Here is a 72089-nt window from a genome sequence, read left to right as displayed (position 1 = left end):
ATACAGATGGCAGCGTAGATATTTCCATGGACATGCAGATGGCGGTGTAGATATTTCCATGTTTGTTCAGATAGCGGTGTAGATATTTCCATGTTTTCACAGATGGTGGTGTAGATATTTCCGTGTTTATACACATGGCGGAGTAGATACTTCCATCTTTATGGAGATGTCAGTGTAGATATTTTCATGTTTATAGAGATGGCGGTGTTGATATTTCCATATTTATAGAGATAGCGGTGTAGATATTTCCAACTTTCTACAGATGGCAGTGTAGATATTTCCATGTTTATACAGATGGCGGTGTAGATATTTCCATGTGTATACAGATGGCATTGTAGATATTTCCATGTTTATACAGATGACTGTAGAGTTATTTCCATGTTTTACAGATGGCTGTGCAGATGTTTCCATGTTTATAGAGATAGCGGTGTAGATATTTCCATGTTTGTACAGATGGCGTTGTTGATATTTCCATCTATACACAGATGGCCGTGTAGATATTTCCATGTTTATACAGATGGCAGCATAGATATTTCCATGGACATGAGGATGGCGGTGTAGATATTTCCATGTTTATACAGATAGCGGTGTAGTTATTTCCATGTTTTCACAGATGGTGGTGTAGATATTTCCGTGTTTATACACATGGCGGAGTAGATAATTCCATCATTATGGAGATGGCAGTGTAGATATTTTCATGTTTATAGAGATGGCGGTGTAGATATTTCCATATTTATAGAGATAGCGGTGTAGATATTTCCATCTTTCTACAGATGGCCGTGTAGATATTTCCATGTTTATACAGATGGTGTTGTAGATATTTCCATACTTATACAGATGTCTGTGTGGATATTTTCATGTGTATACAGATGGCATTGTAGGTATTTCCATGTTTATACAGATGGTGGTGTAGATATTTCCATGTATATTCAGATGACTGTGTAGATATTTCCATGTTTTTACAGATGGCATTGTAGATATTTCAATGTTTATAGAGATGGCGCTGTATATATTTCCATGTTTATACAGATCGCGGTGTAGATATTTCCATGTTTATACAGATAGCGGTGTAGATATTTCCATGATTTTACGGATATCGGTGTAGATATTTCCATGTTTACACAGATTGCGGTGTAGATATTTCCATCTTTCTACAGATGGCATTGTAGATATTTCCATGTTTATGCAGATGGCGGTGTAGATATTTCCATGTTTATATAGATGGTGGTGTTGATATTACCATGTTTATACAGATAGCGGTGTAGATATTTCCATGTTTATACAGATCGTGGTGAAGATATTTCCATGTTTATACAGATCGCGGTGTAGATATTTCCATGTTTATACAGATAGCGGTGTAGATATTTCCATGTTTATACAGATCGCGGTGTAGTTATTTCCATGTTTGTACAAATAGCGGTGTAGGTATTTCCATGTTTTTCAGATATCGGTGTAGATAATTCCATGTTTACACAGATTGTGGTGTAGATATTTCCATCTTTCTACAGATGGCATTGTAGATATTTCCATGTTTATGCAGATGGCGGTGTAGTTATTCCCATGTTTATATAGATGATGGTGTAGATATTACCATGTTTATACAGATAGCGGTAGAGATATTTCCATGTTTATACAGATCGTGGTGAAGGTATTTCCATGTTTATACAGATCGTGGTGTAGATATTTCCATGTTTATACAGATCGCTGTGTAGATATTTCCATGTTTATACAGATAGCGGTGTAGATATTTCCATGTTTATCCAGATAGCGGTGTAGATATTTCCATGTTTATAGAGATAGCGGTGTAGGTATTTCCATGTTTATAGACATAGCGGTGTAGTTATTTCCATGTTTATATAGATGGCGTTGTAGATATTTCCATGTTTATACCGATAGATGTGTTGGTATTTCCACGTTTATACAGATAGCGATGTAGATATTTCCATGTTTATACAGCTCGCGGTGCAGATATTTATATCTTTATACAGATGGCATTGCAGATATTTCCTTATTCACACAGATGGCGGAGTAGATGTTTCCATGTTTATACAGATTGCGGAGTAGTTAGTTCCATGTTTATGGAGATGGCAGTGTAGATATTTTCATGTTTATAGAGATGGCGGTGTAGATATTTCCATGTTTATAGAGATAGCAGTGTAGATATTTACATGTTTATACAGATAGCGGTGTAGGTATTTCCATGTTTATACAGATAGCGGTGTAGATATTTCCATGTTCATAGAGATAGCGGTGTAGATATTTACATGTTTATACAGATGGCTGTGTAGATATTTCCATGTGTATACAGATGGCATTGTAGATATTTCCATGTTTATACAGATGACTGTAGAGGTATTTCCATGTTTTACAGATGGCTGTGCAGATATTTCCATGTTTATAGAGATGGCGGTGTAGATATTTCCATACTTATACAGATGTCTTTGTAGATATTTCCATGTGTATACAGATGGTATTGTAGGTATTTCCATGTTTATACAGATGGTGGTGTAGATATTTCCATGTTTATTCAGATGACTGTGTAGATATTTCCATGTTTTTACAGATGGCAGTGTAGATATTTCAATGTTTATAGAGACGGCGCTGTAGATATTTCCATACTTATACAGATGTCTGTGTTGATATTTCCATGTGTATACAGATGGTATTGTAGGTATTTCCATGTTTATACAGACGGTGGTGTAGATATTTCCATGTTTATTCAGATGACTGTGTAGATATTTCCAAGTTTTTACAGATGGCAGTGTAGATATTTCAATGTTTATACAGATGGCGCTGTAGATATTTCCATGTTTATACAGATCGCGGTGTAGATATTTCCATGTTTATACAGATAGCGGTGTAGATATTTCCATGTTTACACAGATTGCAGTGTAGATATTTCCATCTTTCTACAGATGGCATTGTAGATATTTCCATGTTTATGCAGATGGCGGTGTAGATATTTCCATGTTTATATAGATGGTGGTGTAGATACTACCATGTTTATACAGATAGCGGTGTAGATATTTCCATGTTTATACAGATTGTGGTGAAAATATTTCCATATTTATACAGATCGCGGTGTAGGTATTTCCATGTTTATACAGATAGCGGTGTAGATATTTCCATGTTTATAGAGATAGCGGTGTAGGTATTTCCATGTTTATAGACATAGCGGTGTAGATATTTCCATGTTTATATAGATGGCGTTGTAGATATTTCCATGTTTATACAGCTCGCAGTGCAGATATTTATATCTTTATACAGATGGCATTGTAGATATTTCCTTATTCACACAGATGGCGGTGTAGATGTTTCCATGTTTATACAGATGGCGGAGTAGTTAGTTCCATGTTTATGGAGATGGCAGTGTAGATATTTTCATGTTTATAGAGATGGCGGTGTAGATATTTCCATGTTTGTAGAGATAGCAGTGTAGATATTTACATGTTTATACAGATGTCTGTGTAGATATTTCCATGTGTATACCGATGGCATTGTAGATATTTCCATGTTTATACAGATGACTGTAGAGGTATTTCCATGTTTTACAGATGGCTGTGCAGATATTTCCATGTTTATAGAGATAGCGGTGTAGATATTTCCATGTATGTACAGATGGCGTTGTTGATATTTCCATCTATACACAGATGGCAGCGTAGATATTTCCATGGACATGCAGATGGCGGTGTAGATATTTCCATGTTTATACAGATATCGGTGTAGATATTTCCATGTCTTCACAGATGGTGGTGTAGATGTTTCCGTGTTTTTACACATGGCGGAGTAGATACTTCCATCTTTATGGAGATGGCAGTGTAGATATTTTCATGTTTATAGAGATGGCGGTGTAGATATTTCCATATTTATAGAGATAGCGGTGTAGATATTTCCATCTTTCTACAGATGGCAGTGTAGATATTTCCATGTTTATACAGATGGCGGTGTAGATATTTCCATACTTATAGAGTTGTCTGTGTACATATTTCCATGTGTATACAGATGGTATTGTAGGTATTTCCATGTTTATTCAGATGGTGGTGTAGATATTTCCATGTTTATTCAGATGACTGTGTAGATATTTCCATGTTTTACAGATGGCAGTGTAGATATTTCAATGTTTATAGAGATGGCACTGTAGATATTTCCATGTTTTTACAGATTGCGGTGTAGATATTTCCATGTTTATACAGATAGCGGTGTATATATTTCCATGTTTTTACAGATATCGGTGCAGATATTTCCATGTTTACACAGATTGCGGTGTAGATATTTCGATCTTTCTACAGATGGCATTTTAGATATTTCCATGTTTATGCAGATGGCGGTGTAGATATTTCCATGTTTATATAGATGGTGGTGTAGATATTACCATGTTCATACAGATAGCGGTGTAGATATTTCCATGCTTATACAGATCGTGGTGAAGATATTTCCATGTTTATACAGATCGCGGTGTAGATATTTCCATGTTTACACAGATAGCGGTGTAGATATTTCCATGTTTATACAGATATCGGTGTAGATATTTCCATGTTTATTGAGATAGCGGTGTAGGTATTTCCATGTTTATAGACATAGCGGTGTAGATATTTCCATGTTTATATAGATGGCGTTGTAGATATTTCCATGTTTATACCAATAGATGTGTTGGTATTTCCACGTTTATACAGATAGCGATGTAGATATTTCCATGTTTATACAGCTCGCGGTGCAGATATTTATATCATTATACAGATGGCATTGCAGATATTTCCTTATTCACACAGATGGCGGAGTAGATGTTTCCATGTTTATACAGATTGCGGAGTAGTTAGTTCCATGTTTATGGAGATGGCAGTGTAGATATTTTCATGTTTATAGAGATGGCGGTGTAGATATTTCCATGTTTATAGAGATAGCAGTGTAGATATTTACATGTTTATACAGATGGCTGTGTAGATATTTCCATGTGTATACAGATGGCATTGAAGATATTTCCATGTTTATACAGATGACTGTAGAGGTATTTCCATGTTTTACCGATGGCTCTGCAGATATTTCCATGTTTATAGAGATAGCGGTGTAGATATTTCCATGTTTGTACAGATGGCGTTGTTGATATTTCCATCTATACACAGATGGCCATGTAGATATTTCCATGTTTATACAGATGGCAGCGTAGATATTTCCATGGACATGCAAATGGCGGTGTAGATATTTCCATGTTTATACAGAGAGCGGTGTAGATATTTCCATGTTTATACAGATAGCGGTGTAGATATTTCCATGTTTTCACAGAAGGTGGTGTAGATATTTCCGTGTTTATACACATGGAGGAGTAGATACTTCCATCTTTATGGAGATGGCAGAGTAGATATTTTCATGTTTATAGAGATGGCGGTGTAGATATTTCCATATTTATAGAGATAGCGGTGTAGATATTTCCATCTGTCTACAGATGGCAGTGTACATATTTCCATGTTTATACAGTTGGCGGTGTAGATATTTCCATACTTATACAGATGTCTGTGTAGATATATCCATGTGTATACAGATGGTATTGTAGGTATTTCCATGTTTATACAGATGGTGGTGTAGATATTTCCATGTTTATTCAGATGACTGTGTAGATATTTCCATGTTTTTCCAGATGGCAGTGTAGATATTTCAATGTTTATAGAGATGGCGCTGTAGATATTTCCATGTTTATACAGATCGCGGTGTAGATATTTCCATGTTTTTACAGATATCGCTGTGGATATTTCCATGTTTACACAGATTGCGGTGTAGATATTTCCATCTTTCTACAGATGGCATTGTAGATATTTCCATGTTTATGCAGATGGCGGTGTAGATATTTCCATGTTTATATAGATGGTGGTGTAGATATTACCATGTTTATACAGATAGCGGTGTAGATATTTCCATGTTTATACAGATCGTGGTGAAGATATTTCCATGTTTATACAGATTGCGGTGTAGATATTTCCAGGTTTATACAGATCGCGGTGTAGATATTTCCATGTTTATACAGATAGCGTTGTAGATATTTCCATGTTTATACAGATAGCGGTGTAGAGATTTCCATGTTTATAGAGATAGCGGTGTAGGTATTTCCATGTTTATAGACATAGCAGTGTAGATATTTCCATGTTTATATAGATGGCGTTGTAGATATTTCCATGTTTATACAGATAGATGTGTTGGTATTTCAACGTTTATACAGATAGCGATGTAGATATTTCCATGTTTATACAGCTCGCGGCGCAGATATATATATCTTTATACTGATGGCATTGTAGATATTTCCTTATTCACACAGATGGCGGTGTAGATGTTTCCATGTTTTTACAGGTGGCGGAGTAGTTGGTTCCATGTTTATGGAGATGGCAGTGTAGATATTTTCATGTTTATAGAGATGGCGGAGTAGATATTTCCATGTTTATAGAGATAGCATTGTAGATATTTACATGTTTATACAAATGGCTGTGTAGATATTTCCATCTTTCTACAGATGGCATTGTAGATATTTCCATGTTTATGCAGATGGCGGTGTAGATACTTCCATGTTTATATAGATGGTGGTGTAGATATTACCATGTTTATACAGATAGCGGTGTAGATATTTCCATGTTTATACAGATCGTGGTGAAGATATTTCCATGTTTATACAGATCGCGGTGTAGATATTTCCATGTTTATACAGATCGCGGGGTAGATATTTCCATGTTTATACAGATAGCGGTGTAGATATTTCCATGTTTATACAGATAGCGGTGTAGATATTTCCATGTTTATAGAGATAGCGGTGTAGGTATTTCCATGTTTATAGACATAGCGGTGTAGATATTTCCATGTTTATATAGATGGCATTGTAGATATTTCCATGTTTATACCGATAGATGTGTTGGTAGTTCCACGTTTATACAGATAGCGATGTAGATATTTCCATGTTTATACAGCTCGCGGTGCAGATATTTATATCTTTATACAGATGGCATTGTAGATATTTCCTTATTCACACAGATGGCGGTGTAGTTGTTTCCATGTTTATACAGATGGCGGAGTAGTTAGTTCCATGTTTATGGAGATGGCAGTGTAGATATTTTCATGTTTATAGAGATGGCGGAGTAGATATTTCCATGTTTATAGAGATAGCATTGTAGATATTTACATGTTTATACAGATGGCTGTGTAGATATTTCCATGTGTATACAGATGGCATTGTAGATATTTCCATGTTTATACAGATGACTGTACAGTTATTTCCATGTTTTACAGATGGCTGTGCAGATATTTCCATGTTTATAGGGATAGCGGTGTAGATATTTCCATGTTTGTAGAGATGGCGTTTTTGATATTTCCACCTATACACAGATGGCCATATAGATATTTCCATGTTTATACAGATGACAGCGTAGATATTTCCATGGACATGCAGATGGCGGTGTAGATATTTCCATGTTTATACAGATAGCGGTGTAGATATTTCCATACTTATACAGATGTCTGTGTAGATATTTCCATGTGTATACAGATGGTATTGTAGGTATTTCCATGTTTATACAGATGGTGGTGTAGATATTTCCATGTTTATTCAGATGACTGTGTAGATATATAAATGTTTTTACAGATGGCAGTGTAGATATTTCAATGTTTATAGAGATGGCGCTGTAGATATTTCCATGTTTATACAGATCGCGGTGTAGATATTTCCATGTTTACACAGATAGCGGTGTAGATATTTCCATGTTTTTACAGATAACGGTGTAGATATTTCCATGTTTACACAGACTGCGGTGTAGGTATTTCCATCTTTCTACAGATGGCATTGTAGATATTTCCATGTTTATGCAGATGGCGTTGTAGATATTTCCATGTTTATATAGATGGTGGTGTAGATATTACCATGTTTATACAGATAGCGGTGTAGATATTTCCATGTTTATACAGATCGTGGTGAAGATATTTCCATGTTTATACAGATGGCGGTGTAGATATTTCCATACTTATACAGATGTCTGTGTAGATATTTCCATGTGTATACAGATGGTATTGTAGGTATTTCCATGTTTATACAGATGACGGTGTAGATATTTCCATGTTTATTCAGATGACTGTGTAGATATTTCCATGTTTTTACAGATGGCAGTGTAGATATTTCAATGTTCATAGAGATGGCACTGTAGATATTTCCATGTTTATACAGATCGCAGTGTAGTTATTTCCATGCTTATACAGATAGCGATGTAGATATGTCCATGTTTTTACAGATAACGGTGTAGATATTTCCATGTTTACACAGATTGCGGTGTAGATATTTCCATCTTTCTACAGATGGCATTGTAGATATTTCCATGTTTATGCTGATGGCGGTGTAGTTACTTCCATGTTTATATAGATGGTGGTGTAGATATTACCATGTTTATACAGATAGCGGTGTAGATATTTCCATCTTTATACAGATCGTGGTGAAGATATTTCCATGTTTATACAGATCGCGGTGTAGATATTTCCATGTTTATACAGATAGCGTTGTAGATATTTCCATGTTTATACAGATAGCGATGTAGATATTTCCATGTTTATACAGCTCGTGGTGCAGATAATAATATCTTTATACAGATGGCATTGTAGATATTTCCATATTCACACAGATGGCGGTGTAGATGTTTCCATGTTTATACAGATGGCGGAGTAGTTAGTTCCATGTTTTTGGAGATGGCAGTGTAGATATTTTCATGTTTACAGAGATGGCGGTGTAGATATTTCCATGTTTGTAGAGATAGCAGTGTAGATATTTACATGTTTATACAGATGGCTGTGTAGATATTTCCATGTGTATACAGATGGCATTGTAGATATTTCCATGTTTATACAGATTACTGTAGAGTTATTTCCATGTTTTACACATGGCTGTGCAGATATTTCCATGTTTATAGGGATAGCGGTGTAGATATTTCCATGTTTATAGAGATGGCGCTGTAGATATTTCCATGTTTATACAGATTGCGGTGTATATATTTCCATGTTTATACAGATAGCGGTGTAGATATTTCCATGTTTTTACAGATATAGGTGTAGATATTTCCATGTTTACACAGATTGCGGTGTAGATATTTCCATCTTTCTACAGATGGCATTGTAGATATTTCCATATTTATGCACATGGCGGTGTAGATATTTCCATGTTTACATAGATGGTGGTGTAGATATTACCATGTTTATACAGATAGCGGTGTAGATATTTCCATGTTTATACAGATCGTGGTGAAGATATTTCCATGTTTATACAAATCGCGGTGTAGATATTTCCATGTTTATACAGATCGCAGTGTAGATATTTCCATGTTTATACAGATAGCGGTGTAGATATTTCCATGTTTTCACAGATAACGGTGTAGATATTTCCATGTTTACACAGATTGCGGTGTAGATATTTCCATCTTTCTACAGATGGCGTTGTAGATATTTCCATGTTTATGCAGATGGCGGTGTAGATACTTCCATGTTTATATAGATGGTGGTGTAGATATTACCATGTTTATACAGATAACGGTGTAGATACTTCCATGTTTATACAGACCGTGGTGAAGATATTTCCATGTTTATACAGATCGCGGTGTAGATATTTCCATTTTTATAGAGATAGCGGTGTGGGTATTTCCATGTTTATAGACATAGCGGTGTAGATATTTCCATGTTTATATAGATGGCGTTGTAGATATTGCCATGTTTATACCGATAGATGTGTTGGTATTTCAACGTTTATACAGATAGCGATGTAGATATTTCCATGTTTATACAGCTCGCGGTGTAGATATTTATATCTTTACACAGATGGCATTGTAGATATTTCCTTATTCACACAGATGGCGGTGTAGATGTTTCCATGTTTATACAGATGGCGTAGTAGTTAGTTCCATGTTTATGGAGATGGCATTGTAGATATTTTCATGTTTATAGAGATGGCGGTGTAGATATTTCCATGTTTATAGAGATAGCAGTGTAGATATTTACATGTTTATACAGATGGCTGTGTAGATATTTCCATGTGTATACAGATGGCATTGTAGATATTTCCATGTTTATACAGATGACTATAGAGTTATTTCCATGTTTTACAAATGTCTGTGCAGATATTTCCATGTTTATAGAGATAGCGGTGTAAATATTTCCATCTTTCTACAGATGGCAGTGTAGATATTTCCATGTTTATACAGATGGAGGTGTAGATATTTCCATACTTATACAGATGTCTGTGTATATATATCCATGTGTATACACATGGTATTGTAGGTATTTCCATGTTTATACAGATGGTGGTGTAGATATTTCCATGTTTATTCAGATGACTGTGTAGATATTTCCATGTTTTTACAGATGGCAGTGTAGATATTTCAATATTTATAGAGATGACGCTGTAGATATTTCCATGTGTATACAGATCGCGGTGTAGATATTTCCATGTATTTACAGATATCGGTGTACATATTTCCATGTTTACACAGATTGCGGTGTAGATATTTCCATCTTTCTACAGATGGCGTTGTAGATATTTCCATGTTTATGCAGATGGCGTTGTAGATATTTCCATGTTTATATAGATGGTGGTGTAGATATTACCATGTTTATACAGATAGCGGTGTAGATATTTCCATGTTTATGCAGATCGTGGTGAAGATATTTCCATGTTTATTCAGATGACTGTGTAGATATTTCCATGTTTTTACAGATGGCAGTGTAGATATTTCAATGTTCATAGAGATGGCGCTGTAGATATTTCCATGTTTATACAGATCGCGGTGTAGTTATTTCCATGCTTATACAGATAGCGATGTAGATATGTCCATGTTTTTACAGATAACGGTGTAGATATTTCCATGTTTACACAGACTGCGGTGTAGATAATTCCATCTTTCTACAGATGGCATTGTAGATATTTCCATGTTTATGCTGATGGCGGTGTAGATACTTCCATGTTTATATAGATGGTGGTGTAGATATTACCATGTTTATACAGATAGCGGTGTAGATATTTCCATCTTTATACAGATCGTGGTGAATATATTTCCATGTTTATACAGATCGCGGTGTAGATATTTCCATGTTTTTACAGATAGCGTTGTAGATATTTCCATGTTTATACAGATAGCGATGTAGATATTTCCATGTTTATACAGCTCGTGGTGCAGATAATAATATCTTTATACAGATGGCATTGTAGATATTTCCATATTCACACAGATGGCGGTGTAGATGTTTCCATGTTTATACAGATGGCGGAGTAGTTAGTTCCATGTTTTTGGAGATGGCAGTGTAGATATTTTCATGTTTACAGAGATGGCGGTGTAGAAATTTCCATGTTTATAGAGATAGCAGTGTAGATATTTACATGTTTATACAGATGGCTGTGTAGATATTTCCATGTGTATACAGATGGCATTGTAGATATTTCCATGTTTATACAGATGACTGTAGAGTTATTTCCATGTTTTACAGATGGCTGTGGAGATATTTCCATGTTTATAGGGATAGCGGTGTAGATATTTCCATGTTTATAGAGATGGCGCTGTAGATATTTCCATGTTTATACAGATTGCGGTGTAGATATTTCCATGTTTATACAGATAGCGGTGTAGATATTTCCATGTTTTTACAGATATAGGTGTAGATATTTCCATGTTTACACAGATTGCGGTGTAGATATTTCCATCTTTCTACAGATGGCATTGTAGATATTTCCATGTTTATGCACATGGCGGTGTAGATATTTCCATGTTTACATAGATGGTGGTGTAGATATTACCATGTTTATACAGATAGCGGTGTAGATATTTCCATGTTTATACAGATCGCGGTGTAGATATTTCCATGTTTATACAGATAGTGGTGTAGATATTTCCATGTTTATACAGATAGCGGTGTAGATATTTCCATGTTTATAGAGATAGCGGTGTAGGTATTTCCATGTTTATAGACATAGCGGTGTAGATATTTCCATGTTTATATAGATGGCGTTGTAGATATTTCCATGTTTATACCGATAGATGTGTTGGTATTTCCACGTTTATACAGATATCGATGTAGATATTTCCATGTTTATACAGCTCGCGGTGCAGATATTTATATCTTTATACAGATGGCATTGTGGATATTTCCATATTCACACAGATGGCTGTGTAGATGTTTCCATCTTTATACAGATGGCGGAGTAGTTAGTTCCATGTTTATGGAGATGGCAGTGTAGATATTTTCATGTTTATAGAGATGGCGGTGTAGATATTTCCATGTTTATAGAGATAGCAGTGTAGATATTTACATGTTTATACAGATGGCTGTGTAGATATTTCCATGTGTATACAGATGGCATTGTAGATATTTCCATGTTTATACAGTTGACTGTAGAGTTATTTCCATGTTTTACAGATGGCTGTGCAGATATTTCCGTGTTTATAGGGATAGCGGTGTAGATATTTCCATGTTTGTAGAGATGGCGTTATTGATATTTCCATCTATACACAGATGGCCATCTAGATATTTCCATGTTTATACAGATGGCAGCATAGATATTTCCATGGACATGCAGATGGCGGTGTAGATATTTCCATGTTTATACAGATAGCGGTGTAGATATTTCCATGTTTTCACAGATGGTGGTGTAGATATTTCCGTGTTTATACACATGGCGGAGTAGATACTTCCATCTTTATGGAGATGGCAGTGTAGATATTTTCATGTTTATAGAGATAGCGGTGTAGATAATTCCATCTTTCTACAGATGGCAGTGTAGATATTTCCATGTTTAAACAGATGGCGGTGTAGATATTTCCATACTTATACAGATGTCTGTGTAGATATTTCCATGTGTATACAGACGGTATTGTAGGTATTTCCATGTTTATACAGATGGTGGTGTAGATATTTCCATGTTTATTCAGATGACTGTGTAGATATTTCCATGTTTTTACAGATGGCAGTGTAGATATTTCAATGTTTATAGAGATGGCGCTGTATATATTTCCATGTTTATACAGATCGCAGTGTAGATATTTCCATGTTTATACAGATAGCGGTGTAGATATTTCCATGTTTTTACAGATAACGGTGTAGATATTTCCATGTTAACACAGATTGCGGTATAGATATTTCCATCTTTCTACAGATGGCATCGTAGATATTTCCATGTTTATGCAGATGGCGGTGTAGATACTTCCATGTTTATATAGATGGTGGTGTAGATATTACCATGTTTATACAGATAGCGGTGTAGATATGTCCATGTTTATACAGATCGTGGTGAATATATTTCCATGTTTATACAGATCGCGGTATAGATATTTCCATGTTCATACAGATCGCGGTGTAGATATTTCCATGTTTATACAGATAGCGTTGTAGATATTTCCATGTTTATACAGATAGCGGTGTAGATATTTCCATGTTTATAGAGATAGCGGTGTAGGTATTTCCAAGTTTATAGACATAGCAGTGTAGATATTTCCATGTTTATATAGATGGCGTTGTAGATATTTCCATGTTTATACCGATAGATGTGTTGGTATTTCCACGTTTATACAGATAGCAATGTAGATATTTCCATGTTTATACAGCTCGCGGTGCAGATATTTATATCTTTATACAGATGGCATTGTAGATATTTCCTTATTCACACAGATGGCGGTGTAGATGTTTCCATGTTTATACAGATGGCGGAGTAGTTAGTTCCATGTTTATGGAGATGGCATTGTAGATATTTTCATGTTTATAGAGAAGGCGGTGTAGATATTTCCATGTTTATAGAGATAGCAGTGTAGATATTTACATGTTTATACAGATGGCTGTGTAGTTATTTCCATGTGTATACAGATAGCATTGTAGATATTTCCATGTTTATACAGATGACTGTATAGGTATTTCCATGTTTTACAGATGGCTGTGCAGATATTTCCATGTTTATAGGGATAGCGGTGTAGATATTTCCATGTTTGTACAGATGGCGTTGTTGATATTTCCATCTATACACAGATGGCCGTGTAGATATTTCCATGTTTATACAGATGGCAGCATAGATATTTCCACGGACATGCAGATGGCGGTGTAGATATTTCCATGTTTTCACAGATGGTGGTGTAGATATTTCTGTGTTTATACACATGGCGGAGTAGATACTTCCATCTTTATGGAGATGGCAGTGTAGATATTTTCATGTTTATAGAGATGGCGGTGTAGATATTTCCATATTTATAGAGATAGCGGTGTAGATATTTCCATCTTTCTACAGATGGCAGTGTAGATATTTCCATGTTTATACAGACGGCTGTGTAGATATTTCCATACTTACACAGATGTCTGTGTATATATATCCATGTGTATACAGATGGTATTGTAGGTATTTCCATGTTTATACAGATGGTGGTGTAGATATTTCCATGTTTATTCAGATGACTGTGTAGATATTTACATGTTTTTACAGATGGCAGTGTAGATATTTCAATGTTTATAGAGATGGCGCTGTAGATATTTCCATGTTTATACAGATCGCGGTGTAGATATTTCCATGTTTTTACAGATATCGGTGTAGATATTTCCATGTTTACACAGATTGCGGTGTAGATATTTCCATTTTGTACAGATGGCATTGTAGATATTTCCATGTTTATGCAGATGGCGGTGTACATATTTCCATGTTTATATAGATGGTGGTGTAGATATTACGATGTTTATACAGATAGCGGTGTAGATATTTCCATGTTTATACAGATCGTGGTGAAGATATTTCCATGTTTATACAGATCGCGGTGTAGATATTTCCATGTTTATACAGATCGCGGGGTAGATATTTCCATGTTTATACAGATAGCGGTGTAGAGATTTCCATGTTTATACAGATAGCGGTGTAGATATTTCCATGTTTATAGAGATAGCGGTGTAGATATTTCCATCTTTCTACAGATGGCAGTGTAGATATTTCCATGTTTATACAGGTGGCGGGGTAGATATTTCCATGCTTATACAGATGTCTGTGTATATATATCAATGTGTATACAGATGGTATTGTAGGTATTTCCATGTTTATACAGATGGTGGTTTAGATGTCTCCATGTTTATTCAGATGACTGTGTAGATATTTCCATGTTTTTACAGATGGCAGGGTAGATATTTCAATGTTTATAGAGATGGCGCTGTAGATATTTCCATGTTAATACAGATTGCGGTGTAGATATTTCCATGTTTATACAGATAGCGGTGTAGATATTTCCATGTTTTTACAGATATTGGTGTAGATATTTCCACGTTTACACAGATTGCGGTGTAGATATTTCCATCTTTCTACAGATGGCATTGTAGATATTTCCATGTTTATTCAGATGGTGGTGTAGATATTTCCATGTTTATATAGATGGTGGTGTAGATATTACCATGTTTATACAGATAGCGGTGTAGATATTTCCATGTTTATACAAATCGTGGTGAAGGTATTTCCATGTTTACACAGATCGCGGTGTAGATATTTCCATGTTTATACAGACCGCGGTGTAGATATTTCCATGTTTATAGAGATAGCGGTGTAGATATTTCCATGTTTATACAGATAGCGGTGTAGATATTTCCATGTTTATAGAGATAGCGGTGTAGGTATTTCCATGTTTATAGACATAGCGGTGTAGATATTTCCATGTTTATATTGATGGCGTTGTAGATATTTCCATGTTTATACCGATAGATGTGTTGGTATTTCCACGTTTATACAGATAGTGATGTAGATATCTCCATGTTTATACAGCTCGCGGTGCAGATATTTATATCTTTATACAGATGGCATTGTAGATATTTCCTTATTCACACAGATGGCGGTGTAGATGTTTCCATGTTTATACAGATGGCGAAGTAGTTAGTTCCATGTTTATGGAGATGGCAGTGTAGATATTTTCATGTTTATAGAGATGGCGGTGTAGATATTTCCATGTTTATAGAGATAGCAGTGTAGATATTTACATGTTTATACAGATGACTGTGTAGATATTTCCATGTGTATACAGATGGCATTGTAGATATTTCCATGTTTATACAGATGACTATAGAGGTATTTCCATGTTTTACAGATGGCTGTGCAGATATTTCCATGTTTATAGAGATAGCGGTGTTGATATTTACATCTATACACAGATGGCCATGTAGATATTTCCATGTTTATACAAATGGCAGCGTAGATGTTTCCATGGACAAGCAGATGGCGGTGTAGATATTTCCATGTTTATACAGATAGCGGTGTAGATATTTCCATGTTTTCACAGATGGTGGTGTAGATATTTCCGTCTTTATACACATGGCGGAGTAGATACTTCCATCTTTATGGAGATCGCAGTGTAGATATTTTCATGTTTATAGAGATGGCGGTGTAGATATTTCCATATTTATAGAGATAGCGGTGTAGATATTTCCATCTTTCTACAGATGGCAGTGTAGATATTTCCATGTTTATACAGATGGCGGTGTAGATATTTCCATACTTATAGAGTTGTCTGTGTAGATATTTCCATGTTTTACAGATGGCAGTGTTGATATTTCAATGTTTATAGAGATGGTGCTGTAGATATTTCCATGTTTATACAGATTGCGATGTAGATATTTCCATGTTTATACATTTAGCGGTGTAGATATTTCCAGGTTTTTACAGATATCGCTGTAGATATTTCCATGTTTACACAGATTGCGGTGTAGATATTTCCACCTTTCTACAGATGGCATTGTAGATATTTCCATGTTTATGCAGATGGTGGTGTAGATATTTCCATGTTTATATAGATGGTGGTGTAGATATTACCATGTTTATACAGATAGCGGTGTAGATATTTCCATGTTTATACAGATCGTGATGAAGATATTTCCATGTTTATACAGATCGCGGTGTAGATATTTCCATGTTTATACAAATCGCTGTGTAGATATTGCCATGTTTATACAGACAGCGCTGTAGATATTTCCATGTTTATACAGATAGCGTTGTAGATATTTCCATGTTTATAGAGATAGCGGTGTAGGTTTTTCCATGTTTATAGACATTGCGGTGTAGATATTTCCATGTTTATATAGATGGCGTTGTAGATATTTCCATGTTTATACCGATAGATGTGTTGGTATTTCCACGTTTATACAGATAGCGATGTAGATATTTCCATGTTTATACAGCTCGCGGTGCAGATATTTATATCTTTATACAGATGGCAATGTAGATATTTCCTTATTCACACAGATGGCAGTGTAGATGTTTCCATGTTTATACAGATGGCAGAGTAGTTAGTTCCATGTTTATGGAGATGGCAGTGTAGATATTTTCATGTTTATAGAGATGGCGGTGTAGATATTTCCATGTTTATAGAGATAGCAGTGTAGATATTTACATGTTTATACAGATGGCTGTGTAGATATTTCCATGTGTATACAGATGGCATTGTAGATATTTCCATGTTTATACAGATGACTGTAGAGGTATTTCCATGTTTTACAGATGGCTGTGCCGATATTTCCATGTTTATAGAGATAGCGTTGTAGATAATTCCATGTTTGTACAGATGGCGATGTTGATATTTCCATCTATACACAGATGGCCGTGTAGATATTTCGATGTTTATACAGATGACTGTAGAGGTATTTCCATGTTTTACAGATGGCTGTGCAGATATTTCCATGTTTATAGAGATAGCGGTGTAGATATTTCCCTGTTTGTACAGATGGCGTTGTTGATATTTCCATATATACACAGATGGCCGTGTAGATATTTCCATGTTTATACAGATGGCAGCGTAGATATTTCCATGGACATGCAGATGGCGGTGTAGATATTTCCATGTTTATACAGATAGCGGTGTAGGTATTTCCATGTTTTCACAGATGGTCGTGTAGATATTTCCGTGTTTATACACATGGCGGAGTAGATACTTCCATCTTTATGGAGATATCAATGTAGATATTTTCACGTTTATAGAGATGGCGGTGTAGATATTTCCATATTTATAGAGATAGCGGTGTAGATATTTCCATTTTTTACAGATGGCAGTGTAGATATTTCCATGTTTATACAGATGGCGGTGTAGATATTTCCATACTTATACAGATGTCTGTGTATATATACCAATGTGTATACAGATGGTATTGTAGGTATTTCCATGTTTATACAGATGGTGGTGTAGATATTTCCATGTTTATTCAGATGACTGTGTAGATATTTCCATGTTTTTACAGATGGCAGTGTAGATATTTCAATGTTTATAGAGATGGCGCTGTAGATATTTCCATGTTTATACAGATCGCGGTGTAGATATTTCCATGTTTTTACAGATATCGGTGTAGATATTTCCATGTTTACACAGATTGCGGTGTAGATATTTCCATCTTTCTACTGATGGCATTGTAGATATTTCCATGTTTATGCTGATGGCGGTGTAGATATTTCCATGTTTATATAGATGGCGGTGTAGATATTACCATGTTTATACAGATAGCGGTGTAGATATTTCCATGTTTATACAGATCGTGTTGAAGATATTTCCATGTTTATACAGATCGCGGTGTAGATATTTCCATGTTTATACAGATAGCGGTGTAGATATTTCCATGTTTATACAGATAGCGGTGTAGATATTTCCATGTTTATAGAGATAGCGGTGTAGGTATTTCCGTGTTTATAGACATAGCGGTGTAGATATTTCCATGTTTATATAGATGGCGTTGTAGGTATTTCCATGTTTATACCGATAGATGTGTTGGTATTTCCACGTTTATACAGATAGCGATGTAGATATTTCCATGTTTATACAGCTCGCGGTGCAGATATTTATATCTTTATACCGATGGCATTGTAGATATTTCCTTATTCACACAGATGGCGGTGTAGATGCTTCCATGTTTATACAGATGGCGGAGTAGTTAGTTCCATGTTTATGGAGATGGCAGTGTAGATATTTTCATGTTTATAGAGATGGCGGTGTAGATATTTCCATGTTTATAGAGATAGCAGTGTGGATATTTACATGTTTATACAGATGGCTGTGTAGATATTTCCATGTGTATACAGATGGCATTGTAGATATTTCCATGTTTATACAGATGACTATAGAAGTATTTCCATGTTTTACAGATGGCTGTGCAGATATTTCCATGTTTATAGAGATAGCGGTGTAGATATTTCCATGTTTGTAGAGATGGCGTTGTTGATATTTCCATCTATACACAGATGGCCATGTAGATATTTCCATGTTTATACAAATGGCAGCGTAGATATTTCCGTGGACATGCAGATGGCGGTGTAGATATTTCCATGTTTATACAGGTAGCGGTGTAGATATTTCCATGTTTTCACAGATGGTGGTGTAGATATTTCCGTGTTTATACACATGGCGGAGTAGATACTTCCATCTTTATGGAGATGGCAGTGTAGATATTTTCATGTTTATAGAGATGGCGGTGTAGATATTTCCATATTTATAGAGATAGCGGTGTAGATATTTCCATCTTTCTACAGATGGCAGTGTAGATATTTCCATGTTTATACAGATGGCGGTGTAGATATTTACATACTTATAGAGGTGTCTGTGTAGATATTTCCATGTGTATACAGATGGTATTGAAGGTATTTCCATGTTTATACAGATGGTGGTGTAGATATTTCCATGTTTCTTCAGATGACTGTGCAGATATTTCCATGTTTTACAGATGGCAGTGTAGATATTTCAATGTTTATAGAGATTGCGCTGTAGATATTTCCATGTTTATACAGATTGCGGTGTAGATATTTCCATGTTTATACAGATAGCGGTGTAGATATTTCCATGTTTTTACAGATATTGGTGTAGAAATTTCCATGTTTACACAGATTGCGGTGTAGATATTTCCATCTTTCTACAGATGGCATTGTAGATATTTCCATGTTTATGCAGATGGCGGTGTAGATATTTCCATGTTTATATAGATGGTGGTGTAGATATTACCATGTTTGTACAGATAGCGGTGTAGATATTTCTATGTTGATACAGATCGTGGTGAAGATATTTCCATGTTTATACAGATCGCGGTGTAGATATTTCCATGTTTATACAGATCGCTGTGTAGATATTTCCATGTTTATACAGATAGCGTTGTAGATATTTCCATGTTTATACAGATAGCGGTGTAGATATTTCCATGTTTATAAAGATAGCGGTGTAGGTATTTCCATGTTTATAGACATAGCGGTGTTGATATTTCCTTGTTTATATAGATGGCGTTGTAGATATTTCCATGTTTATACCGATAGATGTGTTGGTATTTCCACGTTTATACAGATAGCGATGTAGATATTTAAATGTTTATACAGCTCGCGGTGCAGTTATTTATATCTTTATACAGATGGCAATGTAGATATTTCCTTATTCACACAGATGGCGGTGTAGATGTTTCCATGTTTATACAGATGGCGGAGTAGTTAGTTCCATGTTTATGGAGATGGCAGTGTAGATATTTTCATGTTTATAGAGATGGCGGTGTAGATATTTCCATGTTTATAGAGATAGCAGTGTAGATATTTACATGTTTATACAGATGGCTTTGTAGATATTTCCATGTGTATACAGATGGCATTGTAGATATTTCCATGTTTATACAGATGACTGTAGAGTCATTTCCATGTTTTAGAGATGGCTGTGCCGATATTTCCATGTTTATAGAGATAGCGGTGAAGATAATTCCATGTTTGTACAGATGGCGATGTTGATATTTCCATCTATACACAGATGGCCGTGTAGATATTTCGATGTTTATACAGATGACTGTAGAGGTATTTCCATGTTTTACAGATGGCTGTGCAGATATTTCCATGTTTATAGGGATAGCGGTGTAGATATTTCCCTGTTTGTACAGATGGCAGTGTTGATATTTCCATCTATACACAGATGGCCGTGTAGATATTTCCATGTTTATACAGATGGCAGCGTAGATATTTCCATGGACATGCAGATGGCGGTGTAGATATTTCCATGTTTATACAGATAGCGGTGTAGGTATTTCCATGTTTTCACAGATGGTGGTGTAGATAATTCCGTGTTTATACACATGGCGGAGTAGATACTTCCATCTTTATGGAGATGGCAGTGTAGATATTTTCATGTTTATAGAGATGGCAGTGTATATATTTCCATATTTATAGAAATAGCGGTGTAGATATTTCCATTTTCTACAGATGGCAGTGTAGATATTTCCATGTTTATACAGATGGCGGTGTAGATATTTCCATACTTATACAGATGTCTGTGTATATATATCAATGTGTATACAGATGGTATTGTAGGTATTTCCATGTTTATACAGATGGTGGTGTAGATATTTCCATGTTTATTCAGATGACTGTGTAGATATTTCCATGTTTTTACAGATGGCAGTGTAGATATTTCAATGTTTATAGAGATGGCGCTGTAGATATTTCCATGTTTATACAGATCGCGGTGTAGATATTTCCATGTTTTTACAGATATCGGGGTAGATATTTCCATCTTTACACAGATTGCGGTGTAGATATTTCCATCTTTCTACAGATGGCATTGAAGATATTTCCATGTTTATGCAGATGGCGGTGTAGATACTTCCATGTTTATATAGATGGTGGTGTAGATATTACCATGTTTATACAGATAGCGGTGTAGATATTTCCATGTTTATACAGATCGTGGTGAAGATATTTCCATGTTTATACAGATCGCGGTGTAGATATTTCCATGTTTATACAGATCGCGGTGTAGATATTTCCATGTTTATACAGATAGCGGTGTAGATATTTCCATGTTTATACAGATAGCGGTGTAGATATTTCCATGTTTATAGAGATAGCGGTGTAGGTATTTCCATGTTTATAGACATAGCGGTGTAGGTATTTCCATGTTTATATAGATGGCGTTGTAGATATTTCCATGTTTATACCGATAGATGTGTTGGTATTTCCACGTTTATACAGATAGCGATGTAGATATTTCCATGTTTATACAGCTCGCGGTGCAGATATTTATATCTTTATACAGATGGCATTGTAGATATTTCCTTATTCACACAGATGGCGGTGTAGATGTTTCCATGTTTATACAGATGGCGGAGTAGTTAGTTCAATGTTTATGGAGATGGCAGGGTAGATATTTTCATGTTTATAGCGATGGCGGTGTAGATATTTCCATGTTTATAGAGATAACAGTGTAGATATTTACATGGTAATACAGATGACTGTGTAGATATTTCCATGTGTATACAGATGGCATTGTAGATATTTCCATGTTTATACAGATGACTATAGAGGTATTTCCATGTTTTACAGATGGCTGTGCAGATATTTCCATGTTTATAGAGATAGCGGTGTAGATATTTCCATGTTTGTAGAGGTGGCGTTGTTGATATTTCCATCTATACACGGATGGCCATGTAGATATTTCCATGTTTACACAAATGGCAGCGTAGATATTTCCATGGACATGCAGATGGCGGTGTAGATATTTCCATGTTTATACAGATAGCGGTGTAGATATTTCCATGTTTTCACAGATGGTGGTGTAGATATTTCTGTGTTTATACACATGGCGGAGTAGATACTTCCATTTTTATGGATATGGCAGTGTAGATATTTTCATGTTTATAGAGATGGCGGTGTAGATATTTCCATATTTATAGAGATGGCGGTGTAGATATTTCCATTTTCTACAGATGGCAGTGTAGATATTTCCATGTTTATACAGATGGCGGTGTAGATATTTCCATACTTATACAGATGTCTCTGTATATATATCAAGGTCTATACAGATGGTATTGTAGGTATTTCCATGTTTATACAGATGGTGGTGTAGATATTTCCATGTTTTTACAGATGGCAGTGTAGATATTTCAATGTTTATAGAGATGGCGCTGTAGATATTTCCATGTTTGTACAGATCGCGGTGTAGATATTTCCATGTTTTTACAGATATCGGTGTAGATATTTCCATGTTTACACAGATTGCGTTGTAGTTATTTCCATCTTTCTACAGATGGCATTGTAGATATTTCCATGTTTATGCAGATGGCGGTGTAGATATTTCCATGTTTATATAGATGGTGGTGTATATATTACCATGTTTATACAGATAGCGGTGTAGATATTTCCATGTTTATACAGATCGCGGTGTAGATATTTCCATGTTTATGCAGATAGCGGTGTAGATATTTCCATGTTTATACAGATAGCGGTGTAGATATTTCCATGTTTATAGAGATAGCGGTGTAGGTATTTCCATGTTTATAGACATAGCGGTGTAGATATTTCCATGTTTATATAGATGGCGTTGTAGTTATTTCCATGTTTATACCGATAGATGTGTTGGTATTTCCACGTTTATACAGATAGCGATGTAGATATTTCCATGTTTATACAGCTCGCGGTGCAGAGATTTATATCTTTATACAGACGGCATTGTAGATATTTCCTTATTCCCACAGATGGCGGTGTAGATGTTTCCATGTTTATACAGATGGCGGAGAAGTTAGTTCCATGTTTATGGAGATGGCAGTGTAGATATTTTCATGTTTATAGAGATGGCGGTGTAGATATTTCCATGTTTATAGAGATAGCAGTGTAGATATTTACATGTTTATACAGATGGCTGTGTAGATATTTCCATGTGTATACAGATGGCATTGTAGATATTTCCATGTTTATACAGATGACTGTAGAGTTATTTCCATGTTTTACAGATGGCTGGGCAGATATTTCCATGTTTATAGAGATAGCGGTGTAGATATTTCCATGTTTGTAGGGATGGCGTTGTTGATATTTCCATCTATACACAGATGGCCATGTAGATATTTCCATGTTTATACAAATGGCAGCGTAGATATTTCCATGGACATGCAGATGGCGGTGTAGATATTTCCATGTTTATACAGATAGCGGTGTAGATATTTCCATGTTTTCACAGATGGTGGTGTAGATATTTCCGTGTTTATACACATGGCGGCGTATATACTTCCATCTTAATGGAGATGGCAGTGTAGATATTTTCATGTTTATAGAGATGGCGATGTAGATATTTCCATGTATATACAGATAGCGGTGTAGTTATTTCCATGTTTATATAGAGAGCGGTGTAGATATTTCCATGTATGTACACATGGCTGTTTAGATATTTCCAGGATAATACAGATGGCGGTGTAGATATTTCCATGTTAATACAGATAACTTTGTAAGTATTTCCATCTTTATACAGATGGCGGTGTAGGTATTTCAATGTTTATAGAGATAGCAGTGGAGAAATTTCCATGTTTATACAAATAGTGGTGTAGTTATTTCCATGTTTATATAGATAGCGGTGTAGATATTTCTATGTATATACACATGGCTGTGTAGATATTTCCATGTTTATACAGATGGCGGTGTAGATATTTCCATGTATATACAGATAACATTGTAAGTATTTCCATGTTTATACAGATGGCGGTGTAGATATTTCAATGTTTATAGAGATAGCATTGGAGATATTTCCATGTTTATACAGATAGCGGTGTAGATATTTCCATGTTTATAGAGATAGCGGTGTAGATATTTCCATGTTTATACAGATCGCGGTGTAGATATTTCCATGTTTATGCAGATAGCGGTGTAGATATTTCCATGTTTATACAGATAGCGGTGTAGATATTTCCATGTTTATAGAGATAGCGGTGTAGGTATTTCCATGTTTATAGACATAGCGGTGTAGATATTTCCATGTTTATATAGATGGCGTTGTAGTTATTTCCATGTTTATACCGATAGATGTGTTGGTATTTCCACGTTTATACAGATAGCGATGTAGATATTTCCATGTTTATACAGCTCGCGGTGCAGAGATTTATATCTTTATACAGACGGCATTGTAGATATTTCCTTATTCCCACAGATGGCGGTGTAGATGTTTCCATGTTTATACAGATGGCGGAGAAGATAGTTCCATGTTTATGGAGATGGCAGTGTAGATATTTTCATGTTTATAGAGATGGCGGTGTAGATATTTCCATGTTTATAGAGATAGCAGTGTAGATATTTACATGTTTATACAGATGGCTGTGTATATATTTCCATGTGTATACAGATGGCATTGTAGATATTTCCATGTTTATACAGATGACTGTAGAGGTATTTCCATGTTTTACAGATGGCTGTGCAGATATTTCCATGTTTATAGAGATAGCGGTGTAGATATTTCCATGTTTGTAGGGATGGCGTTGTTGATATTTCCATCTATACACAGATGGCCATGTAGATATTTCCATGTTTATACAAATGGCAGCGTAGATATTTCCATGGACATGCAGATGGCAGTGTAGATATTTCCATGTTTATACAGATAGCGGTGTAGGTATTTCCATGTTTTCACAGATGGTGGTGTAAATATTTCCGTGTTTATACACATGGCGGCGTATATACTTCCATCTTAATGGAGATGGCAGTGTAGATATTTTCATGTTTATAGAGATGGCGATGTAGATATTTCCATGTATATACAGATAGCGGTGTAGTTATTTCCATGTTTATATAGAGAGCGGTGTAGATATTTCCATGTATGTACACATGGCTGTGTAGGTATTTCCAGGATTATACAGATGGCGGTGTAGATATTTCCATGTTAATACAGATAACTTTGTAAGTATTTCCATGTTTATACAGATGGCGGTGTAGGTATTTCAATGTTTATAGAGATAGCAGTGGAGATATTTCCATGTTTATACAAATAGTGGTGTAGTTATTTCCATGTTTATATAGATAGCGGTGTAGATATTTCTATGTATATACACATGGCTGTGTAGATATTTCCATGTTTATACAGATGGCGGTGTAGATATTTCCATGTTTATACAGATAACATTGTAAGTATTTCCATGTTTATACAGATGGCGGTGTAGATATTTCAATGTTTATAGAGATAGCATTGGAGATATTTCCATGTTTATACAGATAGCGGTGTAGATATTTCCATGTTTATACTGATCACGGTGTAGATATTTCCATGTTTATAGAGATGGCGGTGTAGATATTTCCATGTTCATACAGATAGCGGTGTTGATTTTTCCATGTTTATAGAGATAGCTGTGAGAATATTTCCATTTTTATACATATAAGGGTGTAGATATTTCCATGTTTATAGAGATGGCGGTGCAGATATTTCCATGTTTATACAGATCACGGTGTAGATATTTCCATGTTTATACCGATCGCGGTGCAGGTATTTCCATGTTTATACAGATCATGGTGTAGGTATTTCCATGTTTATACAGATCGCGGTGTTGATATTACCACGTTTATAGGGATAGCGGTGCAAATATTTCCACATTTACACAGAGAGCGGTGTAGTTATTAGCATGTTTATACATATAGCGGTGTAGATATTTCCATGTATGAACAGATGACTGTTTATATATTTCCATGTTTAAAAAGATGGCGGTGTAGATATTTCCTTGTTTATACAAATAGCGGTGTAGTTATTTCCATGTTTATACAGATAGCGGTGTAGATATTTCCATGTATATACAGATAGCTTTGTAGATATTTCCATGCTTATACAGATGGCTGTGTAGATATTTCCATGTTTATACAGATGACTTTGTAGGTATTTCCATGTTTATACAGATGGCGGTGTAGGTATTTCCATGTTGATAGAGATAGCTGTGTAGATATTTCCATGTTTATACAGATAGCGGTGCAGATATTTCCATGTTTATACAGATCACGGTGTAGATACTTACATGTTTATACAGACAGCAGTGGAGATATTTCCAGGTTTATACACATAGCGGTGTACATATTTCCATGTTTATAGAGACAGCGGTGTAGGTATTTCCATGTTTATACAGATAGCGGTGCAGACATTTCCATGTTTATACAGATGCCTATGCAGATATTTCCATATTGATACAGAGGGCAGTGTAGATATTTCCATGTTTATGCACATGGCAGTGTAGATATTTCCATGTGTCTTACCCATGACTGTGTAGGTATTTCCATGTTCATACAGATGGCTTTGTAGATATTTCCATGTTTATAGAGATAGCGGTGCAGATATTTCCATGTTTATACAGATAGCGGTGTAAATATTTCCATGTTTATACAGATCGCGGTGTAGATATTTCCATGTTTCTACAGATACCGGTGTAGATATTTCCATGTTTATACAGACCGCAGTGTAGATATTTCCATGTTTATAGAGATAGGTTTGTAGATATTTCCGTGTTTATACAGATAGCAGTGTAGATATTTCTATGTTTATACAGATCGTGGTGTAGATATATCCATGTTTATACAAATCGCGGTGTAGATATTTCCATGTTCCTACACATGACTGTGTTGGTATTTCCATGTTTATACAGATGGATTTGTAGATATTTCCATGTTTATTGAGATAGCGGTGTACATATTCCATGTTTATACAGATAGCGGTGTAAATATTTCCATGTTTATACAGATCTTGTAGATATTTCCATGTTTATACAGATACCGGTGGAGAAATTTCCATGTTTATACAGACCGCAGTGTAGCTATTTCCATGTTTATACAGATAGCGGTGTAGATATTTCCATTTGTGTACAGATGGCGGTGTTGATGTTTCCATCTATACACAGATTGCCGTGTAGGTATTTCCATGTGTATACAGATGGCACTGTAGATATTTCCATGTTTATACAGATGGAGGTGTAGATATTTCCATGTTTATACAGATGACTGTATTGGTATTTCCATGTTTTTAAAGATGGCATTGTAGATATTTCCATGTTTATAGAGATAGAAGTGTAGATATTTCCATGTTGATACAGATGGCGATGTAGATATTTCCATGTTTATAGATGTAGCGGAGTAGATATTTCCATATTTATAAAGATAACGGTGTAGATATTTCCATGTTTATACAGATAGCAGTGTAAATATTTCCATGTTTATTCAGATCACGGTGTAGATATTTCCTTGTTTAAACAGATACCGGTGTAGTTATTTCCATGTTTATACAGACAGCAGTGTAGAGATTTCAATGTATATACAGATGGCTGTGTAGATATTTCCATGTTTATGCAGGTGGCTTTGTAGGTATTTCCATGTTAATACAGATGACTTTGTAGGTATTTCCATGTTTATACAGATGGCGGTGTAGATATTTCCATGTTTACACAGATTGTGGTGTAGATATTTCCATCTTTCTACAGATGGCAATGTAGATATTTCCATGTTTATATAGATGGCGGTGTAGATCTTTCCATGTTTATATAGATGGTGGTGTAGTTGTTACCATGTTTATACAGATAGCGGTGTAGATATTTCCATGTTTATACAGATCATGGTGAAGATATTTCCATGTTTATACAGATCGCGGTGTATAAATTTCCATGTTTATACAGATCACGGTGGAGATATTTCCATGTATAGACAGATGGCTGTGTAGATATTTCCATGTTTCTACAGATTGCTGTGTAGATATTTCCATGTTTATACAGATGACTTTGAAGGTATTTCCATGTTTATACAGATGGCGGTGTAGGTATTTCCATGTTTATACAGACCGCGGTGTAGATATTTCCATGTTTATACAGATAGCGGTGTAGATATTTCCATGTTTTTACAGATATTGGTGTAGTTATTTCCATGTTTACACAGATTGCGGTGTAGATATTTCCATCTTTCTACTGATGGCATTGTAGATATTTCCATGTTTATACAGATGGCGGTGTAGATACATCCATGTTTATACAGATAACTTTGTAAGTATTTCCATGTTTATACAGATGGCCTTGTAGATATTTCGATGTTTATAGTGATTGCAGTGGAGATATTTCCATGTTTATACAGATCGCGGTGTTGATATTACCATGTTTATAGGGATAGCGGTGCAAATATTTCCAAATTTATACAGATAGCGGTGTAGTTATTAGCATGTTTATACAGATAGCGGTGTAGATATTTCCATGTATAAACAGATGTCTGTGTATATATTTCCATGTTTAAACAGATGGCGGTGTAGATATTTCCTTGTTTATACAAATAGCGGTGTAGATATTTCCATGTTTATACAGATAGCGGTGTAGATATTTCCATGTATATACAGATGGCTGTGTAGATATTTCCATGATTATACAGAAGGCTGTGTAGATATTTCCATGTTTATACAAATGACTTTGTAGGTATTTCCATGTTTATACAGATGGCGGTGTAGATATTTCAATGTTTATACAGATAGCTGTATAGATATTTCCATGTTTATACAGATAGCGGTCTAGATATTTCCATGTTTATACGGATCACGGTGTAGATATTTCCATGTTTATACAGATAGCGGTGTAGATATTTCCATGTTTATACAGATGGCGGTGTAGATATTTCCATGTTTATAGGTATAGCGGTGTAGTTATATCCATGTTCATAGAGATAGCAGTGAGGATATTTCCATGTTTTTACAGATAGCAGTGTAGATATTTGCATTTTTATAGAGATAGCTGTTTAGATATTTCATATTTATAACGATAGCGGTGTAGATATTTCCATGTTTTACAGATTGCGGTGTAGATATTTCCATGTTTATACAGATGGCGGTGTAGATATTTCCATCTTTCTACAAATGGCAGTGTAGATATTTCCATGTTTATAGAGATGGCGGTGTAGATATTTCCAAGTTTATATAGATGGCAGTGTAGATATTTTCTTGTTTATGTAGATGGCGTTGTAGATACCTCCATGTTTAAAGAGATGGCGGTGTGTATATTTTCATGTTGATGGAGATAGCGGTGTAGATACTTCCATGTTTATAGTGATAGCGGTGTAGATATTTCCATGTATCTACAGATGACTGTGTAGATATTTCCATGTTTATGCAGATAGCAGTGTAGATACTTCCATGTTCATAGAGATGGCGGTATAGTTATTTCTAAGTTTATAGAGATAGCGGTTTAAATATTTCCATGTTTATAGAGATGGTGGTGTAAGTATTTTCATGTTTATAGAGATAGTGGTGTAGATATTTCCATGTTTATACAGATAGCGGTGTTAGTATTTCCATGTTTATACAGATAGCGGTGTAGATATTTCCATGTTTATACAGCTCGCGGTGTAGATATTTCCATCTTTATACAGATGGCAGTGTAGATATTTCCATGTTTATACAGATAGCGGTGTAGATATTTCCATGTCTATAGAGATAGCGGTGTAGTTATTTCCGTATTTATACAGATTGCGGTGTAGATATTTCCATCTTTATACAGATGGCAGTGTAGATATTTCCATGTTTATACAGATGGCAGTGAAGATATTTCCATGTTTACACAGATAGCTGTGTAGATATTTCCATGTTTACACACATACCGTGGTAGATATTTTCATGTTTATACAGATAGCGGTGGAGATATTTCCATGTTTATAGAGACTGCGGTATAGATATTTCCATGTTTATATAGATAGCGGTGTAGATATTTCCATGTTTACAGAGATATCAGTGTAGATATTTCCATCTTTGCACAGATTGCTGTGCAGATATTTTCATTTTTACACAGATAGCTGTGTAGATATTTCCAAGTTTACACAGATAGCTGTGTAGATATTTCCATGTTTACACAGATAGCATTGTATATATTTCCATGTTTATACAGATAGCGGTGTAGATATTTCCATGTTTATACAGATAGCGGTGTAGATATTTCCATGTTAATACAGATAGCGGTGTAGATATTTCCATGTTTACAGAGATAGCGGTGTAGATATTTCCATGTTTATGCAGATGGCGGTGTATATATTTCCATGTTTAGAGAGATAGCGGTATAGGTATTTCCATATTTATACAGATGGCCGTGTAGGTATTTCCATGTTTATACAGATAGCGGTATAGATATTTCCATATTTATACAGATGGCGGTGTAGGTATTTCCATGTTTATACAGATATCGGTGTAGATTTTTCCATGTTTATACAGATAGCATTGTAGATATTTCCATGCTTACACAGATAGCAGTGTAGATATTTCGATGTTTATAGAGATCGTGGTGTAGATATCTCCATGTTTATACAGATAGCGGTGTAGATATTTCCATGTTTCTAAAGATGGCGGTGTAGATATTTCCATGTTTATTCAGATTGCGGTGTTGGTAATTCCATGTTTATAAAGATAGCGGTGTTGGTATTTCCGTGTTTATACAGAGAGCGGTGTAGATATTTCCATGTTTATACAGATGGCAGTGTAGATATTCCCATGTTTTTACAGATGGCGTTGTAGGTATTTCCATGTTTATAGAGATAGTGGTGTAGACATTTCCATGTTTATAGAGTTAGCGATGTAGGTATTTCCATGTTTATAGAGGTAGCCGTGTAGATATTTCCATGTTTATACAGACGGCTGTTTAGGTATTTCCATGTGTATACAGATTGCAGTGTAGTTATTTCCATGTTTATGCACATGGCGGTGTAGATAGTTCCATGTTCATAGAGATGGCGATATAGATATTTCCATATTTATAGACATAGCGGTGTAGATATTTCCATGTTCATACAGATAGTGATGCAGATATGTCCATGTTTATTGAGGTAGCTGTGTAGATATTTTCCTATATATAGATAGCTGTATAGATATTTCCATGTTAATACAAATAGTGTTGTAGATATTTCCATATTTATACAGATAGCGGTGTAGATATTTCCATGTTTATACAGATGGCTGTGTAGATATTTCCATGTGTGTACAGATGGCAGTGTCCATATTTCCATGTTTATACAGATGGCACTGTAGATATTTCCATGTTTATACAGATGGCAGTGTAGATATTTCCATGTTAATACAGATAGCGCTGTAGATATTTCCAAGTTAATTCAGATTGCGGCATAAATATTTCCATCTTTCTACAGTTGGCATTGTAGATATTTCCTGTTTATACAGATGGCGGTGTAGATATTTCCATGTTTATACAGATGGCGGTGTAGATATTTCCATGTTTATAGAGATGGCGGTGTGGATATTTCCATGTTTATACAGATGGTGGCGTAGATATTTCCATGTTTGCACAGATAGCGTTGGAGGTATTTCCATGTTTGCACAGATAGTGCTGTAGATATTTCCATGTTTATATAGATAGCGGTGTATATATTTCCATGTTTACACAGATAGCGGTGTAGATATTTCCATCTTTACACTGATAGCGGTGTATATATTTCCATCTTTATAAGATAGCGGAGTAGATATTTCCATGATTAGATAGACAACGGTGTAGATATTTCCATGTTTACACAGATAGCGTTGTAGGTATTTTCATGTTAATACAGATAGCATTGTAGGCATTTCCATGTTTATAGAGATGGCTGTGTAGATATTTCCACGTGTATACAGATGGCAGTGCAGATATTTCCATGTTTATACAGATAGCGGTGTAGATATTTCCATGTTTATACAGCTCACAGTGTTGATATATCCATGTTTATACAGATGGCTGTGTAGATATTTCCATGTTAATAGAGATAGCGGTGTACATATTTCCATGTTTATACAAATAGCGTGGTAAATATTTCCATGTCTATAGAGACATCGGTGTAAATATTTCCATGTTTATACAGGTAGCGGTTTAAAAGTTTACACCTTTACAGGGATAGCAGTGTAGATATTTCCACGTTTCTACAGAAAGTGGTGTAGATATTTCCACGTTTACAAAGATAGCGGTGTAGATATTTCCACGTTTATAGAGATAGCGGTGTAGATATTTCCACGTTTATACACATAGCAGTGTAGATATTTCCACGTTTACAGAGATAGCGGTGAAGATATTTGCATGTTTATACAGATAGCGGTGTAGATATTTCCACGTTTATACTGATATCTGTGTAGATATTTCCACGTTTATAGAGATAGCGGTGTAGCTATTTCCACGTTTACAGAGATAGCGGTGTAGATATTTCCATGTTTACAGAGACACCGTTGTAGATATTTGCACGTTTACAGAGATAGCGTTGTAGATATTTCCATGTTTATAGAGACAGCGGTGTACATACTTCCACCTTTATAGAGATAGCCGTGTAGATATTTCCAAGTTTATGGGGAAAGCGGTGGAAATATTTACTTGTTCATAGAGACAGCGGTGTAGTTATTTCCATGTTTTTAGAGACAGCGTCATAGATATTTCCATATTTATAATGATAGCGGTGTAGATATCTCCATGTTTATAGAGACAGCAGTGTAGTTTTTTCAATGTTTATACAGATGGCTTTGTAGATATTTCCATGTTTATAGAGATAACCGTGCAGATATTTCCATGTTTATACAGATAGCGGTGTACATATTTCCATGTTTATACAGATCGTGGTGTAGATATTTCCATGTTTATGCAGATACCGGTGTAGATATTTCCATGTTTATACAGACCGCAGTGTAGATATTTCCATGTTTACAGAGATAGCGGTGTAGATATTTCCATGTTTGTACAGATGACAGTGTTGATGTTTCCATCTATACAGAGATTGCCGTGTAGGTATTTCCATGTGTATACAGATGGTATTGTAGATATGTCCATGTTTATACAGATGGTGGTGTAGATATATCCATGTTTATACAGATGACTGTATAGGTATTTCCATGTTTTTACAGATGGCATTGTAGATATTTCCATGTTTATAGAGAAAGCAGTGTAGATATTTCCATGTTTATACAGATGGCGGTATAGATATTTCCATATTTATAGAGATAGCGGTGTAGATATTTCCATATTTATACAGATAACGGTGTAGATATTTCCATGTTTATACAGATAGCAGTGTAAACATTTCCATGTTTATACAGATCACGGTGTAGATATTTCCATGTTTATAGAGATAGCGGTGTAGATATTTCCATGTTTATACAGATAGTTGTTTAGAGATTTGCATGTTTATACAGACCGCGGTGTAGATATTTCCATGTTTATACAGATGGCGGTGTTCATATTTCCATTTATACACAGATGACCGTGTAGATATTTCCATGTTTATACAGATGGCGGCGCAGATATTTCCATGGATATGCAGATGGCAGTGTAGATATTTCCATGTTTATACAGATAGCGTTGTAGTTATTTCCATGTTTATATAGATAGCGGTGAAGATATTGCCATGTATATACACATGGCGGTTTAGATATTTCCATGTTTATACAGATGGTGGTGTACATATTTCCGTGTTTATACCGATATCTTTGTAAGTATTTCCATGTTTATACAGATGGCGGTGTAGATATTTCGATGTTTATAGAGATAGCAGTGGAGATATTTCCATGATTATAGAGATAGCGGTGTAGATATTTCCACATTTATACTGATCGTGGTGTAGATATTTCCATGTTTATAGAGATGGCGGTGTAGATATTTCCATGTTCATAGTGATAGCGGTGTTGATTTTTCCATGTTTATAGAGATAGCGGTGTGGATATTTCCATGTTTATACAGATAGGGGTGTAGATATTTCCATGTTTATAGAGATGGCGGTGTAGATATTTCCATGTTTTACAGATCACGGTGTAGATATTTCCATGTTTATACAGATCATGGTGTAGATATTTCCATGTTTATACAGATCGCGGTGTTGATATTACCCTGTTTATAGGGATAGAGGTGAAAATATTTCCACATATATACAGATAGCGGTGTAGTTATTAGCATGTTATACAGATAGCGGTGTAGATATTTCCATATAAAAACAGATGTCTGTGTATATATTTCCATGTTTAAACAGATGGCGGAGTAGATATTTCCTTGTTTATAAAAATAGCGGTGTAGATATTTCCATGTTTATACAGCTCACGGTGTAGATATTTCCATCTTTATACAGATGGCAGTGTAGTTATTTCCATGTTTATACAGATAGCGGTGTAGATATTTCCATGTCTATAGAGAGAGCGGTGTAGTTATTTCCATATTTATACAGATTGCGGTGTAGATATTTCCATCTTTATACAGATGGCAGTGTAGATATTTCCATGTTTATACAGATGGCAGTGAAGTTATTTCCATATTTATACTGATAGTGGTGTAGACATTTCCATGTTTATACAGATGGCTGTGTAGATACAACCATGTTTCTGAAGATGGCGGTGTAGGTACTTTCATGTTCATAGAGATGGAGTTGAAGATATTTCCATGTATATAGAGATAGTAGTGTAGATATTTTCATGTTTGTAGAGAAAGTGGTGTAGTTATTTCCATGTTTATACAGATGGCAGTGTAGATATTTCCATGTTTATACAGATATCGGTGTACATATTTCCATGTTTACAGAGATAGCGGTGTAGGTATTTCTATCTTTGCACAGATTGCGGTGTAGGTATTGCCAAACTTAGAGTGATAGCGGTGTAGATATTTCCAAGTTTACGCAGATATCTGTGTAGATATTTCCATGTTTACAGAGATAGCATTGTAGATATTTCCATGTTTGTGAAGATTGCAGGGTAGTTATTTCCATGTTGATACAGATAGCGGTGTAGACATTTCCATGTTTATACATGTAGCGGTGTAGATATTTCCATGTTTTCACAGATGGCAGTGTAGATATTTCAATGTTTATAGAGATGGCGCTGTAGATATTTCCATGTTTATACAGATAATGGTGCAGATATTTCCATGTTCATAGAGACAGCAGTGGAGATATTTCCATGTTTATACACATAGCGGTGTACATATTTCCATGTTTATAGAGACAGCAGTGTAGGTATTTCCATGTTTATACAGATAGTGGTGCAGATATTTCCATGTTTATACAGATGCCTATGCAGATATATCCATATTTATTCAGAGGGCTGAGTAGATATTTCTATGATTATACAGATGGCAGTGAAGATATTTCCATGTTCCTACACATGACTGTGTAGGTATTTCCATGTTTATACAGATGGCTTTGTAGATATTTCCATGTCTATAGAGATAGCGGTGCAGATATTTCCATGTTTATACAGATAGCGGTGTATATATTTCCATGTTTATACAGATCGTGGTGTAGATATTTCCATGTTTATACAGATCACGGTGTAGATATTTCCATGTTTTTACAGACCGCAGTGTAGATCTTTCCATGTTTATTGAGATAGCAGTGTAGATATTTACAAGTTTGTACAGATGGCGGTGTTGATGTTTCCATCCATACACAGATTGCCGTGTAGGTATTTCCATGTGTATACAGATGTCATTGTAGATATTTCCATGTTTATACAGAGGATGGTGTAGATATTTCCATGTTTACACTGATGACTGTATAGGTATTTCCATGTTTATACAGATGGCGGTGTAGATATTTCCATGTTTATACAGATAGCGGTGTAGATATTTCCATATTTATACAGAAAACGGTGTAGAAATTTCCATGATTATACAGATAGCGGTGTAAATATTTCCATGTTTATACAGATCACGGTGTAGATATTTCCATGTTTATAGAGATAGCGGTGTAGATATTTCCATGTTTATACAGAGAGCGGTTTAGATATTTCCATGTTTATACAGACCGGGGTGTAGATATTTCCATGTTTGTACAGATGGCGTTGTTGATATTTCCATCTATACACAGATGACCGTGTAGATATTTCCATGTTTATACAGATGGCGGCGCAGATATTTCCATGGCTATGTAGATGGCGGAGTAGATATTTCCATGTTTACACAGATAGCGGTGTAGTTATTTTCATGTTTATATAGATAGCGGTGTAGATATTTCCATGTATATACACATGCCTGTGCAGATATTTCCATGTTTATACAAATGGCGGTGTAGATATTTCCAAGTTTATACCAATAACTTTGTAAGTATTTCCATGTTTATACAGATGCCGGTGTAGATATTTTGATGTTTATAGAGATAGCAGTGGAGATATTTCCATGTTTATACAGATAGCGGTGTAGATATTTCCACGTTTATACTGATCGCGGTGTAGATATTTCCATATTTATAGAGATGGCGGTGTAGATATTTCCAAGTTCATAGAGATAGCGGTGTTGATTTTTCCATGTTTATAGAGATAGCGGTGTGGATATTTCCATGTTTATACAGATAGGGGTGTAGATATTTCCATGTTTATACAGATAGCGGTGTAGATATTTCCATATTTATACAGATAACGGTGTAGAAATTTCCATGTTTATACAGATAGCTGTGTAATTATTTCCATGTTTATACAGATCACGGTGTATATATTTCCTTGTTTATACAAATAGCGGTGTAGTTATTTCCATGATTATACAGATAGCGGTGTAGAAATTTCCATGTATATATAGATGGCTGTGTAGATATTTCCATGTTTATACAGATGGCTTTGTAGATATTTCCATGTTCATACAGAATACTTTGTAGGTATTTCCACGTTTCTACTGATGGCTGTGTAGATATTTCCATGTTTATAGAGATAGCTGTGTAGATATTTCCATGTTTATACAGATAGCGGTGAAGATATTTCCATGTTTATACAGATCCCGCTGTAGATATTTCCATGTTTATACAGATCGCGGTGTAGATATTTCCATGTTCATACAGATAGTTGTGTAGATATTTCCATGTTTTTACAGATATCGGTGTAGATATTTCCATGTTTACACACATTGCGGTGTAGATATTTCCATCTTTCTACAGATGGCATTGTAGATATTTCCATGTTTATACAGATGGCGGTGAAGATATTTCCATGTTTATATAGATGGTGGTGTTGATATTACCATGTTTATACAGAGAGCGGTGTAGATATTTCCATGTTTATGCAGATCGTGGTGAAGATCTTTCCATGTTTATACAGATCGCGGTGTAGTTATTTCCATGTTTATTCAGATTGCGGTGTAGATATTTCCATGTTTATACAGATGGCTGTGTAGATATTTCCATGTTTATACAAATGACTTTGTAGGTATTTCCATGTTTATACAGATGGCGGTGTAGATATTTCTATGTTTATAGAGATAGCTGTATAGATATTTCCATGTTTATACAGATAGCGGTCTAGATATTTCCATGTTTATAGGGATCGCAGTGTAGATATTTCCATGTTTATACAGATAGCGGTGTAGATATTTCCATGTTTATACAGATGGCGGTGTAGATATTTCCATATTTATAGGTATAGCGGTGTAGTTATATCCATGTTCATAGAGATAGCAGTGAGGATATTTCCATGTTTTTACAGATAGCAGTGTAGATATTTGCATTTTTATAGAGATAGCTGTTTAGATATTTCATATTTATGACGATAGCGGTGTAGATATTTCCATGTTTTACAGATTGCGGTGTAGATATTTCCATGTTTATACAGATAGCGGTGTAGATATTTCTACGTTTATACAGATGGCGGTGTAGATATTTCCATCTTTCTACAAATGGCAGTGTAGATATTTCCATGTTTATAGAGATGGCGGTGTAGTTATTTCCAAGTTTATATAGATGGCAGTGTAGATATTTTCTTGTTTATGTAGATGGCGTTGTAGATACCTCCATGTTTAAAGAGATGGCGGTGTGTATATTTTCATGTTGATGGAGATAGCGGTGTAGATACTTCCATGTTTATAGTGATAGCGGTGTAGATATTTCCATGTATCTACAGATGACTGTGTAGTTATTTCCATGTTTATGCAGATAGCAGTGTAGATACTTCCATGTTCATAGAGATGGCGGTATAGTTATTTCTAAGTTTATAGAGATATCGGTTTAAATATTTCCATGTTTATAGAGATGGTGGTGTAAGTATTTTCATGTTTATAGAGATAGCGGTGTAGATATTTCCATGTTTATACAGATAGCGGTGATAGTATTTCCATGTTTATACAGATAGCGGTGTAGATATTTCCATGTTTATACAGCTCACGGTGTAGATATTTCCATCTTTATACAGATGGCAGTGTAGATATTTCCATGTTTATACAGATAGCGGTGTAGATATTTCCATGTCTATAGAGATAGCGGTGTAGTTATTTCCGTATTTATACAGATTGCGGTGTAGATATTTCCATCTTTATACAGATGGCAGTGTAGATATTTCCATGTTTACACAGATAGCTGTGTAGATATTTCCATGTTTACACACATACCGTGGTAGATATTTTCATGTTTATACAGATAGCGGTGGAGATATTTCCATGTTTATAGAGACTGCGGTATAGATATTTCCATGTTTATATAGATAGCGGTGTAGATATTTCCATGTTTACAGAGATATCAGTGTAGATATTTCCATCTTTGCACAGATTGCTGTGCAGATATTTTCATTTTTACACAGATAGCTGTGTAGATATTTCCAAGTTTACACAGATAGCTGTGTAGATATTTCCATGTTTACACAGATAGCATTGTATATATTTCCATGTTTATACAGATAGCGGTGTAGATATTTCCATGTTTATACAGATAGCGGTGTAGATATTTCCATGTTAATACAGATAGCGGTGTAGATATTTCCATGTTTACAGAGATTGCGGTGTAGATATTTCCATGTTTATGCAGATGGCGGTGTATATATTTCCATGTTTAGAGAGATAGCGGTATAGGTATTTCCATATTTATACAGATGGCCGTGTAGGTATTTCCATGTTTATACAGATAGCGGTATTGATATTTCCATATTTATACAGATGGCGGTGTAGGTATTTCCATGTTTATACAGATATCGGTGTAGATTTTTCCATGTTTATACAGATAGCGGTGTAGATATTTCCATGCTTACACAGATAGCAGTGTAGATATTTCGATGTTTATAGAGATCGTGGTGTAGATATCTCCATGTTTATACAGATAGCGGTGTAGATATTTCCATGTTTATAAAGATGGCGGTGTAGATATTTCCATGTTTATTCAGATTGCGGTGTTGGTAATTCCATGTTTATAAAGATAGCGGTGTTGGTATTTCCGTGTTTATACAGATAGCGGTGTAGATATTTCCATGTTTATACAGATGGCAGTGTAGATATTTCCATGTTTTTACAGATGGCGTTGTAGGTATTTCCATGTTTATAGAGATAGTGGTGTAGACATTTCCATGTTTATAGAGTTAGCGATGTAGGTATTTCCATGTTTATAGAGGTAGCCGTGTAGATATTTCCATGTTTATACAGACGGCTGTTTAGGTATTTCCATGTGTATACAGATTGCAGTGTAGTTATTTCCATGTTTATGCACATGGCGGTGTAGATAGTTCCATGTTCATAGAGATGGCGATATAGATATTTCCATATTTATAGACATAGCGGTGTAGATATTTCCATGTTTATACAGATAGTGATGTAGATATGTCCATGTTTATTGAGGTAGCTGTGTAGATATTTCCATATATATAGATAGCTGTATAGATATTTCCATGTTAATACAAATAGTGTTGTAGATATTTCCATATTTATACAGATAGCGGTGTAGATATTTCCATGTTTATACAGATGGCTGTGTAGATATTTCCATGTGTGTACAGATGGCAGTGTCCATATTTCCATGTTTATACAGATGGCACTGTAGATATTTCCATGTTTATACAGATGGCAGTGTAGATATTTCCATGTTAATACAGATAGCGCTGTAGATATTTCCAAGTTAATTCAGATTGCGGCATAAATATTTCCATCTTTCTACAGTTGGCATTGTAGATATTTCCTGTTTATACAGATGGCGGTGTAGATATTTCCATGTTTATACAGATGGCGGTGTAGATATTTCCATGTTTATAGAGATGGCGGTGTGGATATTTCCATGTTTATACAGATGGTGGCGTAGATATTTCCATGTTTGCACAGATAGCGTTGGAGGTATTTCCATGTTTGCACAGATAGTGCTGTAGATATTTCCATGTTTATATAGATAGCGGTGTATATATTTCCATGTTTACACAGATAGCGGTGTAGATATTTCCATCTTTACACTGATAGCGGTGTATATATTTCCATCTTTATAAGATAGCGGAGTAGATATTTCCATAATTAGATAGACAACGGTGTAGATATTTCCATGTTTACACAGATAGCGTTGTAGATATTTTCATGTTAATACAGATAGCATTGTAGGTATTTCCATGTTTATAGAGATGGCTGTGTAGATATTTCCATGTGTATACAGATGGCAGTGCAGATATTTCCATGTTTATACAGATAGCGGTGTAGATATTTCCATGTTTATACAGCTCACAGTGTTGATATATCCATGTTTATACAGATGGCTGTGTAGATATTTCCATGTTAATAGAGATAGCGGTGTACATATTTCCATGTTTATACAAATAGCGTGGTAAATATTTCCATGTCTATAGAGACATCGGTGTAAATATTTCCATGTTTATACAGGTAGCGGTTTAAAAGTTTACACCTTTACAGGGATAGCAGTGTAGATATTTCCACGTTTCTACAGAAAGTGGTGTAGATATTTCCACGTTTACAAAGATAGCGGTGTAGATATTTCCACGTTTATAGAGATAGCGGTGTAGATAGTTCCACGTTTATACACATAGCGGTGTGGATATTTCCACGTTTACAGAGATAGCGGTGAAGATATTTGCATGTTTATACAGATAGCGGTGTAGATATTTCCACGTTTATACTGATATCTGTGTAGATATTTCCACGTTTATAGAGATAGCGGTGTAGCTATTTCCACGTTTACAGAGATAGCGGTGTAGATATTTCCATGTTTACAGAGACACCGTTGTAGATATTTGCACGTTTACAGAGATAGCGTTGTAGATATTTCCATGTTTATAGAGACAGCGGTGTACATACTTCCACCTTTATAGAGATAGCCGTGTAGATATTTCCAAGTTTATGGGGAAAGCGGTGGAAATATTTACTTGTTCATAGAGACAGCGGTGTAGTTATTTCCATGTTTTTAGAGACAGCGTCATAGATATTTCCATATTTATAATGATAGCGGTGTAGATATCTCCATGTTTATAGAGACAGCAGTGTAGTTTTTTCAATGTTTATACAGATGGCTTTGTAGATATTTCCATGTTTATAGAGATAACCGTGCAGATATTTCCATGTTTATACAGATAGCGGTGTACATATTTCCATGTTTATACAGATCGTGGTGTAGATATTTCCATGTTTATACAGATACCGGTGTAGATATTTCCATGTTTATACAGACCGCAGTGTAGATATTTCCATGTTTACAGAGATAGCGGTGTAGATATTTCCATGTTTGTACAGATGACAGTGTTGATGTTTCCATCTATACAGAGATTGCCGTGTAGGTATTTCCATGTGTATACAGATGGTATTGTAGATATTTCCATGTTTATACAGATGGTGGTGTAGATATATCCATGTTTATACAGATGACTGTATAGGTATTTCCATGTTTTTACAGATGGCATTGTAGATATTTCCATGTTTATAGAGAAAGCAGTGTAGATATTTCCATGTTTATACAGATGGCGGTATAGATATTTCCATATTTATAGAGATAGCGGTGTAGATAATTCCATATTTATACAGATAACGGTGTAGATATTTCCATGTTTATACAGATAGCAGTGTAAACATTTCCATGTTTATACAGATCACGGTGAAGATATTTCCATGTTTATAGAGATAGCGGTGTAGATATTTCCATGTTTATACAGATAGTGGTTTAGAGATTTGCATGTTTATACAGACCGCGGTGTAGATATTTCCATGTTTATACAGATGGCGGTGTTCATATTTCCATTTATACACAGATGACCGTGTAGATATTTCCATGTTTATACAGATGGCGGCGCAGATATTTCCATGGATATGCAGATGGCGGTGTAGATATTTCCATGTTTATACAGATAGCGTTGTAGTTATTTCCATGTTTATATAGATAGCGGTGAAGATATTGCCATGTATATACACATGGCGGTTTAGATATTTCCATGTTTATACAGATGGTGGTGTACATATTTCCGTGTTTATACCGATATCTTTGTAAGTATTTCCATGTTTATACAGATGGCGGTGTAGATATTTCGATGTTTATAGAGATAGCAGTGGAGATATTTCCATGTTTACAGAGATAGCGGTGTAGATATTTCCACATTTATACTGATCGCGGTGTAGATATTTCCATGTTTATAGAGATGGCGGTGTAGATATTTCCATGTTCATAGTGATAGCGGTGTTGATTTTTCCATGTTTATAGAGATAGCGGTGTGGATATTTCCATGTTTATACAGATAGGGGTGTAGATATTTCCATGTTTATAGAGATGGCGGTGTAGATATTTCCATGTTTTACAGATCACGGTGTAGATATTTCCATGTTTATACAGATCATGGTGTAGATATTTCCATGTTTATACAGATCGCGGTGTTGATATTACCATGTTTATAGGGATAGAGGTGAAAATATTTCCAAATATATACAGATAGCGGTGTAGTTATTAGCATGTTATACAGATAGCGGTGTAGATATTTCCATATAAAAACAGATGTCTGTGTATATATTTCCATGTTTAAACAGATGGCGGAGTAGATATTTCCTTGTTTATAAAAATAGCGGTGTAGATATTTCCATGTTTATACAGCTCACGGTGTAGATATTTCCATCTTTATACAGATGGCAGTGTAGTTATTTCCATGTTTATACAGATAGCGGTGTAGATATTTCCATGTCTATAGAGAGAGCGGTGTAGTTATTTCCATATTTATACAGATTGCGGTGTAGATATTTCCATCTTTATACAGATGGCAGTGTAGATATTTCCATGTTTATACAGATGGCAGTGAAGTTATTTCCATATTTATACTGATAGTGGTGTAGACATTTCCATGTTTATACAGATGGCTGTGTAGATACATCCATGTTTCTGAAGATGGCGGTGTAGGTACTTTCATGTTCATAGAGATGGAGTTGTAGATATTTCCATGTATATAGAGATAGTAGTGTAGATATTTTCATGTTTGTAGAGAAAGTGGTGTAGTTATTTCCATGTTTACACAGATAGCTGTGTAGATATTTCCATGTTTACACAGATAGCATTGTATATATTTCCATGTTTATACAGATAGCGGTGTAGATATTTCCATGTTTATACAGATAGCGGTGTAGATATTTCCATGTTAATACAGATAGTGGTGTAGATATTTCCATGTTTACAGAGATAGCGGTGTAGATATTTCCATGTTTATGCAGATGGCGGTGTATATATTTCCATGTTTAGAGAGATAGCGGTATAGGTATTTCCATATTTATACAGATGGCCGTGTAGGTATTTCCATGTTTATACAGATAGCGGTATAGATATTTCCATATTTATACAGATGGCGGTGTAGGTATTTCCATGTTTATACAGATATCGGTGTAGATTTTTCCATGTTTATACAGATAGCGGTGTAGATATTTCCATGCTTACACAGATAGCAGTGTAGATATTTCGATGTTTATAGAGATCGTGGTGTAGATATCTCCATGTTTATACAGATAGCGGTGTAGATATTTCCATGTTTATAAAGATGGCGGTGTAGATATTTCCATGTTTATTCAGATTGCGGTGTTGGTAATTCCATGTTTATAAAGATAGCGGTGTTGGTATTTCCGTGTTTATACAGATAGCGGTGTAGATATTTCCATGTTTATACAGATGGCAGTGTAGATATTTCCATGTTTTTACAGATGGCGTTGTAGGTATTTCCATGTTTATAGAGATAGTGGTGTAGACATTTCCATGTTTATAGAGTTAGCGATGTAGGTATTTCCATGTTTATAGAGGTAGCCGTGTAGATATTTCCATGTTTATACAGACGGCTGTTTAGGTATTTCCATGTGTATACAGATTGCAGTGTAGTTATTTCCATGTTTATGCACATGGCGGTGTAGATAGTTCCATGTTCATAGAGATGGCGATATAGATATTTCCATATTTATAGACATAGCGGTGTAGATATTTCCATGTTTATACAGATAGTGATGTAGATATGTCCATGTTTATTGAGGTAGCTGTGTAGATATTTCCATATATATAGATAGCTGTATAGATATTTCCATGTTAATACAAATAGTGTTGTAGATATTTCCATATTTATACAGATAGCGGTGTAGATATTTCCATGTTTATACAGATGGCTGTGTAGATATTTCCATGTGTGTACAGATGGCAGTGTCCATATTTCCATGTTTATACAGATGGCACTGTAGATATTTCCATGTTTATACAGATGGCAGTGTAGATATTTCCATGTTAATACAGATAGCGCTGTAGATATTTCCAAGTTAATTCAGATTGCGGCATAAATATTTCCATCTTTCTACAGTTGGCATTGTAGATATTTCCTGTTTATACAGATGGCGGTGTAGATATTTCCATGTTTATACAGATGGCGGTGTAGATATTTCCATGTTTATAGAGATGGCGGTGTGGATATTTCCATGTTTATACAGATGGTGGCGTAGATATTTCCATGTTTGCACAGATAGCGTTGGAGGTATTTCCATGTTTGCACAGATAGTGCTGTAGATATTTCCATGTTTATATAGATAGCGGTGTATATATTTCCATGTTTACACAGATAGCGGTGTAGATATTTCCATCTTTACACTGATAGCGGTGTATATATTTCCATCTTTATAAGATAGCGGAGTAGATATTTCCATGATTAGATAGACAACGGTGTAGATATTTCCATGTTTACACAGATAGCGTTGTAGATATTTTCATGTTAATACAGATAGCATTGTAGGTATTTCCATGTTTATAGAGATGGCTGTGTAGATATTTCCATGTGTATACAGATGGCAGTGCAGATATTTCCATGTTTATACAGATAGCGGTGTAGATATTTCCATGTTTATACAGCTCACAGTGTTGATATATCCATGTTTATACAGATGGCTGTGTAGATATTTCCATGTTAATAGAGATAGCGGTGTACATATTTCCATGTTTATACAAATAGCGTGGTAAATATTTCCATGTCTATAGAGACATCGGTGTAAATATTTCCATGTTTATACAGGTAGCGGTTTAAAGTTTACACCTTTACAGGGATAGCAGTGTAGATATTTCCACGTTTCTACAGAAAGTGGTGTAGATATTTCCACGTTTACAAAGATAGCGGTGTAGATATTTCCACGTTTATAGAGATAGCGGTGTAGATATTTCCACGTTTATACACATAGCGGTGTAGATATTTCCACGTTTACAGAGATAGCGGTGAAGATATTTGCATGTTTATACAGATAGCGGTGTAGATATTTCCACGTTTATACTGATATCTGTGTAGATATTTCCACGTTTATAGAGATAGCGGTGTGGCTATTTCCACGTTTACAGAGATAGCGGTGTAGATATTTCCATGTTTACAGAGACACCGTTGTAAATATTTGCACGTTTACAGAGATAGCGTTGTAGATATTTCCATGTTTATAGAGACAGCGGTGTACATACTTCCACCTTTATAGAGATAGCCGTGTAGATATTTCCAAGTTTATGGGGAAAGCGATGGAAATATTTACTTGTTCATAGAGACAGCGGTGTAGTTATTTCCATGTTTTTAGAGACAGCGTCATAGATATTTCCATATTTATAATGATAGCGGTGTAGATATCTCCATGTTTATAGAGACAGCAGTGTAGTTTTTTCAATGTTTATACAGATGTCTTTGTAGATATTTCCATGTTTATAGAGATAACCGTGCAGATATTTCCATGTTTATACAGATAGCGGTGTACATATTTCCATGTTTATACAGATCGTGGTGTAGATATTTCCATGTTTATACAGATACCGGTGTAGATATTTCCATGTTTATACAGACCGCAGTGTAGATATTTCCATGTTTACAGAGATAGCGGTGTAGATATTTCCATGTTTGTACAGATGACAGTGTTGATGTTTCCATCTATACAGAGATTGCCGTGTAGGTATTTCCATGTGTATACAGATGGTATTGTAGATATTTCCATGTTTATACAGATGGTGGTGTAGATATATCCATGTTTATACAGATGACTGTATAGGTATTTCCATGTTTTTACAGATGGCATTGTAGATATTTCCATGTTTATAGAGAAAGCAGTGTAGATATCTCCATGTTTATACAGATGGCGGTATAGATATTTCCATATTTATAGAGATAGCGGTGTAGATATTTCCATATTTATACAGATAACGGTGGTAGATATTTCCATGTTTATACAGATAGCAGTGTAAACATTTCCATGTTTATACAGATCACGGTGTAGATATTTCCATGTTTATAGAGATAGCGGTGTAGATATTTCCATGTTTATACAGATAGCGGTTTAGAGATTTGCATGTTTATACAGACCGCGGTGTAGATATTTCCATGTTTATACAGATGGCGGTGTTCATATTTCCATTTATACACAGATGACCGTGTAGATATTTCCATGTTTATACAGATGGCGGCGCAGATATTTCCATGGATATGCAGATGGCGGTGTAGATATTTCCATGTTTATACAGATAGCGTTGTAGTTATTTCCATGTTTATATAGATAGCGGTGAAGATATTGCCATGTATATACACATGGCGGTTTAGATATTTCCATGTTTATACAGATGGTGGTGTACATATTTCCGTGTTTATACCGATATCTTTGTAAGTATTTCCATGTTTATACAGATGGCGGTGTAGATATTTCGATGTTTATAGAGATAGCAGTGGAGATATTTCCATGTTTATAGAGATAGCGGTGTAGATATTTCCACATTTATACTGATCGTGGTGTAGATATTTCCATGTTTATAGAGATGGCGGTGTAGATATTTCCATGTTCATAGTGATAGCGGTGTTGATTTTTCCATGTTTATAGAGATAGCGGTGTGGATATTTCCATGTTTATACAGATAGGGGTGTAGATATTTCCATGTTTATAGAGATGGCGGTGTAGATATTTCCATGTTTTACAGATCACGGTGTAGATATTTCCATGTTTATACAGATCATGGTGTAGATATTTCCATGTTTATACAGATCGCGGTGTTGATATTACCATGTTTATAGGGATAGAGGTGAAAATATTTCCACATATATACAGATAGCGGTGTAGTTATTAGCATGTTATACAGATAGCGGTGTAGATATTTCCATATAAAAACAGATGTCTGTGTATATATTTCCATGTTTAAACAGATGGCGGAGTAGATATTTCCTTGTTTATAAAAATAGCGGTGTAGATATTTCCATGTTTATACAGCTCACGGTGTAGATATTTCTATCTTTATACAGATGGCAGTGTAGTTATTTCCATGTTTATACAGATAGCGGTTTAGATATTTCCATGTCTATAGAGAGAGCGGTGTAGTTATTTCCATATTTATACAGATTGCGGTGTAGATATTTCCATCTTTATACAGATGGCAGTGTAGATATTTCCATGTTTATACAGATGGCAGTGAAGTTATTTCCATATTTATACTGATAGTGGTGTAGACATTTCCATGTTTATACAGATGGCTGTGTAGATACATCCATGTTTCTGAAGATGGCGGTGTAGGTACTTTCATGTTCATAGAGATGGAGTTGTAGATATTTCCATGTATATAGAGATAGTAGTGTAGATATTTTCATGTTTGTAGAGAAAGTGGTGTAGTTATTTCCATGTTTATACAGATGGCAGTGTAGATATTTCCATGTTTATACAGATATCGGTGCACATATTTCCATGTTTACAGAGATAGCGGTGTAGGTATTTCTATCTTTGCACAGATTGCGGTGTAGGTATTGCCAAACTTAGAGTGATAGCGGTGTAGATATTTCCAAGTTTACACAGATATCTGTGTAGATATTTCCATGTTTACAGAGATAACATTGTAGATATTTCCATGTTTCTGAAGATTGCAGGGTAGTTATTTCCATGTTGAGACAGATAGCGGTATAGACATTTCCATGTTTATACATGTAGCGGTGTAGATATTTCCATGTTTTCACAGATGGCAGTGTTTATATTTCAATGTTTATAGAGATGGCGCTGTAGATATTTCCATGTTTATACAGATAATGGTGCAGATATTTCCATGTTCATAGAGACAGCAGTGGAGATATTTCCATGTTTATACACATAGCGGTGTACATATTTCCATGTTTATAGAGACAGCAGTGTAGGTATTTCCATGTTTATACAGATAGTGGTGCAGATATTTCCATGTTTATACAGATGCCTATGCAGATATATCCATATTTATTCAGAGGGCTGTGTAGATATTTCTATGATTATACAGATGGCAGTGAAGATATTTCCATGTTCCTACACATGACTGTGTAGGTATTTCCATGTTTATACAGATGGCTTTGTAGATATTTCCATGTCTATAGAGATAGCGGTGCAGATATTTCCATGTTTATACAGATAGCGGTGTATATATTTCCATGTTTATACAGATCGTGGTGTAGATATTTACATGTTTATACAGATCACGGTGTAGATATTTCCATGTTTTTACAGACCGCAGTGTAGATCATTCCATGTTTATTGAGATAGCAGTGTAGATATTTCCAAGTTTTTACAGATGGCGGTGTTGATGTTTCCATCTATACACAGATTGCCGTGTAGGTATTTCCATGTGTATACAGATGTCATTGTAGATATTTCCATGTTTATACAGAGGATGGTGCAGATATTTCCATGTTTACACTGATGACTGTATAGGTATTTCCATGTTTATACAGATGGCGGTGTAGATATTTCCATGTTTATACAGATAGCGGTGTAGATATTTCCATATTTATACAGAAAACGGTGTAGAAATTTCCATGATTATACAGATAGCGGTGTAAATATTTCCATGTTTATACAGATCACGGTGTAGATATTTCCATGTTTATAGAGATAGCGGTGTAGATATTTCCATGTTTATACAGATAGCGGTTTAGATATTTCCATGTTTATACACACCGGGGTGTAGATATTTCCATGTTTGTACAGATGGCGTTGTTGATATTTCCATCTATACACAGATGACCGTGTAGATATTTCCATGTTTATACAGATGGCGGCGCAGATATTTCCATGGCTATGTAGATGGCGGTGTAGATATTTCCATGTTTACACAGATAGCGGTGTAGTTATTTCCATGTTTATATAGATAGCGGTGTAGATATTTCCATGTATATACACATGCCTGTGTAGATATTTCCATGTTTATACAAATGGCGGTGTAGATATTTCCATGTTTATACCGATAACTTTGTAAGTATTTCCATATTTATACAGATGCCGGTGTAGATATTTTGATGTTTATAGAGATAGCAGTGGAGATATTTCCATGTTTATACAGATAGCGGTGTAGATATTTCCACGTTTATACTGATCGCGGTGTAGATATTTCCATATTTATAGAGATGGCGGTGTAGATATTTCCATGTTCATAGAGATAGCGGTGTTGATTTTTCCATGTTTATAGAGATAGCGGTGTGGATATTTCCATGTTTATACAGATAGGGGTGTAGATATTTCCATGTTTATAGAGATGGCGGTGTAGATATTTCCATGTTTATAGAGATAGCAGTGTAGATATTGCCATATTTATACAGACAACGGTGTAGAAATTTCCATGTTCATACAGATAGCGGTGTAAATATTTCCATATTTATACAGATCACAGTGTAGATATTTCCTTGTTTATACAAATAGCGGTGTAGTTATTTCCATGTTTATACAGATAGCGGTGTAGATATTTCCATGTATATACAGATGGCTGTGTAGATATTTCAATGTTTATACAGATGGCTTTGTAGATATTTCCATGTTTATACAGATGACTTTGTAGGTATTTCCATGTTTATACAGATGGCGGTGTAGTTATTTCCATGTTTATAGAGATAGCTGTGTAGATATTTCCATGTTTATGCAGATATCGCTGTAGATATTTCCATGTTTACACAGATCGCTGTGTAGATATTTCAATGTTTATACAGATCGCGGTGTAGATATTTCCATGTCTATACAGATAGCGGTGTAGATATTTCCATGTTTTTACAGATATCGGTGTAGATATTTCCATGTTTACACAGATTGCGGTGTAGTTATTTCCATCTTTCTACAGATGGCATTGTAGATATTTCCATGTTTATACAGTTGGCGGTGTAGATATTTCCATGTTTGTATAGATGGTGGTGTAGATATTACCATGTTTATACAGATAGTGGTGTAGATATTTCCATGTTTATACAGATCGCGGTGAAGATATTTCCATGTTTATACAGATCGCGGTGTAGATATTTCCATGTTTATACAGATAGCGGTGTAGATATTTCCATGTTTATAGAGATAGCGGTGTAGGTATTTCCATGTTTATAGACATAGCGGTGTAGATATTTCCATGTTTATATAGATGGCGTTGTAGATATTTCCATGTTTATACCGATAGCGGTGTTGGTATTTCCACGTTTCTACAGCAAGCGATGTAGATATTTCCATGTTTATACAGCTCGCGGTGCAGATATTTATATCTTTATACAGATGGCATTGTAGATATTTCCTTATTCACACTGATGGCGGTGTAGATGTTTCCATGTTTATACAGATGGCGGAGTAGTTAGTTCCATGTTTATGGAGATGGCAGTGTAGATATTTTCATGTTTATAGAGATGGCGGTGTAGATATTTCCGTGTTTATACACATGGCGGAGTAGGTACATCCATCTTTATGGAGATGGCAGTGTAGATATTTTCATATTTACAGAGATGGCGGTGTAGATATTTCCATATTTATAGAGATAGCCGTGTAGATATTTCCATCTTTCTACAGATGGCAGTGTAGATATTTCCATGTTTATACAGATGGAGGTGAAGATATTTCCATATTTATACAGATGTCTGTGTAGATATTTCCATGTGTATACAGATGGTATTGTAGGTATTTCCATGTTTAGACAGATGGTGGTGTAGATATTTCCAAGTTTATTCAGAGGACTGTGTAGATATTTCCATGTTTTCACAGATGGCAGTGTAGATATTTCAATGTTTATAGAGATGGCGCTGTAGATATTTCCTTGTTTATCCAGATAACGGTGGAGATATTTCCATGTTTATACAGACAGCAGTGGAGATATTTCCATGTTTATACACAGAGCCGTGTACATATTTCCATGTTTATAGAGACAGCGGTGTCGGTATTTCCATGTTTATACAGACATCGGTGCAGATATTCCAATGTTTATACAGATGCCAATGCAGATATCTCCATATTTATACAGAGGGCTGTGTAGATATTTCTATGTATATACAGATGGCAGTGTAGATATTTCCATGTTCCTACACATGACTGTGTAGGTATTTCCAAGTTTATACAGATGGCTTTGTAGATATTTCCATGTCTATAGAGATAGCGGTGCAGATATTTCCGTGTTTATACAGATAGCGGTGTATATATTTCCATGTTTATACAGATCGTGGTGTAGATATTTCCATGTTTATACAGATACCGGTGTAGACATTTCCATGTTTATACAGACCGCAGTGTAGATATTTCCATGTTTATAGAGATAGCAGTGTAGATATTTCCAAGTTGGTACAGATGGCGGTGTTGATGTTTCCATCTATACACAAATTGCCGTGTAGGTATTTCCATGTGTACACAGATGGCATTGGAGATATTTCCACGTTTATACAGATGGTTGTGTAGATATTTCCATGTTTACACAGATGACTGTATAGGTATTTCCATGTTTATACAGATGGCGGTGTAGATATTTCCATGTATATAGAGATAGCAGTGTAGATATTGCCATATTTATACAGACAACGGTGTAGAAATTTCCATGTTCATACAGATAGCGGTGTAAATATTTCCATATTTATACAGATCACAGTGTAGATATTTCCTTGTTTATACAGATAGCGGTGTAGTTATTTCCATGTTTATACAGATAGCGGTGTAGATATTTCCATGTATATACAGATGGCTGTGTAGATATTTCAATGTTTATACAGATGGCTTTGTAGATATTTCCATGTTTATACAGATGACTTTGTAGGTATTTCCATGTTTATACAGATGGCGGTGTAGTTATTTCCATGTTTATAGAGATAGCTGTGTAGATATTTCCATGTTTATGCAGATATCGCTGTAGATATTTCCATGTTTACACAGATCGCGGTGTAGATATTTCAATGTTTATACAGATCGCGGTGTAGATATTTCCATGTCTATACAGATAGCGGTGTAGATATTTCCATGTTTACACAGATTGCGGTGTAGATATTTCCATCTTTCTACAGATGGCATTGTAGATATTTCCATGTTTATACAGTTGGCGGTGTAGATATTTCCATGTTTGTATAGATGGTGGTGTAGATATTACCATGTTTATACAGATAGTGGTGTAGATATTTCCATGTTTATACAGATAGCGGTGAAGATATTTCCATGTTTATACAGATCGCGGTGTAGATATTTCCATGTTTATACAGATACCGGTGTAGATATTTCCATGTTTATAGAGATAGCGGAGTAGGTATTTCCATGTTTATAGACATAGCGGTGTAGATATTTCCATGTTTATATAGATGGCGTTGTAGATATTTCCATGTTTATACCGATAGCGGTGTTGGTATTTCCACGTTTCTACAGCAAGCGATGTAGATATTTCCATGTTTATACAGCTCGCGGTGCAGATATTTATATCTTTATACAGATGGCATTGTAGATATTTCCTTATTCACACTGATGGCGGTGTAGATGTTTCCATGTTTATACAGATGGCGGAGTAGTTAGTTCCATGTTTATGGAGATGGCAGTGTAGATATTTTCATGTTTATAGAGATGGCGGTGTAGATATTTCCATGTTTATAGAGATAGCAGTGTAGAAATTTACATGTTTATACAGATGGCTGTGGAGATATTTCCATGTGTATACAGATGGCATTGTAGATATTTCCATGTTTATACAGATGACTATATAGGTATTTCCATGTTTTTACAGATGGCAGTGCAGATATTTCCATGTTTATAGAGATAGCGGTGTAGATATTTCCATGTATGTACAGATGGCGGTGTTGATATTTCCATCTATACACAGATGGCCGTGTAGATATTTCCATGTTTATACAGATGGCGGCGTAGCTATTTCCATGGACATGCAGATGGCGGTGTAGATATTTCCATGTTTATACAGATAGCGTTGTAGATATTTCCATGTTTTCACAGATGGTGGTGTAGATATTTCCGTGTTTATACACATGGCGGAGTAGATACATCCATCTTTATGGAGATGGCTGTGCAGATATTTTCATATTTACAGTGATGGCGGTGTAGATATTTCCATATTTATAGAGATAGCGGTGTAGATATTTCCATCTTTCTACAGATGGCAGTGTAGATATTTCCATGTTTATACAGATGGAGGTGAAGATATTTCCATATTTATACAGATGTCTGTGTAGATATTTCCATGTGTATACAGATGGTATTGTAGGTATTTCCATGTTTAGACAGATGGTGGTGTAGATATTTCCAAGTTTATTCAGAGGACTGTGTAGATATTTCCATGTTTTCACAGATGGCAGTGTAGATATTTCAATGTTTATAGAGATGGCACTGTAGATATTTCCTTGTTTATACAGATAACGGTGGAGATATTTCCATGTTTATACAGACAGCAGTGGAGATATTTCCATGTTTATACACATAGCCGTGTACATATTTCCATGTTTATAGAGACAGCGGTGTCGGTATTTCCATGTTTATACAGACAGCGGTGCAGATATTCCAATGTTTATACAGATGCCAATGCAGATATCTCCATATTTATACAGAGGGCTGTGTAGATATTTCTATGTATATACACATGGCAGTGTAGATATTTCCATGTTCCTACACATGACTGTGTAGGTATTTCCAAGTTTATACAGATGGCTTTGTAGATATTTCCATCTCTATAGAGATAGCGGTGCAGATATTTCCGTGTTTATACAGATAGCAGTGTATATATTTCCATGTTTATACAGATCGTGGTGTAGATATTTCCATGTTTATACAGATACCGGTGTAGACATTTCCATGTTTATACAGACCGCAGTGTAGATATTTCCATGTTTATAGAGATAGCAGTGTAGATATTTCCAAGTTGGTACAGATGGCGGTGTTGATGTTTCCATCTATACACAAATTGCCGTGTAGGTATTTCCATGTGTATACAGATGGCATTGGAGATATTTCCACGTTTATACAGATGGTTGTGTAGATATTTCCATGTTTACACAGATGACTGTATAGGTATTTCCATGTTTATACAGATGGCGGTGTAGATATTTCCATGTTTATAGAGATAGCAGTGTAGATATTGCCATATTTATACAGATAACGGTGTAGAAATTTCCATGTTCATACAGATAGCGGTGTAAATATTTCCATATTTATACAGATCACAGTGTAGATATTTCCTTGTTTATACAAATAGCGGTGTAGTTATTTCCATGTTTATACAGATAGCGGTGTAGATATTTCCATGTATATACAGATGGCTGTGTAGATATTTCAATGTTTATACAGAAGGCTTTGTAGATATTTCCATGTTTATACAGATGACTTTGAGGGTATTTCCATGTTTATACAGATGGCGGTGTAGATATTTCCATGTTTATAGAGATAGCGGTGTAGGTATTTCCATGTTTATACAGATGGCGGTGTAGATATTTCCATGTTTATATAGATGGCGTTGTAGATATTTCCATGTTTATACCGATAGCGGTGTTGGTATTTCCATGTTTATACAGATAACTGTGTAGATATTTCCATGTTTTTACAGATATTGTTGTAGATATTTCCATGTTTACACAGATTGCGGTGTAGATATTTCCATCTTTCTACAGATGGCATTGAAGATATTTCCATGTTTATAAAGTTGGCGGTGAAGATATTTCCATGTTTGTATAGATTTTGGTGTAGATATTACCATGTTTATACAGACAGCAGTTGAGATATTTCCATATTTATACACATAGCCGTGTACATATTTCCATGTTTATAGAGACAGCGGTGTCGGTATTTCCATGTTTATACAGACAGCGGTGCAGATATTTCCATGTTTATACAGATGACTATGCAGATATCTTCGTATTTATACAGAGGGCTGTGTGGATATTTCTATGTTTATGCAGATGGCAGTGCAGATATTTCCATGTTCCTACACATGACTGTGTAGGTATTTCCAAGTTTATACAGATGGCTTTGTAGATATTTCCATGTCTATAGAGATAGCGTTGCAGATATTTCCATGTTTATACAGATAGCGGTGTATATATTTCCATGTTTATACAGATCGTGGTGTAGATATTTCCATGTTTATACAGATACCGGTGTATATATTTCCATGTTTATACAGACCACAGTGTAGATATTTCCATGTTTATAGAGATAGCAGTGTAGATATTTCCAAGTTGGTACAGATGGCGGTGTTGATATTTCCATCTATACACAAATTGTCGTGTAGGTATATCCATGTGTATACAGATGGCACTGTAGATATTTCCATGTTCCTACACATGACTGTGTAGGTATTTCCAAGTTTATACCGATGGCTTTGTAGATATTTCCATGTCTATAGAGATAGCGGTGCAGATATTTCCATGTTTATACAGATAGCGGTGTATATATTTCCATGTTTATACAGATCGTGGTGTAGATATTTCCATGTTTATACAGATACCGGTGTAGATATTTCCATGTTTCTACAGACCACAGTGTAGATATTTCCATGTTTATAGAGATAACAGTGTAGATATTTCCAAGTTGGTACAGATGGCGGTGTTGATGTTTCCATCTATACACAAAATGCCGTGTAGGTATATCCATGTGTATACAGATGGCATTGTAGATATTTCCATGTTTATAGAGATAGCGGTGTAGATATTTCCATATTTATACAGATTACGGTGTAGAAATTTCCATGTTTATACAGATAGCGGTGTAAATATTTCCATGTTTATACAGATCAAGGTGTAGATATTTCCATGTTTATAGAGATAGCGGTGTAAATATTTCCATGTTTTTACAGATAACGGTTTAGATATTTCCATGTTTATACAGACCGTGGTATAGATATTTCCATGTTTATACAGATATCGGTGCAGATATTTCCATGTTTGTACAGATGGCGGTGTTGATATTTCCATCTAAACTCAGATGACCGTGAAGATATTTCCATGTTTATACAGATGGCGGCGCAGATATTTCCATGGATATATAGATGGCGTTGTAGATATTTCCATGTTTACACAGATAGCGGTGTAGTTATTTCCATGTTTATGTAGATAGCAGTGTACATATTTCCATGTATATACACATGGCTGTGTAGACATTTCCATGTTTATACAGATGACGGTGTAGATATTTCCATGTGTATACAGATGGTATTGTAGGTATTTCCATGTTTATAGAGATAGCAGTGTAGATATTTCCATGTTTGTACAGATGGCGGTGTTGATATTTCCGTCTATACACAGATGGCCGTGTAGATATTTCCATGTTTATACAGAAGGCGGCGTATATATTTCCATGGACATGCAGATGGCGGTGTAGATATTTCCATGTTTACACAGATGGTGGTGTAGATATTTCCTTGTTTATACACATGGCGGAGTAGATAATTCCGTCTTTATGGAGATGGCAGTGTAGATATTTTCATGTTTATAGAGATGCCAGTGTAGATATTTCCATATTTATAGAGATAGCGGTGTAGATATTTCCATCTTTCTACAGATGGCAGTGTAGATATTTCCATGTTTATACAGATGGCCGTGTAGATATTTCCATATTTATTCTGATGTCTGTGTAGATATTTCCATGTGTATACAGATGGTATTGTAGGTATTTCCATGTTTATACAGATAACGGTGGAGATATTTCCATGTTTATACAGAGAGCAGTGGAGATATTTACATGTTTATACACATAGCGATGTACATACTTCCATGTTTATAGAGACAGCGGTGTAGGTATTTCCATGTTTATACAGATAGCAGTGCAGATATTTCCATGTTTATACAGATGCCTACGCAGATATTTCCATATTTATACAGAGGGCTGTGTAGATATTTCTATGTTTATACAGATGGCAGTGTAGATATTTCTATGTTCCTACACATGACTCTGTAGGTATTTCCATGTTTACACAGATGGCTTTGTAGATATATCGATGTTTACAGAGATAGCGGTGCAGATATTTCCATGTTTATACAGATAGCGGTGTATATAATTCCATGTTTATACAGATCGTGGTGTACATATTTCCATGCTTATACAGATACCGGTGTAGGTATTTCCATGTTTATACAGACCGCAGTGTAGATATTTCCATGTTTATAGAGATGGCAGTGTAGATATTTCCATGTTTGTACAGATGTCGGTGTAGATATTTCCATGTTCATACAGATAGCGGTGTAGATATTTCCATGTTTATACAGACCGCGGTGTAGATATTTCCATGTGTATACAGATAGTGGTGCAGATATTTCCATGTTTGTACAGAATGCGGTGTTGATATTTCCATCTATACACAGATGACCGTGTAGACATTTCCATGTTTATACAGATGGCGGTGCAGATATTTCCGTGGATATGAAGATGGCGGTGTAGATATTTCCATGTTTATACAGATAGCGGTGTATTGATTTCCATGTTTATATAAATAGCGGTGTAGATATTTCCATGTATGTACACATGGCTGTGTAGATATTTCCATGTTTATACAGATGGCGGTGTAGATATTTCCTTGTTTATACAGATAACTTTGTAAGTATTTCCACGTTTATACAGATGGCGGTGTAGATATTTCGATGTTTATAGAGATAGCAGTGGAGATATTTCCATGTTTATACAGGTAGCGGTGTAGATATTCCCATGTTTATACAGATCGTGGTGTAGATATTTCCATGTTTATAGAGATGGCGGTGTAGATATTTCCATGTTCATAGAGATAGTGGTGTTGATTTTTCCATGTTTATAGAGATAGCGGTGTAGATATTTCCATGTTGATAGAGAGAGCGGTGTACATATTTCCATATTTATACAGATAACGGTGTAGAAATTTCCATGTTTATTCAAATAGCGGTGTAAATATTTCCATGTTTATACAGACCACGGTGTAGATATTTCCTTGTTTATACAAATAGCGGTGTAGTTATTTCCATGTTTATACAGATAGTGGTGCAGATATTTCCATGTATATACAGATGGCTGTGTAGATATTTCCATGTTTATACAGATGGCTGTGTAGATGTTTCCATGTTTATACAGATGACTTTATAGGTATTTCCATGTTTATACAGATGGCGGTGTAGATATTTCCATGTTTATAGAGATAGCTGTGTACATATTTCCATGTTTATACAGATAGCGGTGTAGATATTTCCATGTTTATACAGATCGCGGTGTAGATATTTCCATGTTTATACAGATCGCAGTGTAGATATTTCCATGTTTATACAGATAGCGGTGTAGATATTTCCGTGTTTTTACAGATATTGGTGTAGATATTTCCATGTTTACACAGATTGCGTTGTAGATATATCCGTCTTTCTACAGATGGCATTGTAGATATTTCCATGTTTATAGAGATGGTTGTGTAGATATTTCCATGTTTATATAGATGGTGTTGTAGATCTTACCATGTTTATACACATAGCGGTGTAGATATTTCCAAGTTCATACATATCGTGTTGAAGATATTTCCATGTTTATACAGATCGCGGTGTAGATATTTCCATGTTTATAGAGATAGCAGTGTAGATATTTCCAACTTTGTACAGATGGTGGTGTTGATGTTTCCATCTATACACAGATTGCCGTGTAGGTATTTCCATGTGTATACAGATGGCATTGTAAATATTTCCATGTTTATACAGATGGTGGTGTAGATATTTCCATGTTTACACAGATGACTGTATAGGTGTTTCTATGTTTATACAGATAGCAGTGTAGATATTACCATGTTTATAGAGATAACGGTGTAGGTATTTCCATGTTTATAGACATAGCGGTGTAGATATTTCCATGTTTATATAGATGGCGTTGTAGGTATTTCCATGTTTATACCGATAGCGGTTTTGATATTTCCACGTTTATACAGATAGCGATGTAGATATTTCCATGTTTATACAGCTCGTGGTGCAGATATTTATATCTTTATACAGATGGCTTTGTAGATATTTCCTTATTCACACAGATGGCGGTGTAGATGATTCCATGTTTATACAGATGGCGGAGTAGTTAGTTCCATGTTTATGGAGATGGCAGGGTAGATATTTTCAGGTTTATAGAGATGGCGGTGAAGATATTTCCATGTTTATAGAGATAGCGGTGTGGTATTTCCATGTTTATACAGATAGGGGTGTACATATTTCCATTTTTCAAGAGATGGCGGTGTAGATATTTCCATGTTTATACGGATCAAGGTGTAGATATTTCCATGTTTATACAGATCGCAATGTAGATATTTCCATGTTTATACAGATCATGGTGTAGATACTTCCATGTTTATACAGATCCAGGTGTTGATATTACCATGTTTATAGGGATAGCTGTGCAAATATTTCCACATTTATACAGATAGCGGTGTAGTTATTAGCATGTTTATACAGATAGCGGTGTAGATATTTCTATGTTTAAGCAGATGTCTGTGTATATATTTCCATGTTTAAACAGATGGCGGTGTAGATATTTCCTTGTTTATACAAAGAGCGGTGTAGATATTTCCATGCTTATACGGATAGCGGTGTAGATATTTCCATGTTTATACAGATAGCGATGGAGATATTTCCATGTTTATACAGATTGAGGTGTAGATATTTCCAAGTTTATACAGATAGCGGTGTAGATATTTAAATGTTTTTTCAGATAGCGGTGTAGTTATTTCCATGTTTATAAAGATAGCGGTGTAGGTATTTCCATGTTTGTAGAGATAGCGGTGTAGACATTTCCATGTTTATAGAGATAGTGGTGTAGATATTTCTATGTTTATAGAGAGAGCGGCGTAGATATTTCCATGTTTATACAGACGGCGGTGTAGATAGTTTCATGTTTATGGAGATGGCGGTGTAGATATTTCCATGTTTATAGAGATTGCGGTGGAGGTATTTTCATATTTATAGAGATAGCGGTGTAGGTATTTCCATGTTAATAGAGATAGCGACGTAGGTACTTCCATGTTTATTCAGATGGCTGTGTAGGTATTTCCATTTGTTCGCAGATGGCAGTGTAGATATTTCCATGTTTATGGAGATGGTGGTGTAGATATTTCTTTGCTTATACAGATGACTGTGTAGCTATTTCCATGTTTATACAGATGGCAGTTTAGATATTTCCAAGTTTATAGAGATAGCGGTATAGATATTTCCATGTTTATACAGATAGCGGTGTAGCTATTTCCATGTATACAGACATAGCGGTGTAGATATTTCCATATTTACACAGATAGCGGTGTAGATATTTCCATGTTTATACAGATGGCGTTGTATATATTTCCATATTCATAGAGATGGCGGTGTAGATATTTCCAAGTTTATACAGATAGCGGTGTAGATATTTCCATGTATATACTGATAGTGGTGTATATATTTCCATGTTTACTCAGATAGCGGTGTAGATATTTCAATCTTTGCACAGATTGCGGTGTAGATATTTCCATCTTTACACAGATAGCGGTGTAGATATTTCCAAGTTTATACAGATAGCGGTGTAGAGATTTAAATGTTTTTACAGAGAGCGCTGTAGATATTTCCATGTTTATACAGATAGCGGTGCAGGTATTTCCATTTTATACAGAGATGTTTAGACATTTCCATGTTTATAGAGATACCGGTGTAGATATTTCCATGTTTATACAGATAGCGGTGGTGATATTTCCATGTTTATACAGATAGCGATGTAGATATTTCTATGTTTATACAGATAGCTGTGTAGAGATTTCCGTGTGTATGCAGAAGGCAGTGTAGATATTTCCATGTTTATAGAGATGGTGGAGTAGACATTTCCATGCTTATACAGATGACTGTGTGGATATTTCCATGTTTATATAGATGGCGGTGTAGATATTTCCATGTTTATAGAGATAGTGGTGTAGATATTTCCATGTTTATACAGAGAGCGGTGTAGCTATTTCCATGTTTATAGACATAGGGTGTAGATATTTTCATATTTATACAGATAGCGGTGTAGGTATTTCCATGTTTGTAGAGATAGCGGTGTAGACATTTCCATGTTTATAGAGATAGTGGTGTAGATATTTCTATGTTTATAGAGAGAGCGGCGTAGATATTTCCATGTTTATACAGATTGCGGTGTAGATAGTTTCATGTTTATGGAGATGGCGGTGTAGATATTTACATGTTTATAGAGATTGCGGTGTAGGTATTTTCATATTTATAGAGATAGCGGTGTAGGTATTTCCCTGTTAATAGAGATAGCGACGTAAGTACTTCCATGTTTATTCAGATGGCTGTGTAGATATTTCCATTTGTTCGCAGATGGCAGGGTAGATATTTCCATGTTTATGGAGATGGTGGTGTAGATATTTCTTTGCTTATACAGATGACTGTGTAGCTATTTCCATGTTTATACAGATGGCAGTTTAGATATTTCCAAGTTTATAGAGATAGCGGTATAGATATTTCCATGTTTATACAGATAGCGGTGTAGCTATTTCCATGTATACAGACATAGCGGTGTAGATATTTCCATATTTACACAGATAGCGGTGTAGATATTTCCATGCTTATACAGATGGCGTTGTATATATTTCCATATTCATAGAGATGGCGGTGTAGATATTTCCAAGTTTATACAGATAGCGGTGTAGATATTTCCATGTATATACTCATAGTGGTGTATATATTTCCATGCTTACTCAGATAGCGGTGTAGATATTTCCATCTTTGCACAGATTGCGGTGTAGATATTTCCATCTTTACACAGATAGCGGTGTAGATATTTCCAAGTTTATACAGATAGCGGTGTAGAGATTTAAATGTTTTTACAGAGAGCGCTGTAGATATTTCCATGTTTATACAGATAGCGGTGGTGATATTTCCATGTTTATACAGATAGCGATGTAGATATTTCTATGTTTATACAGATAGCTGTGTAGAGATTTCCGTGTGTATACAGATGGCAGTGTAGATATTTCCATGTTTATAGAGATGGTGGAGTAGACATTTCCATGCTTATACAGATGACTGTGTGGATATTTCCATGTTTATACAGATGGCGGTGTAGATATTTCTATGTTTATAGAGATAGCGGTGTAGATATTTCCATGTTTATACAGAGAGCGGTGTAGCTATTTCCATGTTTATAGACATAGGGTGTAGATATTTTCATATTTATACAGATAGCGGTGTAGATATTTCCATGTTTATACAGATGGCGGTGTAGATATTTCCATGGTTATAGAGATGGCGGTGTAGATATTTCTACGTTTATACAGATGACTGTGGAGATATTTCCTTGTTTTTACATATGGCGGTGTAGATATTTCCATGTGTATACAGATGGCGGTGTGTCTATTTCCAGGTTTATACAGATAGCGGTGTAGATATTTCCATGTTTATTGAGATGGCTGTGTAGATATGTCCACGTTTATACAGATGGCAGTGTAGATATTTCATTGTTTATAGAGACAGTGATTTCGATATTTCCATGTTTATAAAGACAGCGGTTTAGATATTTCCATCGTTGCACAGATTGTGCTGTAGATATTTCCATCTTTACACATATAGTGATGTAGATATTTCCATGTTTACACAGACATTGGTGTAGATATTTCCATGTTTACACAGATAGCGTTGTATATATTTGCATGTTTATACAGATAGCAGTGTAGATATTTCCATGTTTATACAGATAGCGTTGTAGATGTTTCCATGTTTATAAAGATAGCGGTGTAGATATTTCCATGTTTATACAGATAGCGGTGTACATGATTCTATATTTATACAGATATAGGTGGAGATTTTTCCATGTTTATACAGATTGCGGTGTAGATATTTCCATGTTTATAGAGATAGCGGTGTAGTTATTTCCATATTTAAACAGATGGCAGTGTAGATATTTCCATGTTTATTCACATGTCGGTGTAGATATTTCCATGTTTATACAGATAGAGGTGTAGATATTTCCATGTTTATACAGATATCGGTGTAGATATTACCATGTTTACAGAGATATCGGTGTAGATATTTCCATCTTTGCAGAGATTGCGGTGTAGATATTTCCATTTTTACACAGAGAGCGGTGTAGATATTTCAGTCGTTGAACAGATTGTGCTGTAGATATTTCCATATTTACACAGAGAGTGGTGTAGATATTTCCATGTTTACACAGACAGCAGTTTAGATATTTCTATGTTTACACAGATAGCGTTGTATGTATATGCATGTTTATACAGGTAGCGGTGTAAGTGTTTCCATGTTTATACAGATATCGGTGGAGATATTTCCATGTTTATACAGATAGCGATGGAGATATTTCCATGTTTATACAGATTGAGGTGTAGATATTTCCAAGTTTATACAGATAGCGGTGTAGATATTTAAATGTTTTTTCAGATAGCGGTGTAGTTATTTCCATGTTTATACAGATAGCGGTGTAGGTATTTCCATGTTTGTAGAGATAGCGGTGTAGACATTTCCATGTTTATAGAGATAGTGGTGTAGATATTTCTATGTTTATAGAGAGAGCGGCGTAGATATTTCCAAGTTTATACAGATGGCGGTGTAGATAGTTTCATGTTTATGGAGATGGCGGTGTAGATATTTCCATGTTTATAGAGATTGCGGTGTAGGTATTTTCATGTTTATAGAGATAGCGGTGTAGGTATTTCCATGTTAATAGAGATAGCGAAGTAGGTACTTCCATGTTTATACAGATGGCTGTGTAGATATTTCCATGTGTACGCAGATGTTAGTGTAGATATTTCCATGTTTATGGAGATGGTGTAGATATATCTTTGCTTATACAGATGACTGTGTAGCTATTTCCATGTTTATAAAGATAGCGGTGTAGATAGTTCCATGTTTATAGAGACAGCTGTGGAGATATTTCCATGTTTATACAGATAGCGATGTAGATATTTCCATGTTTATACAGATAGCGGTGAAGATATTTCCATGTTTATACAGATAGCGGTGGACATATTTCCATGTTTATACAGATAGCTGTGTAGATTTTTCCATGTTTATACAGATAACGGTGTAGGTTGTTGCATGTTTATGGAGATAGCGGTGTAGATATTTTCATGTTTATAAAGATGGCTGTGTAGATATTTCCATGTGTATACAGATGGCAGCGTAGATATTTCCATGTTTATACAGATGGAGGTGTAGGTATTTCCATGTTTATACAGATGACTCTGTAGACATTTTCATGTTTTTATAGATGGCGGTGTAGGTATTTCCATGTTTATACAGATTGCGGTGAGGCTATTTCCATGTTTATACAGATAGCAGTGTAGGTATTTCCATGTTTATAGAGATAGCTGTGTAGATATTTCCATGTTTGAGCAGATAGCGGTGTAGATATTTCCATGTTTATAGAGATAGCGGTGTAGAAAATTCCATGTTTTTACAGATAGCGGTGTAGATATTTCCAGGTTTATAGAGACGGCGGTGTAGGTATTTCCATGTTTATACAGATAGCGGTGTAAATAATTCCATGTTTATACAGATAGCAGTGTAGATATTTCCATCTTTATGGACAAGGCGGTGTAGATATTTTTATGTTTATAGAGATTGCCGTGTAAATATTTCCATCTTTACACAGATAGCGGTATAGATATTTCCATCATTGCACAAACTGTGCTGTAGATATTTCCATCTTAACACAGATAGTGGTTTAGATATTTCCATGTTTACACAGACAGCGGTGTAGATATTTCCATGTTTACACAGATAGCGGTGGACGTTTTTCCATGTTTATACAGATAGCGGTGGAGATATTTCCATGTTTATACAGATAGCGGTGGACATATTTCCATGTTTATACAGATAGCTGTGTAGATTTTTCCATGTTTATACAGATAACGGTGTAGGTTGTTGCATGTTTATAGAGATAGCGGTGTAGATATTTTCATGTTTATAAAGATGGCTGTGTAGATATTTCCATGTGTATACAGATGGCAGCGTAGATATTTCCATGTATATACAGATGGAGGTGTAGGTATTTCCATGTTTATACAGATGACTCTGTAGATATTTTCATGTTTTTATAGATGGCGGTGTAGGTATTTCCATGTTTATACAGATTGCGGTGAGGCTATTTCCATGTTTATACAGATAGCAGTGTAGGTATTTCCATGTTTATAGAGATAGCTGTGTAGATATTTCCATGTTTGAGCAGATAGCGGTGTAGAAATTTCCATGTTTATAGAGATAGCGGTGTAGAAATTTCCATGTTTTTACAGATAGCGGTGTAGATATTTCCAGGTTTATAGAGACGGCGGTGTAGGTATTTCCATGTTTATACAGATAGCGGTGTAAATAATTCCATGTTTATACAGATAGCAGTGTAGATATTTCCATCTTTATGGACAAGGCGGTGTAGATATTTCCATGTTTATAGAGATTGCCGTGTAGATATTTCCATCTTTACACAGATAGCGGTATAGATATTTCCATCACTGCACAAACTCTGCTGTAGATATTTCCATCTTAACACAGATAGTGGTGTAGATATTTCCATGTTTACACAGATAGCGGTGGACGTAATTCCATGTTTATACAGATAGTGGTGTACATATTTCCATGTTTATACAGATGGCGGTGTAGATATTTCCATGTTTATACAGATAGAGGTGTAGATATTTCCAAGTTTATACAGATAGCGGTGTAGATATTTAAATGTTTTTACAGAGAGCGCTGTAGGTATTTCCATGTTTATACAGATAGCGGTGTAGTTATTTAAATGTTTTTACAGAGAGCGCTGTAGGTATTTCCATGTTTATACAGATAGCGGTGCAGGTATTTCCATTTTATACAGAGATGTGTAGACATTTCCATGTTTATAGAGATAGCGGTGTAGATATTTCCATGTTTATACAGATAGCGGTGGTGATATTTCCATGTTTTTAGAGATAGCGATGTAGATATTTCTATGTTTATTCAGATAACTGTGTAGAGATTTCCGTGTGTATGCAGATGGCAGTGTAGATATTTCCATGTTTATAGAGATGTTGGAGTAGACATTTCCATGCTTATACAGATGACTGTGTGGATATTTCCATGTTTATACAGATGGCGGTGTAGATATTTCCATGTTTATAGAGATAGCGGTGTAGATATTTCCATGTTTATACAGAGAGCGGTGTAGCTATTTCCATGTTTATAGACATAGGGTGTAGATATTTTCATATTTATACAGATAGCGGTGTAGATATTTCCATGTTTATACAGATGGCGGTGTAGATATTTCCATGGTTATAGAGACGGCGGTGTAGATATTTCCATGTTTATACAGATGACTGTGGAGATATTTCCATGTTTTTACAGATGGCGGTGTAGATATTTCCATGTGTATACAGATGGCGGTGTGTCTATTTCCAGGGTTATACAGATAGCGGTGTAGATATTTCCATGTTTATTGAGATGGCTGTGTAGATATGTCCACGTTTATACAGATGGCAGTGTAGATATTTCATTGTTTATAGAGACAGAGATTTTGATATTTCCATGTTTATAAAGATATCGGTTTAGATATTTCCATCGTTGCACAGATTGTGCTGTAGATATTTCCATCTTTACACAGATAGTGCTGTAGATATTTCCATGTTTACACAGACAGTGGTGTAGATATTTCCATGTTTACACAGATTGCGTTGTATATATTTGCATGTTTATACAGATAGCAGTGTACATATTTCCATGTTTATACAGATAGCGGTGTAGATGTTTCCATGTTTATACAGATAGCGGTGTAGATATTTCCATGTTTATACAGAGAGCGGTGTAGTTATTTCCATATTTAAACAGATGGCGGGGTAGATATTTCCATGTTTATTCATATGTCGGTGTAGATATTTCCATGTTTATTCAGATGGCGGTGTAGATATTTCCATGTTTATACAGATAGAGGTGTAGATATTTCCATGTTTATACAGATGGCGGTGTAGATATTACCATGTTTACAGAGATATCGGTTTAGATATTTCCATCTTTGCAGAGATTGCGGTGTAGATATTTCCATTTTTACACAGAGAACGGTGTAGATATTTCAGTCGTTGCACAGATTGTGCTGTAGATATTTCCATATTTACACAGAGAGTGGTGTAGATATTTCCATGTTTACACAGACAGCGGTTTAGATATTTCCATGTTTACACAGATAGCGTTGTATATATATGCATGTTTATACAAGTAGCGGTGTAAGTGTTTCCATGTTTATACAGATATCGGTGGAGATATTTCCATGCTTATACAGATAGCGATGGAGATATTTCCATGTTTATACAGATTGAGGTGTAGATATTTCCAAGTTTATACAGATACCGGTGTAGATATTTAAATGTTTTTTCAGATAGCGGTGTAGTTATTTCCATGTTTATACAGATAGCGGTGTAGGTATTTCCATGTTTGTAGAGATAGCGGTGTAGACATTTCCATGTTTATAGAGATAGTGGTGTAGATATTTCTATGTTTATAGAGAGAGCGGCGTAGATATTTCCATGTTTATACAGATGGCGGTGTAGATAGTTTCATGTTTATGGAGATGGCGGTGTAGATATTTCCATGTTTATAGAGATTGCGGTGTAGGTATTTTCATGTTTATAGAGATAGCGGTGTAGGTATTTCCATGATAACAGAGATAGCGACGTAGGTACTTCCATGTTTATACAGATGGCTGTGTAGATATTTCCATGTGTACGCAGATGGCAGTGTAGATATTTCCATGTTTACGGAGATGGTGGTGTAGATATTTCTTTGCTTATACAGATGACTGTGTAGCTATTTCCATGTTTATACAGATGGCAGTGTAGATATTTCCAAGTTTATAGAGATAGCGGTGTAGATATTTCCATGTTTATGCAGGTAACGGTGTAGCTATTTCCATGTATGCAGACATAGCGGTGTAGATATTTCCATATTTATAGAGACAGCGGTGTAGATATTTCCATGTTTATACAGATGGCGTTGTATATATTTCCATATTCATAGAGATGGCGGTGTAGATATTTCCAAGTTTATACAGATAGCGGTGTAGATATTTCCATGTATATACTGATAGTGGTGTATATATTTCCATGTTTACTCAGATAGCGGTGTAGATATTTCCATCTTTGCACAGATTGCGGTGTAGATATTTCCATGTTTATACAGATAGCGGTGTAGACATTTCCATGTTTACACAGATAGCTCTGTAGGTATTTCCATGTTTACACAGATAGTGATGTAGATGTTTCCATGTTTATAGAGATAGCGGTTTAGATATTTCCATGTTTCTACAGATAGCGGTGTAGACAATTCCATGTTTACGGGGATAGCAGTTTACATATTTCCATGTTTATACAGAGAGCGGTGTAGATTTTTCCATGTTTACAATGATAGCGTTATATATATTTGCATGTTTATACAGATAGCAGTGTAGATATTTCCATGTTTATACTGATAGCGGTGTAAATGTTTCCATGTTTATACAGATAGCGGTGTAGATATTTCCATGTTTATACAGATAGCGGTGTACATGATTCTATGTTTATACTGATATAGGTGGAGATATTTCCATGTTTATACAGATAGCGGTGTAGATATTTCCATGTTTACTCATATGTCGGTGTAGATATATCCATGTTTTTACAGATGGCGGTGTAGGTATTTCCATGTTTATACCGATGGCTGTGTAGATATTTCCATATGTATACAGATGGCAGTGTAGATATTTCCATGTTTATACAGAAGGAGGTGTAGATATTTCCATGTTTATACAGATGACTGTGTAGATATTTTCATATTTTTACACATGGCAGTGTAAATATTTCATTGTTTATACAGATAGCGGTGTGGCAACTTCCATGTTGATACAGATAGCAGTGGAGGTATTTCCATGTTCATAGAGATGGTTGTGTAGATATTTCCATGTTTATACAGATGGCAGTGTAGGTATTTCCATGTTTATACACACAGCGGTGTCGATATTTCCATGTTTATGCAGATGACTGTGTAGGTATTTCCATATTTATACAGATGGCGGTGTAGATATTTCCATGTTTATACAGATGGAGGTGTAGATATTTCCATGTTTATACAGATGACTGTGTAGATATTTCCATGTTTATACAGATTGCGGTGTAGATATTTCCATGTTTATACAGATAGTGGTGTAGACATTTCGATATTTATAGAGATAGCGGTGAAGATATTTCCATGTTTATACAGATAGCGGTGTAGATATTGCCATGTTTACAGAGATAGAGCTGTAGATATTTCAGTATTTGCACAGATTGCGGTGTAGATATTTCCATCTTTACACAGATAGCGGAGTACATATTTCCATGTTTACACAGACAGCTGTGTAGATATTTCCATGTTTACACAGATAGCGTTGTAGATATTTCCATGTTTATACAGATGGCGGTGTAGGTATTTCCATGTTTATACAGATGGCTGTGTAGCTATTTCTATATGTATACAGATGGCAGTGTAGATATTTCCATGTTTTACAGATGGCGGTGTAGATATTTCCATGTTTATACAGATAACTTTGTAGATATTTCCCTGTTTATAGAGATGGCTGTGTAGATATTTCCATGTTTATAGAGATGGCAGCTAAGGTATTTCCATGTTTATACAGATAGTGGTGTAGATATATCCATGTTTATGCAGATGACTGTGTAGGTATTTCCATGTTGATACAGATGGCGGTGTAGATATTTCCATGTTTATAGAGATAGCCATGTAGATATTTCCATGTTTATACAGCTAGCGGTGCTGACATTTCCATGTTTATAGAAATAGCCGTGTAGTTATTTCCATATTTGTATAGATAGCGGTGTAGCTATTTCCATGTTTATACGGATAGCGGTGTAGATGTTTCCATGTTTATACAGATAGCACTGTAGATATTTCCATGTTTATACAGAAAGCCGTGTAGATATTTCCATGTTTATACAGATAGCGGTGTAGATATTTCCATGTTTATACATATAGTGGTGTAGACAATTCCATGTATATAAAGATAGCGGTGTAGATATTTCCATATTTATACAGATATCGGTGTAGATATTTCTATGTTTATATATATCGGCATAGATATTTTCATGTTCATAAAGATTGCAGTGTAGATATTTCCATATTCATACAGATAGCGTTGTAGACATTTCGATGTTTATAGAGATAGAATTGTAGATATTTCCATATTTATACAGATTGCAGTGTATATATTTCCGTGTTTATACAGATAGCGGTGTAGATATTTCCATGTTTATACAGATTGTGGTGTAGGTATTTCCGTGTTTATAGAAATTGCCGTGTAGATATGTCCATGTTTATACAGATAATGTTGTAGATACATCCCTGTTTATACCGATAGCGGTGGAGGTATTTCCATGTTTATATAGATAGCGGTGGATATACATCCATGTTTATACAGATGGCAGTGTAGATATTTCAAAGTTTATGAAGAAAGCGGTGTAGATATTTCCATGTTTATACAGATAGCGGTGTAGATATTTCCATGTTTATAAACATTGCGGTGTAGGTAATTCCATGTTTATAGAGATAGCGGTGTAGATATTTCCATGTTTATACAGATGGCTGTGTAGATATTTCCATATGTATACTGATGGCAGTGTAGATATTTCCATGTTTATACAGATGGAGGTGTAGATATTTCCATGTTTATACAGATGACTGTGTAGATATTTTCATATTTTTACACATGGCAGTGTAAATATTTCATTGTTTATACAGATAGCGTTGTGGATACTTCCATGTTTATACAGATAGCAGTGGAGGTATTTCCATGTTCATAGAGATGGTTGTGTAGATATTTCCATGTTTATACAGATGGCAGTGTAGGTATTTCCATGTTTATACAGACAGCGGTGTAGATATTTCCATGTTTATGCAGATGACTGTGTAGGTATTTCCATGTTTATACAGATGGCGGTGTTGATATTTCCATGTTTATTCAGATGGAGGTGTAGATACTTCCATGTTTTTACAGATAGTGGTGTAGACATTTCGATA

The sequence above is a fragment of the Pan paniscus genome, chromosome 7 (genome assembly GCF_029289425.2).
Source record: "Pan paniscus chromosome 7, NHGRI_mPanPan1-v2.0_pri, whole genome shotgun sequence".
Classification (NCBI taxonomy): Eukaryota; Metazoa; Chordata; class Mammalia; order Primates; family Hominidae; genus Pan; species Pan paniscus.
This window is presented reverse-complemented; position numbering follows the sequence as displayed.